Raw genomic sequence first — 61,924 nt, forward strand, 5'->3', positions numbered from 1 at the left:
AATGGATTTTTAAAATTTACTGAAGCCAAATCGAAATGGTTAATTGGTGCCGATGCCATATCGCTTGTGCGTTTAAAACGAAGCTTACTAAAATGTTCAATTGTCTTTTGATGATGTTAAAATGAAAAATCATTGAATTTTATGAAAGACATCAGTTCTCTGCGTAATACGACGAAAAACCATAGATATATACGTGTTATATATATCTATGACTTACCGACTTACGAAGTCACGATCGTGTATAGCCGCCAATTGTGACTTTTGTAATGCGCAATTTCGAATTAAAAATTTTTTGTAGTCAATTTTAAAAGCAGCGCCTAAAAATACTTGTCTTTTATGTATATTAGAGCTCCTGTGTGTGTGATTAAGATCATTTTCTATTTTTTCTGACAATGTCAAATAGGCAAAATGTTCTCAAGTCTTAATTATCTATTACTACATATGCCCAGCGTGTACCAAGTATGTACATTTTTGCTTCACAGAGAAGATTAACAAAGACAACAACACAATATTCAAACAGCTGACAGAGAAACACAATAACAGATCATGTTATTCAATGCGCATGATCGTATTGACGGAAATCAGCTGTTTCAATACTGTTTGTTTTATTAATTCTTTGTAAAATTTCTAAAAAATGGTTAGATATTGTTTTATTTGCAAGGAATATTTTAAAGTAGACGTGTATCACAGGTTAGTAAAGTTTAATTATTAAACGGCAATTATTATGTTGTATGCACGTGCCAGGATATAATATTGTATATTAAGACATGCGCTTTAATAATCATGGTCTCTCATTTATTAGCCTCCTCAAACATCTTGGAGAAGTGGTTCTCACTCTGTTGCCAGCATAGAGATATGACGATAGAGAACGCTAACATGTAAGTGGATGCAATATGAGAAGCGAGAGAGAAGACTGCCAGTAAGTTCCCCTTTGTCCTCGTACAATACATATACTTAGGGGCCGTTCATAAAATACGTCACGCTAAAATTAGGATTTTGAGACCCCCTCCTCCCGGTTGTCACACTGGGTCACACTTTCTGTGACCCCCTATAAATATTACGTCACAAAAACTAAAAATAGCAAATTTTGATAAATGGTATACAAATTTTTATATTAAAAAATATTAATTTTTTTTCCAATAAAATTTAAATAAACTAACAAAACTCTTTTATAATAAAAATAGTGTTTTATATTTATCAGAAGTCCAAGGATTCTGTAAATGCTCCGATATGTCTATTATTGGTATTGTAACATCTTCTTCTATATCTTCGAAGCTACCATCCACTTCATCGTCATCTAACCATTCTGCATCCTCCGTACCAGCGTTTTCATCTCCTAATATACATAACAGCTCGCGAGCTCGCCGAGATACGATCCGAGTTTTCTGTATGCTTCGAGCTACTTCATCTTTTTTTTCTGCTTTGGATGTATATTTTTCAAATGTTGCAGTAAGGTTTTATGGGACGTGTGATATAGGCCACATTCTTTATATGTTCTACTTGCCAATTTATCATGAACTGATGGACAAAACCAATCATAAGGAACTTACTGAAAATCTACAGCTTTAGGCTGAAGTTCCACTGCAAGACGAGCAAATAAATTAATGTATGTTCCATCATCCGAATTGACTTTCGATACCACTAATGCGTGTTCAGTTTGTTGTAGTTTAAAAATTTTTAAATTTAGCTATCTGTATATTTACTTATTCGAAATGAATGCTGTTTATCATGACAAAAAATGAAGAAAAAGAAAATAGCCGATAGATATTCTCCAATAAAATTTTTGATAAGCCGCGAACGTCACATTGTCTTAGACCCCCTGCCCCCTTGTCACATTTTGTCACACTCAGCAGAAACCCCTCCCCCCCCTTGAACGTATTTTATGAACGGTCCCTTATACTTACTAATACATATAATATTATGTATATATAATTATGACAAGGACACAAGGGAAGTCCCTGACAGTCTTCTCTCTCATTCATCATATCGCATTCGCAAGTAGTTAGAGAAGCAATCTTTGCAGTATGTACATTTTATATAAATTTATTTTATTTTAAAATGCTATCGTACACTGTACAAATTCTGCTAAGCACGACAAAATTCGATCTGTTATAATTAGTAGCATACAATCGTGAAACTAGATACGAATATTTAAATAGTCCCTAGGGACATTAATTTAAATAGAGAAAAATTTTATAGGCTGTCACTCTGTTTGCTAAAGCGCATGAAAGAATTTAACGACGGTTCGGGACGGTATTATATAAATATTTTTTGTTTCGTCGTGTGGGGTTTATCTTGATTTTTTACATTATATCTACAAAAAAAAAAAAAAAAAAAAAAACAGATTAAAAAGATTTGTTTTAACGCGTAATTTATTAAGTTGAACGTAATAACTTTGTGATAAACGTTAAATTTATTTCGAAATGGAAAATAATGATTTAATGGATGGGGATGATTTTAAACGGCGAAATAATTCATTCAAGGAGATTTTAAAACAACATATTATGGCAAAATTTGAAGAGTCAATAAAATTGAAGAAACAGTTTAGAAAAAAAAATAATGATGAAATTAACGTCGAAAAATTCAAATCCAATATGAGTGTGTGTTCATCGATTCAAGATAATTACGTGCTGAAAAGGAAAGAAAATATTCATTTTCAAATGAATGAAGCGAATATAATTTCTTCGGAAAATTCATTATCAGATTTACGTCGCATGAATGTTCACTATATGGAGGGCGACATCGAAAGTGGATACTTTGAAACGTGTGATATTTTATTTACACGAAATAATTCTGAAAATTTGGAACGGGATTTACAATCAAAAAAATCGAATGTGATCTTTGTAAATCATGTTAAATCACCGCCAAGTGTCTTTTTCGCAGTTGCAGGCACATCCGCAAATAATGTATCGTCTTCTGATATCGTTAAATCACCATTAATGTTAAATTTTTCTAAAAGCATCATCAAAACAGAATCAACGCCAAACATGAAAGCAAAATCATCGGATGATATTCCAACTTCGATGTATCCCGCAAAATTGCAAGTTCAAGAGAATTTTGACCATCTGGGAAGTCAACATGCTGCTGGAACTCGATCTACGTTGGTATCATCTATATCGTTGTCGACACTTTCTTGTGCTGATACGTTCTCAAAAATTTATAGATCAAATGGTCAAAGTGCGATTTCGAAAGAATTCTAAAATTCAATGAATTTCCACATTTATGTAGGTATTTCAAGTTTAATTTTTTTAAGATTTATATTTTCTGTATTCGCCTGCCTCCCTAAAAAAATGAAAAATTATATATCACCCTTCTTCGATGAAAATTTAAAAAACAAACTAATAAATTATTGAAAGAAAATAAAAATTTCTTTTCAAAAACAAGTTTGCATTTAATATTTTAAACAATTTCAATGTTTTAAGAACAATTGATAGTGATTTTTTCAAAATTTGATATAAATGTGGTAAAGTATTTATAATTTCTTCAAAATTTGATATAAATGTGGGAACGTATCTATAATTTTCTCAAAATTTGATATAACTGTGGGAAAGTCTATAATTTCTTCAAAAATTGATATAAAAGTGGAAAAGAATCTACAATTTCTTTAAAATTAATTATTTATTTTTTGGAAACATTTTATTGTACAAATTTTTTCAAATTAAAACGTAATTTTTAAACAGACATTAACATTTCATTAAGTGGGCAGGGGCGGATTTGAATATGAGTGCACCCTAGGTCCCAGGCATTCCAAGCCGCCTTTTTGGTATAGAAATATACATATATACAGGGGTATTCACGTTATTCGACATGAAAAATTGAAACTAAACTGTTTACTGTTTCATTTTAAGAAAATTGTATTCTGGAGTAGATCGAAGGTCATTGCGGCTGTACATTTTAAAATTTTATTTATTTAAAGTCGCTTTTTAACGGCGAGGTCATTAACGACTACTATTTACAAAACATTAATTTGCTAAATTTTATCTAATAACTTCACACTTTTAAGAAAGGAGATGGCTCGAAGACATTGTTCTTGATTTTTTAATATTACTTTGATGTTGTTTGACACACCCACGACTCTTCGCTGTTGTTGAAGGCTCTCATTTTAAATTGTTATTTTTATTTTCAGGTTTTACAATCGAAATAAATGAGTTTCACTTAAACTTCATGGTTTTCGAAATGTTCTGTATTTTCTAAAAATTACACTGTAGGTAATAGCAATTTTAACGTATAAATTCTCGCAAAGCTTATCTATATCCGCTTTTCAAGCCATATTTAACTTGGAATCTACTAATCGATTGAATTTTTTTGTCGCATAATAGCGTAATTGTGAATAATTATACAGTGCAACCTTAATATAACGAATCTCAATATAACGAATTCCTCGATTTAACAAATTTTTCGCAATCCCCTTGAATTGTCCATAAGAGTCAATATAAAATATACCTCTACATTACGAATATTTTTTGCGAACAGCCTCTTTATAACGAATTTTAGACAAGATAAAAAATTTAAATACCTCTAAATAACGAAATTCGTCAATTCAAAACCTTTATATAACGTATAAAGTCCCACCAATATATGACAGTTAGTATGCTCCATAGTAGTAATTCATGTCGCGAGAGGTTCCGACACTTTTTTCCTCTTTATAACGAATTTTAGACCAACTTAACCTCAATATTACAAACCTCAGTTTAACGAATTACTTGATATAACGAATATTTACTGGTTCCCTTCAGATTCGTTATATCGAGGTTGCACTGTATTACGTATACAGGTTGTGCCAGAATGACTAAATGTTATTCGCAATGATAGTTTATCTGAAAGAAGAGCGGATCGACATGATTTCTATTCTTGAAGAAAGGCTGCAAAGCTATTACCGTTTAAAACTTTTTATAATAATTTAGTCATAACTTTGAGCAACCTATTCACTATTGCGACATAAAATTCAATCGATTAGTAGACTCCCAAGTTAAATTTGGTTTGAAAAACGGATATAAGCTTTGAGAAAATACAGAATATTTCGAAAACCGTGAAGTTTAAGCGAGGTAAGCCCTAACGAAACTCACTTTAAAAAAGACAACGAAAATAATTTTCAAATCATCTACAAAAATAATTTTAAAATTAATAAGCCTCCAGGTATCCCAGAAACAAAATTTTCTTAAAATTAAGCATTTTAGTCTTAATCTTTCATGTTGAAGAATCTTTCATTATTTAGCAGTATGAAATCAATATTATTGTTGGTAAGTTTTCTCCGACCTCTGTAAAAAACGCTATTCTGGAATATCGTACGAGCTTTTGTGCGCGAATTATTAACCGTCAAAGTGGAATTGACACTTTTTATTTTAAACTGTATTCCGTTATTTTATACCTAGAAAAAAAAACGGAATTCATTTAGTGAGAAATTTAAGAAGCTACAATTCTAATAAGAATTTTGAACTTGTATTTAGAAATTGCTTTTACAAATTATTCTAAACCACCTAGATAGATCATTTTTGAGTTTTAAATACTGAAATCAGATAGGCAAAGTATCGAATTACTAATGTTTGGTCCAAATTCACTTTCGGTGTTGTACTAGTACTGTTTTTGAAATTTTATTGAATGGAGATTAAACAGAGAAAAAAAGATTAAAAAAAGCTTTATACCAACTGTTTTTGTACCATCTAGGCATATACATGTCTGTAGTATGACTGAATACATCCGTTTAGTAATGCATCTAAGCGAGATGTATTAAATACATATATTGTAAGGCTACAGATACGATACACAAGACTCTTGTTGTATGCATGCAGAGAGTGGGAGTTTTGTTGCATACAAATATTATTAATTATCTAAAAAACTTCCACTCTCCAAGCGTCTCCCAACTAATGTTAAATACATGTATATAATACATCTCGCTTAGATGCATTACTAAACGGATGTATTCAGTCATACAGACATGTATATGCCTAGATGGTACAAAAACAGTTGGTATAATAATAAAGCATAAGGTTTGTATAAAAATAAAGGTCATAGGTCACAGAAGACTCTTTTAGCCTTCGAATAATACATGTCATACTTCTGTGCGATCATTATTCCAGAAATTACAATAATTTCAAAACAGTAAGTCAAAAGTGTCAATTTTGCTTCGACGGTTAATTCTACAGAAAAGAACATGTTTGTCCGGTGATATTGGTTTTCATGTTAAATAATTTTTACATCCACTTTTTAAGATCATAAAAATAAATGGAAAATTTTTTCAAAACTTTTCAACTCTCGGAGGAATACGGTAGGGTATTATGAGGAATCATAACTTTTGAGCTTGATTTTCAAAAATTTGAGAGTAAATGCTTTCAATTGAACTGTATATTGACAAGATCGAATTATTTTTCGTGGAGATACAGATATCTGAAATTACAACAATCTACGAAATTCTGTACTGGTGATTGCAGAAGCACCCCTTGTAATAAAAATCTATCAATAAAGATGATTTTTTTTAGTTTCTTTATTTCTAGGAACTTGTTAAATCGCGTTGGTTGTTTGGAGTAGTTCTCCGGTTCACACTATCGTTGTTATCACCAGAATACGTCTCTTTTGAAGTTCAAGCACAAGTCTGCCTATAGTGTCTGCTTGTAAGTTTTCTTTTTCGTATCCTCTTTGTGTAACAGAAATTGTGTAACAGTTAAATTTCATGTTTGTAACCTCGCGTCTGTAGTCACTTCTAGTCGTAACAAAAATCGACTGCAAAATACATACGCGTGCATCATCTTTTATATGCATATAAATGGACGAAGAAACGAAGCATAAAAAATAATTAATATGCATTTTATAATTGCATTTTAAATTTACCGTTAATATTAAATTCACAATTCAGTTAATAGTGATGAAAATGATTTCAAACTTGTTACACGGAGATTTTTGAGGTCGCTGAATACGAATATTGTGACAAAATTGTTCTCAGAGGTACCTGGAGCTCAGGGTAAACGGTTTCTCGTCGTCTAGTGGAGTTTTGGAAACATTTGTTATATAATCGGTCCAAACTCGTTACACGAGGGTGTTTGGGGTCGCTGAACAGGAATATCGTGACGGAATTGGTCTCAGAGGTACCTGGTGCAACGGTATCCCCGTCGCCTCCTGAATTTTTCGAGAAAATCGTCATATAATAGGTCCAAACTCGTTACTAGGGGGTTTTTGGAAGCGCTTGCACTATGTACCTCAGCGAGTTCATTTTCATCACTTTTAAACGAATTGCGAATTTAACAGTAACGGTAAATTTAAAATGCAATTATAAAATACTTATTAATTATGCTAATTGCATATTTTTAATTTCTTATAAATCAGACTAGGTCACAAAATTTCCTGACTTTTTTTGAATTTTATTTCTTCGTCTCAAAATTATAACTTGAACTTTTATATATAGTTTACGACAATAATATCTCCGTTTTCTGTAATAGTGTCCCATTTTTGAACGCAAGGGCTAAAATTTTCAGAACCCAACCAACATCTCTATGATCTCTATAGCCGACAAACTTAACCTAACCAACTCGTGATTAAATCAATACAGAGTTTTAGAAATACGTATTTCGACTACCTTTAGTATTCAACATCAGTAAGAATTAGCTAGTCGTGGTTACTCTGATCTAGGAAATTGGGGCAAAATTCGAAATTTATTTCGAAATGTCCTAGAGTTCTCATTTATTATCTTCGATAATATTTACAATACAGAGTTATCAAAAAATAAAATAGGAAACGTTCAAGATAGCAAAAATGAAATAAATTTTTAAAAAATCCAGTAGAATTACATATGATAATAAATTTAAAAAAAATTTTGCTGGATTCGAACTAGGTAATTACTAAAATATATAGCCACGCTTTTACGCAGTCAGCTATCTGATGTTCAAAGAAATTACCATAATATACCATTGCTTTGTATGATACAAATACTGTCGCGAGACGAGTGCGATGCGCTCACGTGTATATTTCGCAGTTTTGATTTCGCTACTACTAGAAGTAAATCTGTAGACATGAATCTACTTTGATTTATGGATAATCCGCCTCTGGATTACTGTATACATACTGTATACACTAATAAACTATTTTTGACGGATGAACTTGGGTATAAAATCCTAATACAAAAATGCAGACCTGGCTGGATGGTAGCGGTATCTTTAGAACCTCTATATTATCAAACATATAAAATTTCTCGTTGCTTTGAGGCTGAAATATTGAAAATGAAGAAAATAAACAAGCCAGGCCATTTGCGAGAGATTTTAACAGTGCAAGACGCTTGTAAAAGTACTTTGCAAATAAATACAAAAAATTTGTTTGAATCAAGTTGAAATTTTTATAGGGTATTATTAAGTATTAAAAATAAATATTCTAAAAATGACAAATGACCTGGCTTGTTTATTTCCTTCATTTTTCTATATAAAGTTTACTTTAAAAAAAAATTCAAAACGGGCATGACAGTGTACATGTGTTCACCGGGTGTTTGTGCAAGAAATTTATTTGTTGTTCATTATGAAAGAATAATGGTGTCTGAAAAAGACTTCCTCGTAATTGACGAATACTATAATAATATATATTCAAGAATATATATATATATACACACGCACTGACCAGTATATTTCGGAACGATTCACCAGTATGGCGTGGGTTTATGACGTCATCCACACTGGCCAGTATACTGGTGAATGTTACGGAACACACCCAAAATAAAACACGAGGTGGCGTTCTACTTTACTAGCCTATATTGAATGTAAATAAATTTGAATTTAGCAAGCTTTGAAAATTAGTTATTTAAACAACGAAATTTCATTATAAAATTATTTGTCAAGTTCAACCGTAAATATATTTTTTTTGTTCATGTTTTTATTTTCAACAAAATTATTTTTTAAATTATTTACATAATGGAAGATTTTTCTAACGGAAAGTCCAAAAAATTAAAACGTCATATACATATATATAAACTGGAACCTAGTCCAAGTGAAATACGTCGTGATTTTCTAGTAAATCAATTATTAACAACAGCCGAACAATTCCTCGAACGGGAAAAATTAATTCATGCAATTAAACAAATTGATAGTCAACATAATACAATGCTAAGATTAGAAATTGCTCAAGAACGTGCTCGCCATCAAGTTTCTGAGATTTATAAGAAGATCAGATCAATTGATGAGAATCGCATTTTAAAAAATGAATCCAATGCAGGCTTAAGTGATGGTAGTATAATTCAATATCAATATGTATTGAACGTTGCAGCAAATCAGGTATTTTTGTTTTTTTTGATATGTTGTTTGAAATGTAGAGGCATTAATAAATCGAAGTTTTCAACTTCGGCAGACGACCAGACCATGCCGAAAATTAAAAAAACATTGAAAATTTTGTCCATTTTTTCTAGTTACACAATTTAATGTAGTAAACCGTTAGAGATAGAACAAAAGTTTAAATGACGAAAATGTTTCTCATAAAAAAATAAACAACTTTTATTTGGAACATTTTTTCGTAACATCAATGGTTTTCGAAAATTTCAAAATTTTTGTACAAGTTTTTTCTTTAATTTTTTTTGTTATTCCAGAATGCCATAAGACCATTATTTGAAGCTACCTCGAAATTTTCAACTTCCAATCTTTTACAGTTTTAGAGAAAACGGACATAAAAATTTTGTCCTACTTTGCGACTTCGCGAGTAAAGAGGGATGTTTACGAAAAAATGTTTCAAACAAAAGTTTTTTATTTGTTTATAAAGAACATTTTTTATATTTAAACTTTTATTCTATCTCTAACGGTTTATAAGATGAAATTTAGCGTAAAATTGTGTAACTAGAAAAAATTGACAAAATTTGAAAAGCTGTATCTCCGAAAGTATCGGTTCTATAAAAACCGGCTTGATTTCAAATTGTTGCAAATTTAATTTTCTTTAGAAATAAATTCCACCATCGAAAACCAGCCCTTCCAAGTCAAAATATCCAAAAACTGAGATTAGGTCTAAGTTTTCGAAGTTTTTCTTCTTTTTCGGCATGATCAGGTCGTTTACTGAGGTCGAAAACTTGGATTTAACATTTCCTTTACATTGCAAACAACATATCATAAAAATAAACATACCTGATTTGATGTAACGTTCACCATCTTTTCATGTTTCATTTGATTTTATCATAAAAAAATTTGCGTTTTAACTTGTTGAGGGGAAAGTTAGAAACCCAGTATTTCTGAGCTAGAAAATTTATAAAATGAAAATAAGATCCTATTTAAACTCCGATATCAATGGGCCTATTTGAATTAGATAAGTCTTGTAAAATCTTAGTTAAAAATTCAGCGTATAATTAACCATTAAACCAGATATCTGAGTGTTAAACATTTATAGTTTCATTTTATAGATGTTATTCATCAGATACGTTGAGTTTCTAAATTCCTACATTATGATGCCACGGCATCAGGCACGTGCGCAGTAACCATTCAAAGGGGAAGGTTCAAATTTTTTTTGGGTTATAAAGTTAATAAAAATATTTTATTATGTCAAAATGGAATTATTCAGTTGCTATTTTTGAAGAAGTCAATTATGCGAGATTCTGAAAACAACTTTTCCAAATCTCGGTGGGAATCGATCTCTATAGATAGCGCAATGTATACTGAGCGAAGCTAAACCGTTTAGCCGATCTTCAAACATGGTCGATCTAAGGTATGTTTTGAGATGACGCAAAGTTTAAAAGAGCGTTCATTCCAGACATTTGAAAACGCATCTTCATTGCAAATATCGAGTACTTTAGATATCATGGCAAAATTGAAGAGTACGCTTCAAAAAGTTGAGCGCAAGAGTTTTCATCAAAATTTTTCATTTTTTAAGATAAAGACAAGCAAAATTTCACAAAATATTGCGGTGATTCAAAAATCGATGCTGTAAATGTGTCAGAAACAAATCGATGCAGGGTATATAGATATTCTGATCCGGAAATAATAACTGAATCAGTTTGTACATTCGAGAGTTGAGCCTGTTTTGTCATAAGCCTTGGCTTACTCACTGTTTCGTCTCAGCGGACATGCGTTTCGTAAAGGGCTACATTTATAGCACTATAGTGTTAGTGCAAATTTTCATTTAGAGATTCTCAATGGGGAGAGGAGGGATTCTAAAATTTCCCACACCTCGTGCGCAACAACCTGTATCCTACTAATTTTTAATCCTTTTGTAGTATTTTGATATAACCTTCCAAACATTCTTAAGGTATTTCTAACAACTTGCAACAAAAAATGTTTTTTCGCGTAAAGTTCCAAATATGCCGTTTTCAATCTCAAAAAACTGTAAAAATTTGAGGCAATAATTTTGAAAAAAAAAAAAAAAAAAAAAAGAAAATAAACAAAATTTAAGGATACTTAGAACCTACATAGGATATAATTTACCGTTTAATTAAAAAAACAAAAAAAAAAAAACAAACAAACATTATTTTTTGACGAATATTTAGTCCAAATAGAATCCAAAACTGAATTGTTCAAGCGGAAACATTTCCCAGCAGGGGGGTCTACTGGCATCCCGGGAAATAACTTCCACAGAAAAATAATAATATTTTTTCAAATATTAAGTCTGAATGAAAACTTAAGGCGTTTAGATTGCTGGCCAAATTTGTTTTTATTGATAAATTTAGTGGCCTCAAATTTTCTTAAATTTAAGCAGTTTAGTCTTAATCTTTCATGTTGAATAATGTGAATAATCCTGTATATGTCGAAGGGTTTAGATAACGATTTTTAAAGTAAAAGTCAATAATTTAACCCAAATCTTTTACGGACCTAAACCTAAAATCGCCATTGATTCACAAGGAGCTCATTAAATTTATTTCAAATGAATTATGGGTTACAACAGCATGAGGATAATTTTGGAAAATCGATCATACTAACAGAAAGACAGTCGGTGAGACAAAATGTGGTTCAAACTTAAAACTATTGAATCACAGCCAATTTTGAAAACTTCGAGAATTTACTTATTGAACGTTTTATATTGAAGTCACTCCAGAGTGATAAGCCTATAACCAAATTTTCAATGAGTTATTGAAATTTACGAGACAAAGATTACTTTTTAACGAATATTTTGCCAAATCCAAAAGTGAATTCTACAAGCGTCAACATATTCCGACAAGAAGGGCACTTGCACCCCCCCCCCTTCTGGGAAAGAAAATACACAGAAAAACAAAAATATATTTTTTTAAATTAAGTCACCGTTTGAATAAAAACTTAAGGCGTTTGGATTGCTGACCAAATTTGTTTATCACCATATTGATAAATTTAGTGTCCTCCTATACTCTGTTTCTACGAACGTTGAGCATGCGCATATGGCGCTTAGCCTTGCGTTCCCACCTTTTTTGGCCGATTTCACGTCTTGACACATTGTAACATGCTAAATGCACGGTTGAATATTACATGTTCAACCTGGAACAGTTTAACCAATTTTTATTGCCTCGTACACCGTTGGGTAAAACGGGGTGGTTCGAGCAATGTAAGCTGGGTATTCGACAATGGATTCATTTAAAGCCGCAGTACTTGCTTTATTTGTCTTCAATATCTCCCTTGTGGAAATAAATTCAGAAAAAGAATATGTGAAGTAAAACTATCTCTGAAAAAGTCTGAAAATATCAAATAAATTATTAATCAATCATTTAATGTCAGAAAATGGTAATAGATTGAGATTCTTTCGGAAGAAATATTTTGAGTTCCCCTTGAAGACTTTTTCAGAAGAGATTTTATGAAAATTTAGTTAGCAAAATAAAGTAAGAATAAGACTTTTTCTGAGATTTTCAGAATTAATCATTATATTTAAAACATTCAAATTTTCGAAAAATTAAATACTGTAGGTGTGTACTAAACTTTGCGCGATTACTTAATAGCAAAAGTGTTGACAATATCATCAAAATTCATATCGCGGAGAATGTTGCTTTCCAAACTGAGAAGCATGAGATTCGACTAGCGTTCTTGATTCATTGACATTCGTAATCTGTTCTTTATAATCTTCAGTTTTGAAAATGATCTTTCCCCATTGCAATTAGTAACCATCATCGATAAATAAATACGAAATGCCACTTCTGCATTACAAAAAGTAGATTGCAGATTATTTTGCAAAATTATCCGATAGAGAAAAGTTTCATCTGATTCACCATTTTTCTTTTCGTACTGTTTTGCAAATGTGGTGAAGTGAATCAATTCATCAACTAAATTCAAGTCTATGTTATCAGGGTAATGATGTACAAGATTTTTGGCGTTTAATTAACTCCAACTACACTAGACAACCTTTTTTTAACAACTACACTAGAAACCCTTTCTTAGTTTCTATCGAATTTGGGATCAACTAAAAATCATACCAATAATTTTTTTAGTTTATCCGAATTGGTGGGGGCCTTGCTGGACCGGTACTTAATTTGGCGCTGCGCTAAGATATTGTACTACAATAAAAGCTTACATTTATTTTTATTTATACACGGAATTGTATCCAGAAATAGTTTGAAAAGCTTTCACTCGAATTTTGAGAAATTTTCCTAAAAACAAGTGAAAACAAACAATTGACTGAGTTATATGTTGAAATACCATGTATAGACAGTGTTGATTACTCTGTCATATTACACATACATACATGTAACGTATATATAGCCATAACATACATACTATACAATTTGCGCTCTCACGGGTAAACAGTGATATTTACAAAAAATTTTTCAAACAAAAGTTGTTTATTTTTTTATATGAAACATTTTCTCTAACGGTTTACAAGATCGGTCTCACGGATCCAAGACCCAATTGACCCGAGTTATGGTGATGACAGACGGACTGACGACAGACAGACAGACACACGGAAATGGACTAATGAAGTGATTTTATGAACACCTATATCAACATTTTTTATGTAGCATCAATATCTTTAAGCAAACTTGGGACTAAATTTAATATACTATGTATATTTCATATACATGGTATAATAAATGAATTAAAATTATATTTTCTAAGATAATTATTCAAAACTTTGAAAATCAGTATTCTATGAACTTTGGTTACGAATATCTTTTAAATGCTTACAGTAGTCTATTAAATAAAAGAGATCATTTTTGTAAATCAGTTAATTTTCGAGAAAAATATGTGTTGAGATTGGCTGTATGTTCAATTAATATTAAGATTTTAATTTTTTGGGATTGAAGTAAATGTAGAAAACTTTGATGAAGAGGACTTTTCTATTAATATTAAGAGCTCATATTTGGAGATAATTTTCTAGAGGTGAATAGCAATCAATTTTTCGGTATCGGAAGTAAAAAAAATATTTGATTCACCTTAGTTTAATCCTGGTGGCGCCCATGCAACTATTATTCAGAGAATTAAATTTTTTCTCGTTTTAAAATATTGCGTGCTCCCTTACGTCGTTAGAAATACCTTAAGGTATGATTCAGTTCATAGGAAATGAAATTTGAGTTCTGTGAAGTTAATGTATAATTTGAAACGGATTTAAAACTTTGGAAACCTTTATTAACCTTATTTAACCTTTTATTTGCCATTATCACGTCTGTACGTACAATGGTTAATTATAAATGAGTATATATATTGGGTGTTTAAATAATTAAATATTTGGTTGTTATATTTAGTTTCAGATAAATCTGGAAGCGATTTCGCAACATTCAACACAAAATCTACACTTTCTTCAAAATTTACGGGATGTTCAAAATGTTTGCAAAAAAATAAATATAAAATGAAAAATGAGAAATATATATTTTTGGACGATCGATCGACGAGCTTAACAACGTCAGTATCTCCACCTCGATTGAAACGTAGCAAAAAATTGGATATTTCATGTACCAAAACTAATTACGCAAGTAATCAATTCACGGATTCATTTGTTGAAAGTAGTGTTGGCAAATTAAAATTGAATAATAATTATATGTGGGATAATTTAATTCCAAATATCAAGTACTTTTTCAACCGTTGCATGAAAGTGATTCGATGTCTTATTGGTTTCAACAAATTATGACGACTAGGTTTATTACAACGCCCGAAAAGATTTCTAAATGATTTGATCATTTTTTGTCAGGTCCTAATTTTATATAAAATTATTAGTTTTGTTTTCTTTTTTACAAAATTCCAAGCTTACTTCGTTACAGTTTTTGTATAATTTATTGTATTGCCTCAATGTATTATTTTGTTAATATATATCTAAAGATTTTGATTGATTTAATTTTTTTTTAATCCGAAAACACCGCAGAACGTATAAGATCAATTACTTTCGGACACATTTTGACACATCCGGCTATTAATCAAACATTCTCTTCGTTAAATTAGAACAAGCTGGGAATTTTTAGATTAAAAAAAATTAACCCGTTCGATTTTTCAAATTTCGATATTTAGAAAAAAACAGTAGTTTCTAAAAAAAAATACTTGGGGAAAATCGGAGTATAAGAAGTTATTTAAAACAAGTAGAAAAAAACAATTGAGTTAATTGTTGAAATATCCGATATAGAAAGTGTTGAATGTCAGTGTTTGCAGTATTTTTAATATATTAGAATAGTTGATTTAAAACAATTATGGCGGCCTTCCGGCTGAATCTTATTTGGTTTTCGAAAATTTTGTTTATTTTTTCATAAGGAACATTATTTTTAAACTTTTCTTCTATCTCTAACGGTTTACAAGATAGGTCCTACGGACCCAAGATCCAATTGACGTATGTCGCTAAGTTTAGTTCCAGGTTTGCAACGCTTAAAAATATTGATGCTGCCAACAAAATTTTGGTATAGGTGTTCATAAAATTACTTAATTAGTCCATTTTCGGTTGTCCGTCTGTATACTCGATAACTCAAAAACCAAAAGAGATATTGAGTTGAAATTTTTATAGCGTGCTTTCCGTCTGTGAAAAGCGAAAAAAGATATCAAGCTGAAATTGCGTACGAAGGGGAATTTACAGTGTTCTCATGACGTAAAAAGTGAGGTCGAGTTCGTAAATGAGCAGAATAAAAAACGTTCCTTATTAAAAAATAAAGAACTTTTGTTTGAAACATTTTTTCGTAACTGTCACTGTTTACCCACGAGGGCGCAAATTAAGTAAGGCACGTATTGTATTTGTGTGTAAGAGGAATGGTTACCTGTCTTTACTTATATGACGTAAAAAAATAAACGATTGCGTAATGAACACTGTCTATATATTGTATTTCAACAATTAACTCAATCAATTGTTTGTTTTTCACTTGTTTTATGTTACGCTTTGAAAATTTCAGCTTGAAATCTCTTTTCGATTTTGATCTATCGTGTTGGCAGACAACCGGAAATGGACTAATTAGTTGATTTTATGAACACCTATTCAAAAAATTTGTGCATAGCATCAATATTTTTAGGCGTTTCAAACTTGGGTCATAACTTTAGTACTAGACCTTGATATATATTACATATATAGAGGGTATAAAAATCCGGAAGGGAGTAAAAAACCGATTTGTCTAAAAAAAAAAGACAGAAAAATCATTTTACTAAAAAGAAATCAAAAAGTAGGAGGTTGTAGAGCTAAACGTCTCTCGTTTTGCGTCGGGTTTAAAAATAAAAAACTTACTGTTTCAACAACACACAATAGATGTAATACTTTGAATATAATTACGATTATATCATTAAGCATTTGATGTAGTCTTGGGCAATTTAGTTCACTTACTTGTTGAATTAGTTCGTTTTTTCCTTTATACAAAAACTAGCTTGATACCCGCCCGCTATCCTGAATTTAAAAATAAAGACTAGTAAGGACCATCGTGTTATAGTCTTCACCTAACTTACTCTCAGTTATCATTCCTCCATAATAATTGAAATAGGGGTAGGGATTGTTTTATAGAGGTGAAATAAATGTACATTTTTCAATTTTTTAGTGTAAAATAATCATAGTTCATTCAGTGTATCAGACAAGATGGCCATGAATTTGTATTTCACTTACCATTTTTACATAAATTTTTAATTTATGGTTCAAGATGTGACTCATAGTTGGTGCAGTAAAATTTAAGAGTTATTCAGTTATTATATATTATCAGTTATTTCTGATTAAATTTAATTTGTTTTTTTAAATATATCTTTATAAATTATACCTCATGTATTATTCTGATGTATCGTTATATTATTGTCTAGTTTTATTCAAATCCATTCAGTAGTTTTTGCGTGAAAGCGCAACAAACAACGTTACTTTCACATTTATAATATAAATAGAGATGTTTAGGTTACACATTTATGAAAAAATTAGAAAATAGAAAATTATCATTAAATTTCTCAGGATGCAGGGGCGCCAGGACAATTTTGGATAAAAGGCTTGATTTTTTTGAAAATGTAAAGTTGGATTAAATATAATTAAATTCTGAACATTTTATTGGGGGTTGTCGGATTATTTAAATAAATAAATGACTCCAAAAATAGGCATAATTGACATGGGTCTTATGGGAAAACGGTAGATGGATGATATGTTTTCATAGATTCCTCCAAAAATAGTCGGTGGAAATTAAATGAAAAAAAAAACTATTTAAAGTTAAAACCTTAATAAGATATTGAAAACAAAAAAAAAACCCGTTGTGCCTGACTAAATAAAAATTTTTCGATGTTTGGACTAATTTTCAAAATATCGAAAATTTAGTTTAATTACTTAACTTTCGATATTTCGAAAACCAAAGCAGACATCGAAAAATTGTATTCTTATTTTTCGTCTACATTCATGAAGTTACAACAAAATTCATTATGAAAGTTGAAAACAAGGTACAAATAATTTCAACTACAATATCTAAACTTGCCCATTGGCGCTCGTACTACCTTAAATAAAAAAACTGTATTATTTGAAAGTCACTAATGTAGTAAATTATAACAAAATTAAGTCTGTTAGGTTATATTATTCTACGGTCTGTACAAAGAACTGACTAACTAAAAACGAAATCATCGATGAAATAGTTCGTTCGCAAATTACACAAGCCTGATTCGATGAGTTGGCGTGAAGTCAAAATCGTGAAGTGATTTACGTTAGAAAATTGATGATTCAATTTTTTAACCATTTTATTTTCGTTAAACAGTTTAATTAATCGGGATTAGAAAATTATAAATTATATTTGCAAATATATTTTATTTAATTAGACAAAATTATTTGATACATTTTTGAATTTGAATAAAACTAATAATTTTCCCTTCTTCTTGAACTATAAATTTAGAAATTTATTTGTACTGGAGAATATTGTTGGTGCAAGTTTTGGTTTGAATATGATGGATATCCAGAATATGATACGTATGATGGCGAAACGTATGGTGACTGTAAAATAAAAAAATAAAGAAAGGCTTAGAATATTCTTATCATAAAAAGCAGTAGCTTAGAGTAATTGAGTATGGTAACCCAAAAATGTATTGCATTATTCTTTAACGATATTATTCGCTTTTTGTGGTTGGTAGCCATAGATATATAACATATAGATAGAGGATCTATATGTCGTGAAACAGTGTGAGTGGCTGGGAACTAATAAAAACCATTCAATGCATATGCTATATGTTCTAGTCAGTGATTTGATGGCGCTAGTATATTTCTATAATATATCACAAATGTAACTTCAAATTCTGACCAATTTCAATACATGGGATCCTCTATCTAAAAATTTATGGCGTAAAACAGCGCCTCAGTGTGAGTGACTGGAAACTAAAGAAAACCATTCAACGCATATGTTATCTGTTCTAGTCAGTCATTTGGTGGCGCTAGTATATATCTCAAACATATCACAAATTCACTGCTATAAAGTAAAATTCGTCCATTGCTATATTCCTTATATATGGGAAAATTGCATAGTATTCCTCAGAGTAGATGTCAGGTTGGTGAGTTTAACACTATGGAGGATGTACTCAAATTTCTGGATACAAGCGACCTTGAGGCCTCACAGGATTAATATCAGTTATGCGTTTTTAGTCGTGATTCTAAAATTACTTCAAAAGAGTGGTCTCTGAGAATAGGTGATATTGTAGTCAAATCTAAACCGGTTTGTTTAGTTACTTGAGAACAATTTGGAGGGGAGCTGATCCGACAGTTTTGCTTAGACTGTATAAGGCTGTCGTAAGGTCTAGAATGGAGGACGGAGGCTTTCTTTTTCATCCTCATTCAACGTAAACACTAAAAAAGCTAACAGTCATCCAGAATAAGGCCTTGAGGTTAGCTATGGGATACAGACAATCTACTCCTGTTAACATTATGTTGGCAGAGTCTAAGGAACCTCCTATTTACCTCAGATTTCAATATCTTTGCATGAATTTCTTGACTGGAATATTATCTTTCGATGAACATCCTATAATAACTATGCTTGATAAGCTAGTTGCAAATGGGATAATCCTAAATTTGTTTCTCATGGTCCAAGGTCGTTGATTCTATCAGCATGTGAAGATATTATCCCTATTCAACACTACATATTGTCTTCAGATAAGCCCTGGTGTTACACATGGGTATGATTCATTGTGGTTTGTTCCTGATGTCGATTTGGACATAGGAATCAGTTTGCAGGAAGATAGGGATCCAAATAGGAAATTTGAAGCACTATTCAGGCAAGATTTGAGAAGATCCAATTGTTGGTTCACTGATTGGTCTAACATTCCTGATCGGGAGTTTGTAGGTTTTGCAACGTTAGATGTATCGACTGGGTTAGTTGGAAAGCACCGTACAGTTAAATATGCCTCTATCTTTACAGCTGAAGCTATGGCTATATCTAGTACTCTGGAAAAATTCTTTCAGATTAATGCAAACGATTTCTGTATTTTTAGTGATTCTAGTTGTGTACTCACTTCTCTTAAAAATTACTTCCAATCAGAGAAACAAAAACCAATTAAACAAATCATTAAAGATCAGCTTTATAAACTTAGTTTGTTAAATAAAAAGGTTAAATTTTATTGGATTTACACACTTACAGGAATTAAATATAACGAAGCAGTTGATAAAGCAGCTAAAGAAAGTGCTGCTTTATAACACACAAATGTATCGATTCACAAATACTAATTCCAGCCTCTGATCTGAAAGCCATTTGGAAGGTTAAAATTAAAAATAAATTTAACCTCTGGTGCAAGAACATGGGTAAAGAAAAAGGAAAAAAATACTTCAGTAAGTACTGGTCAGAAGGCGTAGCTCCGTGGTTTAAAAATTTTAAATTTCGAAGAAAGTCAATAGTTTCTCTAAATAGATTAAGAAGTGAGCATACCTCTCTAGCGAGTAGTTTATTTAGATTCAACATTGTAAATTCAGATCAGTGTCCTTGTGGTGAGGAAATTGAGGACCTAAACCACGTTTTTTGGCAGTGTAAATTGTATGAAAAAGCTAGAGAATCTCTAATTAGTGATCTCATAAAAGTTAAATTCTTTCCACCTCACAATATCGAATCCTTTCTAAGTGAAATGAATCCTAGCGCTGTAATTCCTATCGCTAAGTTTATTAATTCAATTGATGTAAATATCTTATATTAAGTATATTATTATTATTTTGTTTTCTATAATGTATATATAAAAGTAAATGCCTTTCACGTGATTTTTCACGTAATTGAATAGTTCAAATTTAGTGCGTAAGAAAAATTATAACTCTGTTTTTTCCCGAGAGGCAGCGTAGGATATAAGAATTTTGTGTTCCATGTATTAACGGCAGAGTGAGCTATTAGCTCAAGCCACTTATATTTAAAAAAAAAAAAAACACAAATTCAACTTCAAATTCAGATCAACTCCAATCCATGGATAGTCTATCTATATGCTATATATATATATATCTATCTATGTTGGAAGCAAATACACATAAATATCAGATTCAAATTCATTTATGTAAGTACATCAACAACTGGTCTGTATGATTACAGTGATTGCAGATTCTGTGTGAAAGATATCTATAAAATCGCTGTTGCCAAATTTAAAACTTTCGAAATAAATAATTAAAAAAAAAACACTTTCGGCCAGTTTTTTTAATTAATAAAAGAAAAATTTGTTTTGTTTATATTTCGTTTTAGAGATAAATGAAAAGTTAAAATTTTGTTTTGGTGGCGAGTGGCAAAGGAGCCACTTGCCACCGGCGCAACAGAAATTGAGGCGCAAGAAATAAAGTAGAGACAAGAATCATGTAAAAGGCGCTAATTAAGTTACAATATTATAAGTATTATAATTTAAAGAAAAAAATGCTATACAGAACTCTCCGAAATCCGAAATAACTTTTTGTATAAAATTATAAACATATAAAAAAAGTAAAAGAGATAGAGTCTTGTATGTTATATATGTGTGTTGGTATATCTATCTATCTATAGAAGATGTTCGATTTACATCTAGGTATATAACTATGACGAGTATGACAGAGTACATGTGTTAAGCAATGCATCCAAGTAAGAGGTATTATAGGTGTCATATGAAATAATATATAAGCTATACGACAGATCTTCTGTTTTGTGAATGCAGAGAGTGGGGGTAAACACATGTATATAATACCTCTCACCAGATGCATTGCTTAACGCATGTATTCTGTCATACTCGTGATAGTTATATGCCTAGATGTAAATCGAACATCGTGTATAGGTACACATTAATATACTCGGTAACAAGTTTTTATTAAAAAAAAAAAATTATTTCGTAATTCTGGTTTTGCTATTTAAATTTCGATTCAGTAAAAATATTTATTGGCTCCAAAGTTACTGCGAAATAAAGGGCGCTTTTGTAAATTTATTGTAAATGTTTATACACTTCGCTTTCATTAAAAATGGGAATGAAATTACTCTTTAAACTTATTATGGTATATTTCAGAATAACTTTGGGCTTAATAAAAATGTTAAATGAAATTTCGGAAATTTATAATCATTCTGGCTCGTAGTTTAATTAACGGGCACTGGTTTAACTACAAGTTAGTTTTTTTATGGCTGAAGGCATCAAAGCTAAAAAGACCTTCACCTCTGCTTAATACACCAATACCTTTTATTTAAAATACGACAGATTGAATTGATTCATGACAGCGAGATAAAATTATCTTATAATTTTGCGAGATGACGTAACTACATAATTATTTTTGAAAAATTTTGTTTTGCCCGATTTCTGCGTTTCTGCAGAGATGTTAAATACTATCTGCATACGAATTTTCATCAAAATCCTTAGAGCAGATTCCGATACATATAAGGCGCAATCTAAATATTTTCCACCGGCTCTATGTACCCTCATTACGGCCCTGATTTTATCACATTCTCTCATTTCCTTCATAATGATACCAATAGGTTTCAAAATAATCTTCTTGAAATTTGATTAAAGAAGATTACAAAGCTTCATTTAAAATATAAATGAAGTTTAAAATATAATAATAATAATGGGGTTTAACCTCCGTTTTTTCAGATATCTATCTGTAACAGAGGCCACCCCCATCATAATTTTTAATCTTTATTTTATTTTAAACTACATTCATATATACAGTTAACTTTATGATGTGGGTGGATTTGATTACTTCGTTGTTGTCCAAGTGACGACAGTGTGATCCATTTACGCCTCATTAATTATAATTTTAATTGATTAGACTGCCGCTGCCTGGATTCTAATCCACAACCTCCCAGTCAGTAAACAAAAGAGTAAAGTCGATTGCGCTTTAATACGTACGGCCACTGAGCCAAACGAAGTTTCAAATATAAATGCCTTAATAATTTTGAGGGAGGATCGAATCTTTTTAGAGTATATTTACCGATATAACTGCAGGATATCCCAAGCTGCTTACAGTATTCACGCTGTTAATGACATTTGGATATCCAATTTACGAGCTCTGAAAATGAAATAAAAAATTGAACTCAGTTTGCGGTTTCATTTTGTTTATGCACATGTATAAGTAGTAAGGGGGCAGCATATTTTTACTACTACTTCTGTGGTATTTGTGCCTTTCACAATATATCACTTAAGGCTAAAATGAAACTTGAAACTAGAGTTGTTCAAAATTATTTAAAAAAAGTTTTGTTTTTACCTGATAATAAGGTGAAACTAATGAATTTTGTAAACCGCTGTCTCGTAAGTAAGTTAATGGTTGAGCCTGCAATAAAAAACTTAAAAATACATAATTTATTATTTATAATATGTAATACGTTGTAATTATTTTCTGTAATGTTTGAAAATTACTTTAAGGGCTGCTTGAATATAAAGTGTTTTAATTTGCCCTTTTTTTATGAGGTTTTTACACGCAGGGCCCCATCTAGCTATTTAGCCGCTCCGGTCAAAAATAATGTTTGTTGTCTTTAACACTTATACCATATACAAGTGGCTTTTTTAAGATGACATATGCTTGAAACTCGATAAATAAATTTAATCGAGGAAAATGCTTCAAACGAAAAATATTAGTTTCAAAGGGACGCATATTATACCGGCATCGAATTCGATCTAAGTTTTCAAGTTCAATTAAAACCTCACTCTAATTCATAACTGACTAATATTAGATGAACGCTTTAAATAAGAAAGTTGTTCCTTAAAAATATGCAAACATTTTTTTGTTAACTGAATATTTTAGACAGTAATTGATAGCAAAAATCTAGCTTTTTGTTCGTTTGTTCATTCAATTTGAACAAAAATGGTCTTTATAGAAAAACAAATCCCTTTTATTGGACTTATTGGAAATTTTTTTTTTGAAGAGTGCTTAGATTTCGCAGAAACAATTATACGAAATAACAATTTTGATAACAAAACACAATTTTGGCTAAAAGTTTTCAATATTTTTGCTTAAACTGTACGGTTTATGGAAAAAGCATTTTTCGCTTGAAGCATTTTTATCGATAAAAGTTATTTTTCTGTTTACAGGATATATGAATAATTTGTACAATTTCACTTAAATACATAGATTCCGCAGGTGTTTTATTGTTTTTATAAATTATAATGAATTTTTCCACACAATCTTGGTTTTCGGAATATCCCTGATTTTATTGAGTCTCGATAAGAGATTCCTTTAGATACATCATATTTAAGAAATTTGCCGCTTACATTTTTGTCGCTCCGGGCGGTTGCTATATATAAGTCTGTGTGAAAGAGATCTATTGCCAACTTTGAAATTTTAAATAATATTTGAATATTTTATTTAGCAATAGGCAAAAAATTTGAATCTACGCTTTAAAGAATTTATTAAAGCGATATTTAAATTTTATAAAATTATTAAAAATTTTAACTATTTTTGTTTAAACGTAGGTAGGTAAATCTTATAATTAAAAATGTTTCCAAAGTTTGCAAAAAAAAGATCAAAACTTTCTACTTACCAAAGCGAAAACATTCAAGCTGGCTACCAAGAGAACAATGACTGATTTGAATGCCATTTTTGAATTAAGAATTTTATTATTGCTGATTTTATGATATGTTGCTCCCCTTGCTCTTTCTGTTAGAGCTTTTGCGGTCTGGCTGCCGGAAGTGGTTGCGTTTAGTACTGCGCAGCCTAAATGTACAGGTCATAATACTAAATTTTAAAAGAATTTTATTATGTCTGTAATTTTAATATTATGTTATTTAAGTATACAAAAACCTACAATTAATTTGCCAGACGGTAATTCGGTTGCTAAACCTTGGAAAAAAGCGAAAAAGTTATGAAAAAGAAATGACATTTGTTAAATATATATCTTATTTTATGTTTTTTTTCAAGTGTGGTAAATGGCTATGGTCGTTTAGGCGTTAGCATTTGGTAATTATTTTAGTGATTACTAGTTCTGAGTTCGAATCCAGCAGCAGTCACCAATTTTTGTTTTTTTTTTTTTTTTTAAATTTATTATCTTTTTACTATTGAATTTTTTTTAAATTTTTTTAATTTCTGTTATATTGAAAGTTTCTCATTTTATTTTTTGATAACTCTGTACGGCTTTAATTACGAGCTAAATTTTTAAGGCCATTCACTTGAAATCGTGATATAATATTAATATATATATATATATTTAATTAATAATAATAATAATAACAATAAAAATCGACCCATTGTTCTTTCTTTAAAAAATCACTGTGTCCCATTTTTGAACGCAAAGGATAAAAACTACTAAACTCAACCAACTCCTCTATTGAACAAATTCAACCTAATAATTAAAACTTCGTAACTAAAACGATACAGAGTTATCACAAAATAAAATATGAAACGTTCAATACAATAAAAATTAAATAAATTAAAAAATTTAAAGAATTTCATAAGATAATAAATTGAAAAAAAAAAAATGGTGACTACTGTTGGATTCGAACTCGGAACTAGTAATCACTAAAATAATTACCAAATGCTAACGCCTAAACGACCACAGCCATTTACCACACTTGAAAAAAAACATAAAATAAGATATATATTTAACAAATGTCATTTATTTTTCATAACTTTTTCGCTTTTTTCAAGGTTTAGCAACCGAATTACCGTCTGGCAAATTAATTTTAGGTTTTTGTATACTTAAATAACATAATATTAAAATTACAGACATAATAAAATTCTTTTAAAATTTAGTATTATGACCTGTACATTTAGGCTGCGCAGTACTAAACGCAACCACTTCCGGCAGCCAGATCGCCCAAGCTCTAACAGAAAGAGCAAGGGGAACACCATATCATAAATTCAGCAATAATAAAATTCTTTTTTTGCCGACGTTGCGAGCTCCTGTACCATTATGTTTCTATTACTTTAGTATAATTTTGAATAAAATTTTCTTCTTTTTATATCAAAAATGTACGTGATATTTCTACAAAAAGAAGTATTTTTAAAAAAAAATAAGTTTAAGTCAAAATTCATTGTCAGGTGTATCTATCATATATTATCAAACATCAGAAAAAGTTAGAGATGTAACAGCTTACATAGTTAATTGCATGAATATTCTGGATATACTAAAATTTATTGAGATACTCAAAATAAAGAATTTTAATTTGCCATTACCATAAATTACAGATTTCTGTAAAAGCAGTCATTTGACATTACCATAAATTACAGATTTCTTTAAAAATAGTCATTATAAAATATTTCACGGCCATTTTTTCTGATATACTCAATGGATAATTACGACTATTATAAATTTAAAAAAATAGAAAACCATACATATATTTTACCTGTGTAAAATAATCCTTACCATTATTTAGAGTGTTATAGTAAAGGGGATAAGCGAGAGCAATTTTTATCAATTTTTACTATTAAATCCAGCGAAGCGCGTGGGTATCACTCTAGTATATAATAATTTGTGACTCAATTAGTGTTTTAAAGGTAATAGAAAACGTTGACGATAAAAGGAAATCAGCAATCATTCTACAAATTAGAAATGAACTATACTCAAAATATGAAAATCACATTAAAATAAATCTACTTTGAACACCTGGCCATGCGGGTATTACAGGCAACGAGTTAGCAGATAATGCCGCTAAGAACACCCACTTAATTGACGATAAATATGAATCAGTGCCATCTAACGATGTATACTCATATATCATACATACGAAGTCTAGATCAAATATGGAACAATGAAACAAACAATAAATTAGGAGAAATAAGAGCTACAACTGAACATTGGACAACCTCTTAACAAAATGAAAGAAAAAATGAAATTACATTGACTAGACTACGAAACGGCCATACAAAACCAAGTCATTCGCATTTAATAAATCATACACGACCACCAATATGTGAAACATTCCAAAAATCTAAACCGTAATAACAGTTAAACACCTTCTAATCTATTGTAGAAAATATAACCAAGAACGACAAGCAGCTCAACCTCCAAACACTCTACAAAAAATACTAACTGATGATACAATTACAATAAAAAACTATTCTATTTCTTAAACCAATCCAAGCTGTAAAATAAGTTATAATGACTTATTTAACAGATTGAATAGCTACGAATAAATACATAATTTTAAATCCATCCTGTGTATATAACCTTGCAGTTGACACAGTATAATAAAAACTAGCCGTACCGTTCAGCGTGCTCTGGAGGTCAGCCTATAGGCCGTCCCAAAAAGACATTTAATGACTCATCAATGAAAACGAAGAGACAAAGAGTAGTAGATCTGTGGGAAACTCGATCTGAAAGAAAACTAATTACAACTGGAGAATTAGCCACCAGAAAGGAAGGGCATCGGGCAAAAAATAAAACTTGTTCTGAACAAAGTAGGCAGTTAACTCCGTACGAAGTGTTAATATATAAAGGCACACATACACTAATTCTCACTCACCTCCGTTAACTTGGCCACCCAACTTCATTTTTCGAAACATTTGTTTATGAAAATTGATTCACAATCTTTAGGGGAGTTAAAGTGTGCAAATAAATCGTTTGAGAGTTAATAGTTTCTCTAGAAAAACGATTTTAATTTTTCATGTAAAGTTGGCCCCCATTTATTTATTTCCTGTAAAAATGATTTTATTCATCAAATACGATATTAGCGATTTTTTAACCTCCCATCTATCCCCAGGTAAGGATACACAAAATTTCTCGGACCCCATCCTCTTATGTAAGATTTTATCTCATTTTTCAGAAGAATAAAATGTTGTTAGAAAAGGATCAGTTACACTAAAACTTACAATTTGACGTAAATCAAAGATTTTTAATTTTTAATAAATAATTTAGGCTATACTCTTTTATTGCTATCAGAATCAGATATAAATTAACATTATATTATTATTTACCGAACCTTTAGATGTTCTGGTTTATTTCTAATCGTTTGAGAGTTAATATATTTACAAGAAAAACAGTATTGTAATGTTGTTTGTGTAATGCTGGCGATTTTCAAACACAATTAATTAATGTTTGTGTTAACTTCATTTCATAGTACTGCCCTTTTTACACATCGTTCAAGAGAGTTCGAGAGAGAAGAACTTCACTTTAAAATTTAAATAGTTTTTCTGTGAAAATTGTCTAAACTATCAAATGATTTTCTTTAATTCTGAAGCTCTGTCGATAGATTTTCAAACTATTAGAAAAAAGATGAAACGTTCAAGTACATTTTTAGAGTGAATAAAAAAATAGGAGATCAATTCTCAAACCATTATTTCATATTCTCAGTCTCTCTTAAACGATTCTCAGAAAGGACAGTTTTGGGAAATATAGTAATAGCCCAGTGCACTTACGGATTGGCTGACAATCAATTTTTTTCTCCGTTCATTCGATAAAGGGTTGTTTGCAGACCTTAAATCTGATTTTGCTTTTTTCGGGAAATTAACCCTTTCGCCGCTATCTTGGAAAACGATTTTTTTTAGGTTTATGCCCATATTTTGCGTTCTATGCATTCAAATTTGATGGTTTTGATGTTTACGCAAACCGTACAGCTTAGGTAAAAACGGACTGAAAAGTTTTACTCAAAATTGATGTTTCGTATATTGTTATTTCTTATAATTGTTTCTGCAAAATCTAGGCACTCAACGAAAAAAATTCCAAACAATTTTAGATTATAATGCACATTATCTATGGTACCCTCCATAGATAATGTGCATTATAATCTAAAATTGGCTGATTATCTTCTAAAAGACATAAAACTGCAGCTTCCATTGTGGACCCATGTGTGCCAAAACAAAATTTGGTTATGGACGAATACCAGCTAGCAGTGTCTCAGTGGAAAGCGATTTTAACGTTATTAAAAATTTATTGTTAAAACAGACACAACGTCAATGCGTGCAGACTCATTTATTATGAAACATGTTAATTTTATGAGTGAAAGGCCAAAGTTGGCATCATGTACAAATAAGTCAAAACAAGACGAAACCCAAAAAAATTACAAGCAGAATACAAGCGAGGAGAAAACCTTATAAGAAACCCAATGTTCTGCTCGCAATAAATGCGCACGAACCTTCTGGTGCACACACGTGTTTCATATGTAACAAGTATGTGCACGCTCTAGAGCAATGCTCAAAACCAGTGGATGAAGAAGGATTTGGGCAAAAAACAATATGTGCAAGCTGCCAAATTTTAAATAATGAAGACTGGCGGGGGATGAGAAAGGGAATAAAACAATCAAAAGGAAGGTATTTGCAAAAGAGGAGGATTGTAAATGAATGTACATTAGAAAATAATATTCAAAAAATGCCCATAATTCGCAATGGCAATACATTATCTTTAAGATCAATATGAATAAAAAAAAAAAAAAACATGGTAACTAACACATGCGCATTTGATAGTGTTTTGCAGCGTTCGACTCCGAAGTTAAAAAAAATTTAATAGAAATATATTAATTAATTAGATTAATTAATTAATTAATTTAAAATTTTTTGAATTGGTTCAAGAAATGGCTTCTCGTGGGGTTAAAAAACAATCTTGATTGCGAGCGTAAATCCTTCGAGAAATATGTGGAAATCTAAACTCAACAAACAATTTATTTATAATTAAATGTGAAGTCACAGTGGCACATATACGTAGAAAATTGTTTGAAAAGTATCCTTCATTAAAATAGGTGTCAAAATGCGGCGAATGCAATGAAGAAATGCGGAAACATTTACAAATAGTTCCAGATACTTTATCGGAAGATTATCTTTTAGAAGGCAATTTTTCTGAAATAGAAAAAAGTATTACCATCGAAGGATTGCGAAGATGCTGTCAACTAGAATGTCAAGGCCTTGAAACCACTACAATTTCGAAAATAGGTGCGTATCATTCAATTTTTATCAAAATATCAAGATAATTTTTACACGTATTGCAAGATAACATACGTCATGAAGCATCCACACTTTTATATACGCTATTACATTATTTTAATAAAAAAACAATCAGTTTTATATTAATGCAAGCGTATTTTATCGGACCCTAGTTTTTAATTATCATAAAATATTTTGGTTGTTCTATCACGGAATTAAACTTGCAGTAGACTTTAAATTTATAAACAAATAGCCAATAATATACATTTATTATTTTGTTATTTACAGGAATTTAAAAATATTAATTTATTATTTACAGGAACGTTCATCATAATAGAAACGTATAATACCAGTGAAGAAGAAATTAGTGCTTCCTTAAAAAATATTCCCAAGACATTTAAATTGTCATTTATGGCGGAATATACATTCTCCGGAATAGTAGATTTTAAAATTAGCAAACCTCCCGACAAAATTGAAGTGTGAAGTGTATAAGAAAATTAGAAGTTGGCAGTATAAAATTATATTTATGTGTTAAATAAAGAATTGTTTAGCTGTGTAATTAACTATAAAAGTTTAAAGCAATCGAGTTAAAACTGAAAAGTGTATATAAATTGTGAAAAATATAGGTTAATTTCTATCAGTAATTTTGTTTTTTTTTTTTTGGGAACAACAAATCTGGAGAGATACCCAGAATCATGAATAAATTTCAACGTTAACATTTATTCCTCAGTGACGCAGTGGATATAGTGAGGGATTGCGATTCATAAGGTCTAATGTTCTAACCTAATAGTCGGATGATATTTTTTTTATTAAAAATATTTGATGTTTGTTGTTAATAATTTAAATTACTTGGAAAATTATTTAAATATTTTTCAGTTAAAATAATTGTATACTAGACAGCAATAAGATAGACATTGTTATACAGTGACATCGCGTTATTTAAAAAAGAAATAAATAAATAATTAACTTTAAAAATGGGAAAAAAGTTGGACGAAATCCTAACGAAGCTTAACAAATTAGATACAATGGAAGAAAATATACAGTCCATTAGAAATGAAATTCAATTGGTGCAAAATGTTTGTGGAAACGTGAAACAAGAAAATGACCCATTGAAATTGAAGGTAATAGAACAGCAGAAAACAATCGTCAACTTAAGAAAAGATATGAACAAACGAAACATTTTAATTCACGGAATACGATTGAAAAAAGCGAAGAAGAGCTAGAAGAAATAATAATTTGTTAGGATATATATGTATATCCTTTCATTATTTCAGATTTTTTTCCCATATTCTTCAAGCAAAGTTTTATTGGTCTACTAGTACTTCCCTTTTTTCCAATTCTAAAAGATTCCTCTATATCATCAGGTTTGATGTTCCTTTAGTTTTTTCCTGCGCTAAGAAATAATAATTTGTTTAGCGCAGGAAAAAACTTTGCTTGAAGAATATGGGAAAAAAATCTGAAATAAATATATATATATATATATTTATTTCAGATTTTTTTCCCATATTCTTCAAGCAAAGTTTTATTGGTCTACTAGTACTTCCCTTTTTTCCAATTCTAAAAGATTTACCTTACGAAATTCGGGTGGAATAAAGTCAAAAAAGGAATTTGAAGAAAAAAATAGAAGAGGATGAACGCTGCAAGAAAAGAATGTTAGTAGAACAATCGTCTGAAGAATATGAGGAGATTCTTAACTTCAAACAAGGAAGAATACAGCAGGACTCTAAGAAATTAAGAGAAACTTCGTTAAAAAAGTGCGTAGCGAACGCAATAACGGAATACGTTTAAACTTGTTTTTTGGAATATTGAAAGATAGCAACGAAATCGAAAATGGGAAAATGAAAATGTGATTGGATATTTACTAAATTATGATATATGTTGTTTGTTTGAAACGTGGTTACGAGGGAGATACCCCGGAGGGCTATCTGTTTACTGTAAAAATGAACTTAAAATAAAATTATGTTGATAGAGAACAAAAATCAAAGAGGCAATATGGGTACTTTTGAATAATGATGGAAAAAAAATTGTTAATTGGAACAGTGTATCAACACCCTGAAAATTCATTGTACTCAGATAGGAATTTTTTACGAAATTAGAAAACGAAATGGGGGAGATAAGGGAAAATACAGGGAACCGGAAATTCTCTTAGATGGAGACTTTAATGTCAGAGTAGATAATGAGAAATTATATTAGTGAATGAAAGAGTGAGTAAGGATAATACGATTAATAATTACGGACGCATGCTGGTAAATTTGTGTGAAAGTGTACAATTATATATTTTGAATGGGGGAACGAAAGGGGATTCAGAAGGAGAATGGACATATATTAGTAAGAATGGTTGCAGTGTCATAGATTGTGTTCTAACTTCATCCTCGCTATACGAATTTGATGAGAACTTAAGTGAGCAAGAAGAGTTGCAATAGGCAATTCTCAGCATATGCCATTAGATGTTCAAGTAATGTATATGGAATGCAGCGCGAAATCACAAAGTTATCAAAATGAAAGATTGATTAAATATAGATGGTCGGTAGGATGCTGGGAGGAGTTGTTGAAAAAATGCTAAACAATGGAATCCAAATTTTATGAAATAGGGGTAGGGTGGTTTTTGAGTAAAGGCGATGTAAAAAACGCAGTGGGTATCTTGAATAAATGGATGATATACATGACAACAAGTATGGAATGCACACAAAATTCGAAGCCGAGCAAAAATAAGAATAGTTGGTTTAACGAAGACTGCAGCCAATTTAAATAGGAAGCAAAAAGAAAATTGCGTATGTTTAGGCAATCAATGAAGAAACATTAAGAGCGTATATTGAATTAATATAAGGAGGTTTTGGTTAGGAAAAACACGTAGAAAAAATAGTGGAAAGTATTAATTGTGCACTAGAAAATAGAGACCACACAGCATTGTGGAAGTTGATATGGAATAATCGTTATAGTACGACAAATGGAATAATTTGACAGAATGAATGGGGCGAATATTATAAAAATTTTTATAATATACATGCGAAAACGAAGAGATCGACATGGAAGAGCAAAATATAGTATATGCTGAAAAATTAGATAAAGAGGTGGATTTAGCAAAGGTGTTTGAGGCCATAAAATCATTGAAAAAAGGTAAAGTGGCAAGTATTGGTGGATTTTTGAATGAATTTTTAGTTTGTCTGGATGAATGTATCATGTTTATGACTGTAGTAACGGAACTGTATCAAACGCTGCATTCAAATAGGCAATTCTCAGATGCATGAGCAACATGTATTATTTGTAATATGTATAAAGGAAAGGGAAGAATGGATGATGTGAATAATTATAGAGCCATTACATTATTACCGAACACAAGCAAAGTTTACACAAAAATGTTGTCTGACCGAATACAAGAATGGGCGTCTGAGAATCATATAATCAGTGAGTTTCAAAGTGGATTTAGGAAAAGGTATGAAACAGTAGATAACATCCTTGTTTTAAAATATTTAATCGAGAAAAATTTAAAAAGAAAATGTAACAAGATGTACTGCTGTTTTATAGATGGATTTTACAGTGGACACAGCTCTTCTATGGCATAAATTAAAAAAATTAAAAATGTCCAATAACATTTTAGATATATTGAAATCTATACATGCGCAATCCCAGTGTTGTGTGAAATTAAATGACAGATACGTAACAAAATTTTTTATCACCCGGCGCGGACTTAGACAAGGATGCCAATTATCCTTTATTTCTATTATTTTTTAACGATATACCGCAGACGATATAGTTCTGTTATCGGACTCGATTGGAGGAATGAGAAGAGCTCTAAATGGAGTGGTAGTATATTGCGAGAAGTGGAAGTTAAGAGTAAACGTAGAAAAAACCAAAATGTTAGTCGTAAGAAAGAGCTCAATAATTAATAACAAATGTAAGTAGGAGATGTATGGAGAGGAAATTGAGTGTGTAAGACATTTTTAATATTTGGGAGTGTATATTTCACATCATGGGCAATGGAAAGTGCACCAAGAGAATATTTTAAGTTAAGCCAAAAGTGCAGCAGTAAGAATGTGTGTTAACAATCATCCTAATTTGCCAGTGTCTGCCTCTGATTGGTAAAGGCACTGCTTTTTCCGGTGCTGTCATATGGTGCGCAGATATTGGGAATGGGACAAATAGATCCAAGATTAAATAGTCTTGTCTGCGCTGCATATAAACATATAGCAGTGTCTACCGCTAATGAATCAACACTTGTTGAATTGGGTGAGTTGCCATTCGAAGCTTTTCTAAGACGGTAGTGTTTAAATTATTACTATCGCATTCAGAACGGCACGAAGACGATACAAAAAACTGCTTTAAGCTGGGTATGAAAGACAGAGTGGTTGAAATAATGAACGAATAAGGAATGAATGAAGACATGGTTATAGAAAAAAGATGTTCGAACGAATAGCACTATTACCGTCGTTAGAGACGTTCAATAAGATAGGACACTATGAGAACGGGGCATCTTACCTGTCACTTGCAAACAGAGACACTAGAAGAATATTAGCTAACTTTAGAATAGGAAGGTATGTGTGAGAAAATAAAAATAAAATAAACGGTGAGAGAGAGTGTGTTTTATGTATGGAGGGTGTGAATCGGAAAATCATTTTATTTTTTAATGCCAGGGTATACATGCGGTAGTAAGAGGTAATGTAAGGGAAGGATTGGTTTCGCTGGACCGGATTTTAAAATGTTAGGGATGGAAGGCAGATAACGATAGTTTCGGAATATATAGAGAAAGTGGTGAGTGAGAGAAAAAGGGCTCTAAGGGTTGAAGAAATTAATTTTTTTTTTTTTGCTTTAAATTTTTGTTAGTGATTATGGATTTTTTATTTTATTTTATTTTATTTTCTATTTTATGATTTTTATTTTGTTTAACTCATGAATTGTTAGTTTTTGTTTTATTATAATTTTATAATACTTTGTTTAAGAATATGTATATTGTCGTGTGCCCAAAAGGTCTTTACTGCCACCACAAAATCTTAATGTTTTATAAGGATAAGATTTTGAAAATTCTTGAGGATGAAAACCAAGTCCAATAAATTAAACACTGATGTAATTTTGATATTATGTGTAATTAATATTATATTCGATGCGTTTAAACATATTTTATGAATTATCAGTTGCATTGTTTGATTGAATTAAGTTGCAATTGAATCTCCAAGTTGTAATAATTACTGTATAAGTTCTTGTTTCAGTTTGTATAATTACTGCATGATTCTGATCAATTTCCGATGTCTTTAAATACAAAACTTTTAGGTCAAAATATTAAATATTGTGGCGTAAAACTAAAAATATTTAATATTAATTTTGCTGACGAGTAAATATAATCAGAGCCACGCTGCTATTACAAATTAGACCTCGTTTCAATTATTATGCTATTTAATATAAGGTACTTAATATTAACAATATAAATTTTGCTGACTAGCTTAATGAACTAAGCCAATATTTCAAATTAGGTTATCATAAAAATGTTATTACTTAATAATAATATGAATGATTTAGTGTGTTAGAACCACGTTTTTAAGGATACCGCCGTCCAAGGCCTAACAATTTAATATTTAATCAGCTTCGGCATATCAACAAAGGCCTTATTATTATTATTACTCGGAACTTTTAGGAAATTGGACACTATATTTGCATCACGTATAGAAATATCATGTGGATCAAATATAACGATTGTCAAGATAATCCCAAAATTCTAAAAGATACTGACATAGTTTATCCACATGCCATTCTATGCGTTGCACCCAAACCATAGTCATTTTTTTGAAAGTTCCGTGTAATGTTTTTCTACATCGTTAATGTATGCAATATTTGGTATAAACTTTATGTTTTTGAATGTAAGATAAACAGCAGACAAACTAAAGCAATTTATGAAGTTTACGTGCGTAGTCTACGCTGCAACAAACAATTGCAAAACTATATCTAAGGCGCATGTGTAAGTGTGTAATACGGTTAAAAAGTCATTTTTTGTAAAGTAGGTATTCGAATTTAATCAATTTTCATCTTGCTCTAGCTCATCACACTTTATTACGGACAGTGTAATTGTTTATGCAATAAAGAGTTAAGACAATGCCGCCATTATCAGTCGAACAACAAAAACAAAATTTTTATTTGTATCTGATTACTTAATTATTTATTTATAAGTTCATAGCTATTACATTTTGTGGGTAAGTATGTAAAATTTATGTTTTATTGAATAAATTTACATTTTCGAATCAGTTTCTTTTTTTAATCAGCAATATCTATTACCAAAAATAAAGAAAAAATTAGATGTATTTTTCATAGAAATGAATATGAATTAGGCCCTATGCACACGATTGAGTTTTAGAGAGAACGTACGGTTTAAAAATATGCAGAGTACACCTACGTGACCCGGACACTCGTAAGCAATAAAATTTATGTAACTTTTTAGAAAATTTGTTGTGCGTTATTTAATTCTCGGTAAACAATTAAAAATGTGTCGGGTGCTGATAGTACGAGATCCCGCTGCAGGATTGGTGTGCTCATCGACTTTTTGTTTAAAACCAAATTTTTATGTTTATTTATAGTTAAGAGAATATATATTTACTAGGGTGCCTATCAAAATTTGGCCGCCATTATTTTTAATTAAATTATTTTTAATTGATTTTTGGTAAAAAATTTCGTTTATTTATTTTTTAAATAAAATAACGTCTACATCACGGTAATTAATATGAAGATTCTAAAAAATCACGGTTGCCGTTGCGCACCTGGCCGCACCTCTTTGCAGCCAGGTGTAAACAGGTATGATTTCGATAAATTTATACGTTTATAACCTATTTTTATTAATTATATGTCAAATTGAAGCTAATTTTTTTCTATTAATTATCATATAAAGTTGCTTAATTAAATCTGGCCGCAAATAAGGGTTACTGGCTGTTAAAGATAATAAATATTTAAGGTATAGTGAAAGAGAGGTAGCGCGTAACATCATTTGTCAGACGAGGACAGCGAATGCCGGCTGTGCGACGCTTTTAAGCCATTGCGCATGCGTCGAACGTTAGTGTTCTCAACCACCGGGGAGTAATAGAGACGACTTATAATAAATACTCCAAAAAATATGTAATTTTTTTCAAAATGACAAATTTAAAAATTGCAACAAAAAATTAATATTGATTTGATATATCGACGGTCTAGTTAGCAATTTGTCTAACTACTTATTTTTTAGAGGGTGATTTTTTTAACATTTTGATGAAGCAATAATCCAATTACAAATTATTCGAATGATTCAAACTTAAATATTATATCTCTATTAGATATAAATGATTTTAAATGGTTTTTTAAAATGATAATAAATTTTGAAGTAATTGTTTTTTTCGTACAAATAAAAGATTCTCTAAAAAGGAGTTAGATAATTTGCTAATTAGAACGTCGATATTTAATATTAATTTAAAAAATAAAAAAATAAAACCAAGGTGACTTAAGTAAAAGAAAATTTTATTGCGAAAGTATTATTCAAAAATTTTATTAGATTTTGTTAGAGATGAGGTGATTACTTTAGCTGATCTGTATGAAAAGCTAACATATCCTAGCACAGGTAGATGTTGGTGATAAAATGAGAAAAAACAATGTTGAACAATACAAATGGTTTTATTCGTTAACAAATAAATGTATTCAAAGTGTATTGTTCGAATAATCAATGTTCAAACACAAATTGCTTAATTACTGAAACACGTAATTTAATGAAACAAAATGATAATAATTTGTCCAACTGTAATTAATACACATATATATTTAATATGCTCAACTGTTTTTCAATACACAAAAACGCGTGGAATTCACTTCAAAATTAATGTCCACAGCACACGTTTATAAACGAAATATTCACTGATGAAAAGTAACGATACACAAATATATCCGATTGTTCACAGCAAAACATAAAAATATTGCCAAACACTAATACACAGATTAACTACCAATTTTGATGAGCGATGATTCGATGGATAACTTAACTGATGATATTGATAACTGAAGATTTATAATTGCACGTGGCGATCACTTCGATTGAATGTTCACTAATGGAGTCGCTTTTCAAAGCTTTGTGCTCTACGCACATTTGTTCTTGTAGAACGAGGAGGATCACTTTCATTGGCTCTGCCATTTTAAAATAAATTGAAGATCAACGCATTGATTGTTCTACTAATCAAAAGTAAAAACGAAGCGGAAAAATGATATCTGACCTTAGTCAGATTCGAACCCGGGACCTCCGGTATGGAAGTCCGATGTGGTGACCCGCTGCCACCACAGTTGTTGATAAAACGATTGTAGTTATCATACGGCTCAGATCTGTTTCAAACATACTCCCCCGCATTGCACCAAACGTTTGGGGCAATAATAAGTTTATGTGGTGTCTGAAATGGGAAGTACACACAGCTTAACAATCGGCCGTTTCAGCACTGTAGTTGCCGTTTTGAGTGTCACTACTCGAGAAAGATTATCAGCTCCAGGATGAAGTTGGATGACTTTAGCTAATGGCCATTTAGATGCCGGATATCTTTCATCAACGATTAAAACAATTGATCCGATTTTGATTTGATTTGCAGGATATTGCCACTTATAAATAGCCTGCAACTGTTGAAGATATTCCCTGGACCATTTCGTCCAGAAGTTTTCGAGAATTTGGCGAGTTAATTGCCAACGAGATAAATGTGTAATTTTCAAATGTGTTAATGCTGGCTCGGGAATAGTCGTTAAGGGTCCGGCTCGGGAATAGTCGTTTGAAAATGCAATCCTTTCGCTAATCCGAACCCAAATTAATAGAGACGCCTGAAGATTATGAGTAGTTAACAAGGCTGGTGGATCATCATCCTTGATTCTACGGCTACGATTGATGAACTTCATGCACCAAGATGTGATACGCAAGAGTCGATTTAAGTTAGAATATCGATGCAATAATTCCGGCTCTAACTCAATTTGTGAGCAATGATTCACTTTTGCAGATCGGACTTCCGAAGCTGGGACAAGTGATGGTGAGCAAATGCCATGGGGCCATTGGTCAGATGGTAGAAAGAGCCATTCGGGACCTTTCCACCATAATTGATGTTTATCAAGAGCTTGGGGTGAGAGTCCGCGGGACGCACAGTCAGCTGGATTTTGTTTTCCAGCGATAAATCTCCAACGAGCTGATGATAGGTTTTCTTGGATGAAGGTGACACGATTTCGAACAAAATCCTTCCATTTACTTGGATGAGATGTGATCCACGTGAGTGCCACTGATGAATCGGTCCAAAGCCATAGTGGTGCTGAATCTAGGTCCATAGTTCTGCGTACATATCCTGCGAGTCGAGTAAGCAGAGCATTTTCTTCAACGGTGCCACTTTTGTTTTTGCACACACAATGTTGACGCTAATTGAGGAGCAAGTTTCCACTCTGAGATAAACAACTGCACTTAATGCAGATTGTGAGGCGTCAGAAAACCCATGAAGCTCGAGTTTCGAGGATTGAAGAGGTCCCAAGTACCGTGGGATTGAAATTAATGACAAATCTGTAAGCTGTCGTTCGAGTTCTCTCCATTGTTTGCATAAATGATCTGGAAGGATCTCATCCCAATTTAATTTGACCAACCAAAGATGCTGCATTAAAACTTTAGCTTGAATTATGAACGGTGAGATTAATCCTAGTGGGTCAAAAAGCTGGGCTATGCGAGAGAGCACACTTCTTTTCGTTACGCGCTGCAGTGGTTCACTGTTGACAATGATTGAAAATCTGTCACTTGATGGATTCCAGGAGAGACCTAATGTTCGGATACTTGACGATTGATCGATAAGAATTGTAGCTTCCTTGGCATGATATTCTGGTGGAATGCTTTCTAACAAATTGGGATGATTGCTGACCCATTTTTTGAGAATAAACCCGCCGCGTCTACATAATTGATCAACCTGAGTGATGATTTGACTACATTCAGAGACAGTATCAGCTCCACCAAATATATCATCTACATATCGCCCTTTGAGCATCGTTGACTCAGCCAACGGAAATTGATTTCCATCATCGAGTATTAATTGTTTGAGCGTTCGCAATGTCAAGAATGGCGCACATCCTAAACCATAGGTTACGGTTTTTAATTGATAAGTTTGGATGACACCATCCTGCATCCACAGGATCCTTTGAAGATACCAATCATGATGATCGACCACTATCTGACGATACATTTTTTCGATATCAGACACGAAGACATATTTGAATCGTCGAAACCACAAGAGAACATCTGGAAGATCGGTTTGAAGTTTTTCGCCAGTGTGGAGAATATCATTAAGTGATTTTCCCGAGCTAGTCCGCATTGATCCGTTGAACACGACACGAAGTTTAGTGGTAGTACTTGTCGAACGTAGCACGTCGTGATGAGGTAGATAAAAAACACACTTCGGTTCGACTGAGTTGGCTGATACAAGAGACATGTGGTTGAGTGATTCATATTCTCGGATGAATTCATCATGTAGGTGGCGAAACTCATTATGAGTTTAACCGACGTTGAAGTGAATGAAGCATCTTCGTTGCAGGACCTCGAGATTCTCCTAGTGCATCTGGTGATTCTTTCAATGGCAGTCGAACTACGTATCGACCAGAGTCTAATCTCGAATGAGTCGATAAGAAATGTTGCTCACAAACTTCTTCCTCTGGTGACAAGCTGGTAGCTTTACCATCCATGATTTCTTCTTGATTCCAGAAACGTTGAAGAAGCAAGTCCAGTTGCACATCAAGTGAGCAATGATAAACAGTGGCGGTCGACTCAGTGAGATTTCTGTTGATTGGTCCTGATAAAATCCGACCGAATATGGTAGATTGAGCGATAGGGCATTGTGGTGGCCCCTTGATGACATCGGAAAGAATAATGTTTCCGTAAATATCGGCACCAAGAATCAAATCAATCGAACTTGGTATCATGAATGATGGGTCTGCGAGTTGTAGGCCTAATATATGCGGCCAACTTTTATACTAACATTGGAGTCGAAGGCGGAGCCAATATGGATAGATACCGCCCCACGTGCAGTTGAAGATTGAGTTGCTCCTACTCCGATAAGAGAGATTGATGTAGATGATCGTCTAAGACGAAGATTTTGAACAAGACGTTCACTGATGAACGAAATTTCGGACCCTGGATCAATAAGAGCTTTCGCGATTACGAAATTACCATCTTCTCCTGAGATTCTGACTTGAGCTGTTGCGAGTAGCACCATTGATTGAGAAGGAACACATATCGACGACGCATGATTGACCGTTCGATCAGCGGAGGATGTAGACGGATTAGCTTCGTTGGAGTTTGATGACACGTTACCTGTGGAATTGCTGCTCGGGAATTCATGTGACGACTGTGTGACTGCGTCATGAATCATTGTATGGTGACGTCGTCTGCATTGTACACATGACTTTACTGAGCGACAGTCTTTTAGCATATGAGGATCAAAGCAATTAAAACACAACCGGTTGGATACTACAAACTGACGTCGTTGGTTTGGAGTTTTCAGACCAAAGGCTTTGCAACTCGTTAGATAATGATCTGAGCTACAAAGTGAGCAGCTATACTTCGATCCCTTTTCTTGATTTTCCACAGCAACATGGATTCTAGCATTTGGGGAACGACTAGTCGATTTATCTTGATATATGGATGCTGATTTTGTAAATTCGCGACCTTCGATTGATTCCAAAGCACGAGCACGACTTTCAATAAAGTGTTCAAGATCTGGAAATGATGAAGGAGACATTGAAGCACCTTCGTGTAGTTCCCATGCTTCATGTGTGTCCGAATCTAAACGATTGACTATTGTGTATACAATAATTTGATCCCATTTGTTGGTAGGTGATCCCAATGCTTTGAGTGCACCTAGTGCTTCATTAACTGTTGATAAAAGAATCATCTTTTATCAACAGTTAATGAAGCACTAGGTGCACTCAAAGCATTGGGAACCCTTTTGATGATTTACGCAGTAGTGGTTTCATTTTAAAAATAGTATCCAAATGTTTGTTTACTAAAACACGCTTGTTTTCGTACCTGGAAATTAATTTGTCCCATGCTGGAATGAAATTCTCACCAGTAATTTGAAAATTTGAAATGAGGTTGGCAGCTTCTCCAGTGACACTACTTTTGAGATAATACATTTTCATGACATTTGTAAGTTCAGAATCTGCACCCACTAATGATGTGAACATGTCACTAAAAGGCCTCCAAGATTGATAATCGCCTGATTAATATCTTGTAGACCAGATATTTAAATAAAAATTTATTTATTTAATTAAATTTACAATTTAAGTTACACTTGTACAAAATTAAAGTAACAACAATTAAAAATAAATATTTTAATGAAACGAATTATTTAACAATCCGAACGTATGTCAAACGATTGTAATAATAAGTATTATTGAAACAAAGATATCCGAACCCGAACATACGTCAAAAAGTTTGGATACTAAGTATTGTTTGTACATTAGATAGTTTACTTTATATATGCTTTTAAAGTACTACTTTGTAATTAAAGGATGTGTTTTTAAAAGATCCTTTTTGTAATATGATCCTTTGTACAACACTTGTGGCCGTCCAGATGTTATAACATTAATATTATTAAAGGTCAACTTTCTCGTAAAGGACAGTTTTCTGAGAAATATTTAAGTATAGCAATATTTAAAATAAACTTTCTAAAATAACTAATTTATGAAAGCTAATAAATAATTATTTAACAAATGCGTAAAATGCACATGTTACTTAATAAAATGGTTTAAAATATCTAAAAATAAATATAAGTAATAGAGGATATATAATTCCTCCCTTCTAAGAATAAACTACCGTTGTTTACTAGGTAGTTCGATCAACATAAAGTTTCGGTATCGGGATTCCAACCATTTCGAATTGATTTCGATTAATTGCAGGCATTGGTACAGCTTGTGTGTTTTGATTCCTTTGACCATACTTGTAGAGAATATAAACTATGCTTGCTATTATTATTATTATAACAATAATTATTGACCATGTTACGGGATGTTTATATAGTTTATTTGCTATAAGTTCCAAATCTTCTGTATTTTGTAAGTCGTAGTTTGCTAGTTTTTTCATTCTAATATCAGGTTGTTTATAGGAGATGTTTATTTTATTGAATAATATTTGTTCCACTTCGATATTAGTGTATGTAGTTTCCAATGTTCCATATTGTATACCATTAATTTCCATATAACATTGATTCAGAGTAATATGAAGTTTACCAACAAAATTGGTAATGTTTTTTTCCACATGACGAACTAATATTTAAACCGGTGTTTGTAAAAATTATAAAATGATTAGTAATTAGTTCTAATATAATATTCATTTCGTCTGTCTGCTCGTAAATGCAGTGTCCAATACGATTTTCCAGTATTTCCATTTCACATGTATTACGTTTTCTGTCATGAAGTTGCGTTGGGTAACAAATGTAGTCTTGTTCTATTCTTTTGTAATCATCATTTCTTATAAATGAATATTCGTTGGGATTATGTAAGATTAAATTAGTTTCGGGATTTATTTTACTATGATTTGTAGGGATAGGATATATAATCGTTAAAGAAAAGTTAGCTGAATTGAATTTGGGAATTTGCACTATGAATATAATATTTGAATCATTAAAATACGCTTTCAATCCTAATAACTCGTATATATGTTCTACGTTTATTAAATTAATATGTTGATCTAACTCATTTTTTATTAATTTCAATTCGTTATAACTCAAAATATGTTTAGAAATAACGTTTTCTCTGGCTAATTGAATAGCAGTGATTATATTGTCTATGTGTTGATCTAAATATCTAACTTGAAATTGAATAGAAAAGAAATATTGTGATTGTAAGATTTGTTGTTGCATTACGTTATAGTCATTAAAAGAATTGATTATGTGCTTTAACTTTGCTTGTTCTGTATTTATAAAATTTGTAATATTGCTAAATCGTTTGATCATTTCTTTATTTAAGGAATGTTGATTTGTTTGCCCCTGTTTTAAAATCAATTCATTGTCTTCTAAGTTCCTAATCTGTTCGTTTATGCGTATAGCATCATCGTTATCCATATTCCCCGAGATACCTTTTATTAAAGATCCTAATCCATTTATAAGCCCTCGTTTGTTTCTATGAAATGGCATTAAACTATTAACTTTATCAATTACTTTATCTATTTCTACTAGAAGCATTGTTGTATCTGTCATAGGGTTAGTGATGAGATTAGCTTTTTCGTGTAATAAGGTTTGTTTAATTTGGTTAGCTGATTCAATTAATGGATTAATATTAACTACGTGAATTAAATTATTATAATGATTGATTAATTTTATAGTCCCTAAATTCAACGCGAATAGTCCTTGAGTACTGCTTATGTCATTGTAAGTAATTTTCTGCCCAGCAACACATAATCTGAAACAGATTATTTTTTTCTTACTTTAATTTTTCCTTTATGGTATTTTTGTACTTTCTGAGCATTTCTAACTTTAAGAGTTTTACCCTTATTTTCTAGTACTTTATCTTTTGTATATTTGGGTGCTATTTTGTTTCGTCTATTTTGTTTTACGAAAACATTTTCACCTACTGTTACATTTGGAGGGTCAATTCGGTCTTTGTTTCGGACTTCCAATTTTTGCTTTAATTTATTGTTTTGTTTTGTGATTAAATCTTTTATAATATGTATTTCCTCGGCATGCTTATTAGCATAAGTAGAATATATATTATCGGTGGAAGGTTTTAAAATTTGATTATCTCTGATTCCCTTTATAACTTCAAAGGGTGTAAGCTTGGTACTTGAATGTATGGCATTATTATAAGTTAATAAAGCCATATCTAATTGCTCTACTATTGTTAGATTTTTATGAGTAGTTTTTAATATTGTTATTAATTCTACTAAAGTTGAATGAAATCGTTCAACTGGTGAGTTGCCGGTTGAATTTCTAGCACAAGTAGTGTGGTTACCAATATTATAAAGATTAAGAAAATCTTTAAAATCATTACCTTCGAATTCCATACCGGGATCATGAATTATAAGATCAGGAATACCGTGCCTTGATAAATAATGTCTCAGTGCATCTAAAGCATATTTTGAATTTCTAGCTTTCATTACCGTAGCTTCTCCATATTTACTAAATTTATCTATTATAGTTAAAATATTTGTATTATCTACATGAAATATATCAATGTGTAAAATTTCAAATGGTTTGTTTGCCTGTTGTGTTTGTGTCAATTTGATTTTTAGTGGATGCCTTTCATATTTGTTTATTTTACAGATATCACAATGATTTATATATTTTTGAATCTTTGACTTCATATTGTCAAAATAATATAACCTTTTCAGATGATTTAGTGTTTCATCAATCCCACGATGGATTGACAATTCGTGATAGTCTTTTATCAGTTTAGTTTGTTCATCTATGTTTTGAACATCTTGTAAGAATTTAATACACCGAATGATTTTTAATTTTGAATCAAAATGTTTTACATATGCTCTTTGAATTACATTGAAGATATTGTCTTCTGTGCAGATAGCGTTTTGCTTATTGTCAACAATTTCCGTTTTTAAAATTTTAATAGCTATGGATTCGTCTATTTTTGGTATTGTTAATATAACATGTTGTCTTGTTTTAAATAATTTAATTAGTTTTCTTTCATTTTTTGTTCCTAATTTAATTGTTATTTGGTGTGAAAATTCATTTAATGCACGTTCGGATATTCTAATACCGGGATTAAGATTTTCTTCGGCTGAATGTTGGGTACTATTGCTACTTAAATTGTTTATTTGAACCCTAGATAATGCGTCTACATTTGTATTTATTTTACCAGGTTTATGGTCTATATTGAAATTATAGTCGAGTAATTTTATTTTCCATCTCACTAATTTCGAGTTGGCCTCTTTTAAGGAAAATACCCATTTTAAAGGCTTGTGGTCCGTTAAAATATTAAACTTTTGCCCATACAAATAGGGCCTAAACTGTTTACATCCCCAAACGATAGCAAGTAATTCCTTTTCAATTGTGGAATAATTTTGTTCACTTTTGCTTAATGTTCTAGAAGCATAGCAAATTGGCTTGTCTGAACCAACAGTACCTTGTGATAGAATAGCTCCTATCGCAAAGTTAGACGCGTCTGTAGTTAAAATAAAAGGTTTTGTAAAATCGGGATATTGGAGAATTGGATCTCCTTTTAACAAAGTTTTACAAATTTCAAATGATTCTACATAGGCTTTATTTTTATAATCTACTATTTTATTTTTACGAAGTTGTGAAGTCATCGGTTTTGTTATTTTAGCAAAATCTTTAATGAATTTACGGTAATATCCGATTAGTCCTAAAAATGATTTTATTTCGGTGACAGTTTTTGGAAGTGGATATTTTTCAATCGCAGCTATTTTTTTTGGGTTAGGTTTAATTCCCTCAGTTGTCACTACATGTCCCAGAAATTCAATTTCTTTACGTAGAAATTCGCATTTGTCTAATTGTATTTTAAAATTGTGCATTCGTAATTTATCAAAAACTTTATGAAGAGTTTCAATATGTTCTTGTAAAGAAGAAGAGAATACAATTATGTCATCCATATAAACTAATACGTTTTTTCCAATGTGTTCACGAAGCATGTTATCCATAACTCTTTGGAACGTTGCAGGAGCGTTCTTAAGGCCGAAACACATACGAGTATACTCATAGTGTCCGTTATCTACAGAAAATGCTGTCTTGGCCATATCTTTGGGATCCATTTCTATTTGATAGTATCCCGAAACTAAATCCAGACAAGTAAAATATTGACATTTACCTAATTTATCAAGAATGTCAGATATATTTGGCAATGGGTATCGATCGTCAATTGTCTTTTCGTTCAGCTTTCTATAGTCGGTTACTAAACGAAATTTCTTTATACCGGAAGAATCTGCCTTTTTACTCACGATAAAAACAGGAGAATTCCAAGGGGAATTCGATGGCCGTATGATGTTTTTTTCCAACAATTCGTTGATTTGCTTTGTTACTTCTTCTTTTTGAGAGTGTGGTAACCTAAATCCTTTAGTATATATAGGAATTTCGTCTTTGGTATGTATGGAATGTTTTACATCGGACGTGAACGTCATGCTTTCTGTTGTTGAGTAAAAAATGTTTCTATACTTAGAACATAACTGTATTAAAGCATTTTTTTCTTCGTTATTAAGATGATTAACACGTAAATTCTGAATAGCAAATTCGTTATCTGATACGTTATCAAATTGTTCGTTTATGTTGGTTAAAGTTTGGTAGCGATTTAGAATTTCTGCTGTAAGTGGTTGACTAATTATAACTCTCTGTTGTGAATCAGAATTATTAACTAATAGAACAGGTGCTTTATTGTTTGTCACGGTGTACAAGCCGTCTATTAATTCTACGAATTCGTTAAGTTTAACGCATGGTAAAAACACGTCACCTTCTTTTACGTTAACTGGAGCCTCTATATATTTTTGTTGATAAGGTTCCAACTGGTATATTTGATACTGATGTAATGTTTTTTTATACAATTTGTTTTGAACTCTACCAAAAGTTATTGTATCATTTTTATAATTAATGTTAGCACTTAATTTTTTTAAGGTATTACTGCCTATAATTCCATCAAAATAGTGATGAAATTTAAAAATTAAAAATTCTAATGGTTCTGGGTTATCCAGTTGCGGGATATAATTAACAATAATTTTCTCAGTAATTTCATGATTTTTAAGAGCTGTTGCAATAGTTACTTTAGTTTTAAATTTTTGGGAATTATAAGTATGTTTAGGGTCTATAAAATTTGCATCTGCTCCTGTATCAATTAGAAAGCGTAAATTTTCTATTTTGATAAACGGTAACGAGCTATGGTGCATATTATTTAATTCTATGTATCCGGAAGATTCAAGGCTTTTTGGGTAAAATTTTGATCATCCGATATTTCTAATTTTTCTGAATGTTGTTCTTCAGCAATTTTGTTATTTTGGTCATATGAAATAGAGTTAGAGGGATCTACATCATATGAATAATATTCGTCACTTGCAAAACTATCAAAAGAATCGTTTTGAAAATATTTGTTGTTATCAAAAGGGTCGTTTTGAGAATATTCGATGTTATCAAAAGCGTTAATATTATTCATTCGATGAAATGACTGTCTGGTATTTCCACTTGAAATATCCATAGGTTCAGGTCTAGGTACTTGAGGTTTATATATTGGTGAACTATTAAATCGACTTTGTTGGGGTTGAATTTGATTTTGATTCCAAGTTGGTCGAATATACTGTATGGGGCGATAATGATTCGAGTTACGAAAGGGGTTGTTTTGAATTGGTTGTGCTGGTCGTAGTTGCATACGATTTGTTGGAAAATTAGGTACTTTATAATTATTCACATAATTCTGTATTGGAACACGATTGCTATGAGGATAATTATTGTGTCCTTGTCTAGGTTGGGAATTTAAGTTTGATCGAGAGATTCTACTTCTATCTAGATTAGATTGTTGCATCGAAATTTCGTTGACACAAACATCATATGCTTCTTTTATTGTTTTTGGTCGATTTGATCTCACAATATATCCTAAATTTTGATTTAATCCTCCTATAAAAGATTTTAAAACAATATTCAAATATACTTCATTTTGACCTGTTATGAATTCTTTAGATTTTGTTCGATCTACTGAATTTAACAAAACGGTTTGTAAATCAACTACTTCAGTATAATAATCTTTTAATTGTTTATTTCCTTGAAAAATTGTGTTTAATTTATGAAGAATAGATTCTATAGTTCGTTTGTCTGAGAAATGTGTTAATAATATTTCTTTAATCGTTTCCCAGTCCGAAGGGGTTCCAGATGCTATGAGAGCATCTCGTGCTGACCCTCTTATTTTTTGTTTTAGCATGTTAATTAATATAGAATTGTTAGCATTTTCTCCTTGGAGAACCGTATCACCCATTTCTATGAATGTATTTAACATTCCTGGACAACCTTCGTAGGTGTCCATACTTCTAATTATATCAATCACTGTTATACTAATAGCCATATTAGCGTTATTATTTTCTAATTTTGAGTTATTTGAATTATTTGATAAAGTATTATTTAAAAAATTTTCGTTAGTATTAATTTTATTCGAGTTTTCCAAATTATTATCAAGCGATATTTTATTGAATAAATTTTCTATTTGTTGTAGTTTAGAATTGTTTTCTCTAATTGTTGTTAAATCTTCGTCCGTATCTGAGTCGGAGCTACAATTTTTGAATAATCTGAAGTTCAGTTTATTCTTTACTTTAAATTTAGTAGGATGTTTAGGCATTAAGGTGTAGGTATTCGAATATTCAACAAAGAAAAATGTACTTACATTTGAAATATGAACACCAACCACATTGTTACGTTTAAATTCCAGATAATTCCAAAAAAGAATACCATAAATCTTCGATATGCCGTCGAAATGGATTTAACCAGTTCCAATGTTGCTTCCAATCCAGTAAATTTTATTTTGTACTCTGGTTGATATTAAAAATTTATTTGGAGTGTAGATGCGTCCCAAAGACTTAAGAGCCACTCGTAGAATTTACACAAATTTACGATGGACGCGATAATTTTCGAAAATATTTTTCTCAAATTATCCTATCGGCTGCGCCATTAATATCTTGTAGACCAGATATTTAAATAAAAATTTATTTATTTAATTAAATTTACAATTTAAGTTACACTTGTACAAAATTAAAGTAACAACAATTAAAAATAAATATTTTAATGAAACGAATTATTTAACAATCCGAACGTATGTCAAACGATTGTAATAATAAGTATTATTGAAACAAAGATATCCGAACCCGAACATACGTCAAAAAGTTTGGATACTAAGTATTGTTTGTACATTAGATAGTTTACTTTATATATGCTTTTAAAGTACTACTTTGTAATTAAAGGATGTGTTTTTAAAAGATCCTTTTTGTAATATGATCCTTTGTACAACACTTGTGGCCGTCCAGATGTTATAACATTAATATTATTAAAGGTCAACTTTCTCGTAAAGGACAGTTTTCTGAGAAATATTTAAGTATAGCAATATTTAAAATAAACTTTCTAAAATAACTAATTTATGAAAGCTAATAAATAATTATTTAACAAATGCGTAAAATGCACATGTTACTTAATAAAATGGTTTAAAATATCTAAAAATAAATATAAGTAATAGAGGATATATAATTCCTGCGAATTTAGGAAGTTGAATTTTTGGAAGTATCGTACGAGGCGCTGATGATGAGCCAACACCAGAAGTGTCAGCTAAAGTAGCTCCGTCCAATGGATTAGCTACAATAATTTGAGATAGAAGCTCAAGTAGGGTCGCTTTGCTTTCCATATATGCTTCCTGAGTGAGAGCATAGACAGAATTTTTCATATACGGCAAATATTTGATAGTGTCCGTTCTAGTCTCACAAATACGTTCATGATCTTTGTCAAACTTTGTCCAATTCGACTCCAACACTTTAAGTCTCGTTTGAACTCTTGATTTTGTTAAATTTGAAACGTCGATATTCTTGATAGGGTCTAGCGCATTTTTTATGAGATTAAAACGCGTTTCTTGTAGCGCGATACGCGATTCCAAAGAAGTCATGATGATGATTCAAAATTTGATTACTTGATAGTTCAAAGACGAGGAAGTATGAAAATAATAATCAAAATATCGACACGAAAAGCTTCACTACTTCACAAGATAATGTTCACAAAACAATGTTCACAAAACAATGTTCACAAATAATGTTGTTTATTGATATGTATAAACTAAAATGTTCACAACCACTTTAAACACGTGTTCCGTTAAATAAATAGATTTTTACAAAATTACTGTGCCTGGATATCCGGCTCGAAGGACCAAAATGTTAGAGATACTTTAGCTGATCTGTATGAAAAGCTAACATATCCTAGCACAGGTAGATGTTGGTGATAAAATGAGAAAAAACAATGTTGAACAATACAAATGGTTTTATTCGTTAACAAACAAATGTATTCAAAGTGTATTGTTCGAATAATCAATGTTCAAACACAAAATGCTTAATTACTGAAACACGTTATTTAATGAAACAAAATGATAATAATTAGTCCAACTATAATTAATACACATATATTATTTAATATGCTCAACTGTTTTTCAATACACAAAAACGCGTGGAATTCACTTCAAAATTAATGTCCACAGCACACGTTTATAAACGAAATATTCACTGATGAAAAGTAACGATACACAAATATATCCGATTGTTCACAGCAAAACATAAAAATATTGCCAAACACTAATACACAGATTAACTACCAATTTTGATGAGCGATGATTCGATGGATAACTTAACTGATGATATTGATAACTGAAGATTTATAATTGCACGTGGCGATCACTTCGATTGAATGTTCACTAATGGAGTCGCTTTTCAAAGCTTTGTGCTCTACGCACATTTGTTCTTGTAGAACGAGGAGGATCACTTTCATTGGCTCTGCCATTTTAAAATAAATTGAAGATCAACGCATTGATTGTTCTACTAATCAAAAGTAAAAACGAAGCGGAAAAATGATATCTGACCTTAGTCAGATTCGAACCCGGGACCTCCGGTATGGAAGTCCGATGTGGTGACCCGCTGCCACCACAGTTGATAAAACGATTGTAGTTATCATACGGCTCAGATCTGTTTCAAACAGATTTTATTCAAGTATTTAATTGTCTGTTACATATTAATTAAACATTTAAGCAAATTAAAAAATTAATAAATTTATCTTATAATTCTTATATTTCCGTAACTCTTATTTAAAAATCTCAATCATCGGAGCTCTCAGTTGTACTGTCATCGGAGCTATCACTTTCATCGCTACAAATATCAGAATCGTCGTTATCGGAAGCTTTGTTCGTGGATTCACATAGCACACTATTAACTTGCGTTGGAGTTGAGTCTCCCAGGAACCATGTTGGTTTTAAAAAACCATCTGGTACCAGCCAGCCATTATTTTCTGGGCTGAATTTGATGCAGTCTGGTTCAGTGGCATTTAACCACATCGAATTAACAAAGATTGTCCGCAACAATTTTTGTTTCAAAGATTTTCAGCACGGTGGAATGTGCGTCGAGTCCAAACCTTTAATTCTCTTCATAAATTTTTCATTATTTTGTTTTGAAGCGTACATTTTGTTAAATAATAAAAATCTTGCGGTATTTACACTTTGACACTTTGGTATTCCATACATAAGGCACGTAAACTCTTGGACTGCATCAATTTTGTTTTCATTGAAGATGTCAGTAGGATTCGTTAAAGACGCAAAAACCTGTTGAATTTCTGGATTTTTAATTAATAAATTCAAGGGCCGAAGTTTCCCTTTGTTGAAAAATGCAGCCGTGTAGTAGCAACCCGTGTAGGCGTGAAAAGCAGGAAGAGCAAGACATAAAGTCGCGCCTAATTTTTTTGATAAGTCCGTACAGTTTATGTAAACTTCATCTTTATTTTTATTTTTGCTTGATGAACTGTTTGCCAACCAAATATGCAAATTAGGAAATTTATGCATATTACCTAATAAAATTATTAAAACGTCCGTGTCTGATGCTTTTACCAAAATTTTTGAATTTTCAGGTACTTTACTTATGTGGAAAACAATTCTCGTATCCGCTTCTTCATGTTTACATGCTAATTCAGTTTCTTCAGTTTTCACTACTAAATTTCCAACAGAACAATATGAAAAACATTGCTCTCCAACAGTAACATAAATTTTTTTGTTTCCTAATATTGGAGCAAAAGAATCATCGACCCAATGGCTAGCTAAGAATTTTACGAAGACTTCTTTGAAACGGAAATTCTTCAAGCTTTTTAAAAAATCATTGGGTCTTTTTTGCAAAGGGCCATTAATTGTATATGGAATATCAATTCCTTCGCGATTTTGTCGTTCACTATCTTTAATAGATGGTGTTAAATATCTATCAAATATGATGTGTACTTCCGGAGCATTTTTCGAACAAAGTTTGATCAATATCGATTCTGCTATTTTTCCAAATGTTTGTGGCAAAGTAGAGCCAATTAGATGCAAATAATAAAAACCCGGCAATCGCTGTCCTCGTCTGACAAATGATGTTACGCGCTAACTCTCTTTCACTCTACCTTAAATATTTATTATCTTTAACAGCCAGTAACCCTTATTTGCGGCCAGATTTAATTAAGCAACTTTATATGATAATTAATAGAAAAAAATTAGCTTCAATTTGACATATAATTAATAAAAATAGGTTATGAACGTATAAATTTATCGAAATCATACCTGTTTACACCTGGCTGCAAAGAGGTGCGGCCAGGTGCGCAACGGCAACCGTGATTTTTTAGAATCTTCATATTAATTACCGTGATGTAGACGTTATTTTATTTAAAAAATAAATAAACGAAATTTTTTACCAAAAATCAATTAAAAATAATTTAATTAAAAATAATGGCGGCCAAATTTTGATAGGCACCCTAGTAAATATATATTCTCTTAACTATAAATAAACATAAAAATTTGGTTTTAAACAAAAAGTCGATGAGCACACCAATCCTGCAGCGGGATCTTAGACTATGAAACATATGTACTTCGAGAGAATTTTTCTATTGCAAATCGATATATTTTTAAATAAAAATAATATCAATCGACGCGCGTCTTCAAATATAGAATAGTGCGAAATGTAAATATTGATTATAACAATATTAACGAAGAAATCAATGAAGAACAATAATTTCATATCCTTGACAATGTGGTCATCAAAACGAGATTGTGCGCGCGTAGTGAGATGGCGTAGCCATCATCTCAGTAACATAGAGCCATCTGCTGGATCGACGTTAACAAGCGTTTGCAACAACAAAGAAAGTATTCACGTTGATTTAATGTCAAATAAAATTCTAAAATAATACATTATTGTTCACGGATACCTACAATGGTGTCTGCGCATCAACGTTCTTGATTATCGAATTATTCAGTTTTCGAAATTATTGATTACTTATATTACCTCGAAGATATATGAATTGACAAAAGAAATCGAGCTCAAAAAAGGGTAAAACACCAAGCACCCGGATGTTTTGTAGCCCCCACCTTTAATCGTTGATTCCTGCTAAACGGCTTGAGCAACAAAATCGGGAATAGAGCAACTAATTAGCTCATAAATAGCACAAAATTATCATATATTCACTTTTTGAATTTGTGTCGTCTTTACGATTTGGGGGGCAAGCGTGACGTTAACCTAGCCCCCACTTTTAATCGTTGATTTATGCTAAACGGCTTGAGCAGTAAAATTGGGATATAGCAACTAATAAGCACATAAATAGCACAAAATTATCCTATATTCATTTTTTTAATTTGTGTCGTCTGTACGCTTTGGGGGGCTAGCGTGACGTTAACCTAGCCCCCCACTTTTAATTGTTGATTTCTGCTAAACGGCTTGAGCAGTAAAATTGGGAATAGAGCAACTAATTAGCACATAAATAGTACTAAGTTTTTTGGGTAGAACGAATTTGATTTGTGGTAGTAGGGGAAGGGCATACAAAGGTTTCACTGTAAACGGTAGACTTTTTCGTAAGTGTTTTACCGGATTCTTAAAGCACATAAATAGCAACTAATTTGGATATATTCACTTTTTGAAATTGTGCCATCATTACGGTTCGGGGAGAATAGCGAGACGTCAACCTAGCCCTCCCACCTATAATCGTTGATTCCTGCTAAACTGCTGGAGCAACAAAATCGGGAATAGAGCAACTAATTAGCACATAAAGAGCACTAAATTTTTTGGGTTGAACAGATTTGTTTTGTGGTAGTAGGGGAAGCACATACACAGGTTTCACTGTTAACGGTAGACATTTTCGTAAATGTTTTACCGGATTCTTAAAACACATAAATAGCACGAATTCCCATATATTTTCTTTTTGGTTTTATGCTAGAATCACGATTTGGGGGGTCAACCTGGCTTCCCCACCTTTAATCGTTGTTTCCTGCTAAACGGCTTGAGCAACAAAATCGGGAATAGAGCAACTAATTAGTACATAAATAACACTAAATTTTTTGGGTTGAGTTTGGTTTGTGATGGTAGGGGGGGGGTTTAGAGTGGCATGGGTCTTGAACTGAATAGTTTCATGCTTATGGCGGTAGTTGATATACAAAATTCTATAACTGATGATGAAATAATCATAAAATTATTGGAAAAGAGCTGGACCTTCTGAACTTTTCTTAGCTTTCAATAAATTAAAGAAAAAATAAATAAATAAATAAATAAACAAAAAACACAGTCTGATAATTTTGAGTGTACCTATCAAGTCTTTTGTGAATCTCAAAATTTAATAACTTTTCATGAATGATTGACAACTTTTGTAAAAAAAATCGTCAATAATGCTTGTTTGGAACGGATTTTGCTGACGCTGTCATTAAAATTCGTTTTCTTTTTTCGCGCATTGGGTCGACCTCTCTAATAATAATAATAAATCTTTTTGACTGACTGCTTTTGCAGTAATTAACAGAATAATAACAAAAAAAAAAAAAAACATAATACTCAATGGTCAAATGACCGTCTAAGAAGGGCCGACCCCTCTATAAGTTCCTCAATAGGTCGCTTGCTGCCAGTCCGCCCCTGGTCATAGCTTTAGAATACTTAATTAACCTCATCATTGCCAGCCACTTAGTTAATTTTACATTAATTGCTAACTTTTGTCTCAAATATGGGACATTCATTTTTCATTTTAAATGGCGAAAAATCAGACGATGATATTTTATGTGGCATGTACGGGAAATTTTGAAAAACTATTAGGTTAACTTTATTTTTAAACTTTCAAATTATGGGGTAGTTATAATATTCAACTCAAAATTTAAGAAAAAAAAATTTTTTATTACATAGATTATGTGATTAAATAAATTGAAAACACTTATTTTTTGTTTAACCACTTTATTTTAATTATTATATAAGACATGTTTTGGATTTTACATTTTCAACAATTTTGTCAAAATATTTTAAAAGTTATTAAAATGAAAACAGTACTGTATAAAAATTGTTAAAAAATTAAAAAAATCTTTTTAGTAAAAAAGTTAAAATAATTTTATTACACCCGTAGCTTCAAGTGTTAAATTATCATAGCAGGGGAAATAATTTTATTATATATGGGACAAAAATTCAGGAATTGAATTCTGTATATATATTTTGTATAAAATTGTAAATATATATATATATATATATTTTAATTAATTATACAAACGTCAGCATTATTTTGTTAACTCATTAACAACGAATATTAGATCATACTTTGTTATATTATCAATTAAGAATAGTTGATACATTAATTAATTAAATGAAATAAAATTATATACCCCTAGTAGCCCGTGCGCATGGGGGGGGTTTGGGAATTAAAACCCCTCCCATTGAGAATCTTTTCACATAAATTTGACTTAACAATATAGTCTTGTAAATGCACTCATTTATAAAACTGAAGCTGATTCTGCGAAAAAAATTTTGACGATGAATACGACGAAACGGAAACCAAGGTGCGCGTCATAACAGATTCAATACTCGAGTGTACAGACTGTTATTACAATATTTTAATTTACATGATTGCAACATTTTAATTTTGCTCGTCTCTTTCTCAGCAAAATCTTGATGAAGACTCTGGGGCTCAATTTTTTGAATTAGACTATTCAATTTTGCACGATGATTAAAGTGACATTTGGGTCGACAAAGTTAAACTTTAGAGAAAATGCATTGCTGGATGGGACGAGAAAAATTCACTCGAATCTCTCGATATTTGCAATAAAGATGGGTTCAAAAATGTCTACCAAATGATTTTCGTTCGCCAATTTTACCTGTAGCGACAGCGTTGACTGCAAGCTCTCTTTCAGTTTTGCGTCGTCTCAAAACATACCTTAGTTCGACAATGTCTGAAGTTCGGCTCAATGGTTTAGCCTCGCTCAATAAACTTCGCGGTGTAGAGGTCGATGCACACATTGTTTGGGAAAAGTGTTTTTCTGTACGTCGCAGAATTAATTTATTGAAAAATAGGGACAGATTATCACATTTTGACCTAATAAAATGGTATTAAAAAAGAGTTTATTGTTTTTATTGACAAAAGTTTGAACCCCTCCTTTGCATAATTCCTGCACACGGGCCTGGTATACCTAATTAATTGGAAAAATATGTAATTTACAAATTGTTTGAAAGAGATGTTATCATTATCAAACGAATTGAAAAGATATCGACGGAATTCAAACATAAATAATCCATTTAAAATTATTTGATAATTTTAAATTTTAATACAATTTTTTTCTATATAAAAACATGTTTTGGGAATTTAAAAGCTATTTAGTTTAAACTCTTAAAACTGAAACGCGCTCCATCCCAAATATCATCTAGGGTCTTCTTAAGGATGTACGACCGCCAGGGCAATTTTGGATAAAACGTTTGATTTTTTTATATGAAGTCTAAATTAATTCTGAAGGGGGGGGGGTGAGTTACCCGACTATTTAAATAAATAAATGACTTCAAAGGTGAGAATATTTAACATTGGTCTTATGGGAAAACGTTTTCATAGATTTCTCCAAACCTGTTTGAAACATTCTGACCTGCGATAATTATGACATTCTTATCAACAACTGTGGTGGCATCGTGTTACTGCATAGGACTTTCATACCGGAAGTCCCGTGCTCAAATCTGACTCAAGTAACAGTCAGATAACATTTTACAACTTTATTTTTAATTTTAATTAGTAAAGCAATGCTTGCGTTGATTTCTAATTTATTTCAAAATAGCAAAGCCAATGAAATTGAACCTCTTCATTCTACAAGAACAAATGTGCGTAGCGCGCAGAGCATTGCAAATCGACACCATTAGTAAACAATCAATCGAAGTGATCGCCACGTGCAATTATCAATCATTAGTTATCATTATCATCTGTTAAGTTATCCATCGAATTATCGCTCAGCAAAGTCGTTAGTTTATCTGTGTTTAGCAATATTTTTAACCGATGGCAATTAAAAAAAAACTATTTCAATTAAATTTAAAACCATAATAAATAATTGAAAAACAAAAATTTGATGGAAATTTTAATTTTTCTTTTTATTTTAGTATTATAATTTATGTAAAAAAAAAAAAAAATACAAATAACCAACTATTCTAATTATACCAGGAAAATAACAAAATTTGGTTTTTTCGTAATAAAAGACGAGAATATAAATATTTCTAAAATAAAAATTGCCGTTCATTATGACATAAGCCGTGCAGACTCCGTCACTTTTCTCCGAAAGTAATTCGATTAATATGAAACTTAATTTGAGAATTAAATTGATTCTAATTTTATGGCGACCTATCTGATATTTCTAACAAAGTGAGAGGGATTTAAATATTTTGGCAACTCTCAGACATAATCGTATGTAAAATTTCAAGCTCTAAACCAATTTTATATCCAGCTTCATATCATAATTTCCTACAAAATTCATGAAAAATATTGTTACAAAATTTACAAGGGTTATTTGTAGAACTTTTTTTTTCTCTTTAGATGCGTTCAAATATTCAGAGAGCTCGTGATCAGTAGATTCAGGGCCCGATCTAGCTACTTTGCCGCTCCGGGCAAAAATATTATTTGTCGCCCTTTACGTCACATAAACGGGGTGTTTTAAATGGACATATGCTTGAAACTCGATAAATAAATTTCCTCGACGAAAATTCTTCAAACAAAAAATATTAGTTTCAAACACATCTTATACCGGCATCGAATTCTATCTTATACCGGCATCGAAGTTTTGAGGTTAAATTAAAACCGCACTCTGATTCATAACTGACAAACATCAGACGAACGCTTTAAATTAGAAAGTTGATCTTTATAAATACGCAAATATTTTGTGTTTGGAACATTTTTTTTCTAGACCGAGTAGTTTAAACTGTAATTGATAGCAAAAATCTAGCGTTTTGTGCAATTTGTTCATTCAATTTGAAGTAAAATGGTCTTTATAGAAAAACGCACCACTTTTATTGGATTTATTTGAAATTTTTTTCGAAGAGTGCCTAGATTTGGCAGAAACAATTATACAAAACAACAACTTGGATACAAAAAACAACTTAGGGTAAATTTTCAATCTTCTTTGCGGAAAAATGATATGAACAAAAAAGTTAGTTTTTTAATCAATAACAACTTTCTAATTTAAAGTGCTCATTTATCGATTTCCAGTCATGGAGTACAGTGACCTTGAAAACCGATGTCACTTTTAATGTCTGCGTAAGATGTGCGCTTACACACAATTTTTTGCTTTAAGCTTTCGTATCGATAACTCTTATATTTTGAGTTTCATATATCAACCTAAAAAAAGATGTATGTATGTACATATGTATTATATGTACAGTTTCTCTTACTTAGATTCCAATACGTAGATTTCAATGGTGTTTTTTGAGTGTATAATTAATTTTTCCAAACAATCGCAGTTTTCGGAATAGTCCTGGTCTGGCTCAGCTCGCCTTTCCCTAGACCGGGCCGTGAAAGGAGTGCACAGAGTTTTTAGACAGGGTAGGAAGCAATTTAATACTATAATCAAAAATACTGCATTTTGGTTTTGGTTCATCGTCATGGTAAGTACATAATGATGTAAGTATTTGTAGCCACAAATATCCATAGATTGGCTGATCTTTAAAGATTAGAATTAAATAATAGCAGTTTACAGATCGTGGAGTTAGTATACCGATTTTTTCCAAAGGTGTAAAACTTAAGGGAAGCTTCTAAGTGTTTTTCAGATAGATCGTGTATTTTTGTGGTCGTAGAAAAATTGTGAACATTGTTGTAACCGGTATCGTTCTTGATGGTTTTATAATAGTGAACAAGGGAAACAAAACAACCGATTGCTGTGTTTGCAACCTGGCAGCCAATAATACGAATCAGATTGTTTCCTGTTGAATTTATGATTTACTTTATCTTTAGTTTGTATTAATTGCAAATTCAACACAATAGTAAATTCAACACAAAACAATCGGATTCGTATTATTGGCTGACAGGTTCCCCTTGTCTACTATTTGCCAACAATCAAACCATCTGGAACGATACCGGTTCCACACGAGATTCGTTGACGATAAATATTAATGGAAGAAGATCCCAAGAAACTAGAAACGAAAAGTAGAGAGGTAGGTCTAGAAATGAACCCTAGTAAAACAAATTTAATGACTAGCTCCACAATGGTAGACATAAAAAAAGGTGATATTAGTTTTGAATATGGTTCAGGAGCATACTTATCTAGGACAAATAATTGCTCCCACTGATATGATGTGCAAGGAAGTTGACAAACGAATAGAAAGCGGTTGGAGAAAGTTCTGGTCACTTAAGGAAATAATGAAGAGCAAAACACTAAGCTGCAGAATTAAAAGAAAAACATTTGACACTTGTATTCTTCCTTGCATTACGTATGGGTGTGAGTCTTTTTACTCACTGAAAAGCATCGCCTGAAGCTAGTAAGATGCCAACGAGCTATGGAGAGAAGTATGTCTGGAGTAAAGCTCAAAGACAGAATCAGACAATTTGAAATAAGGAACAAAGCAAAAGTAACCGATATACTCTACCGCATTGATCACCGAAAATGGGGTTGGACCGGCCATTTGCTACGGTGTAATAAAAATTAGTGGAGCAAACAGGCTACTTTATGGTAGCCAAGAAATAGCAAAATAAGGCACGGTCGCCTAATAAGAAGATGGGACGATGAAATACGCCCCTCTTTGGGACCTTATTGGACAAGGGTTGCAGGAGACAGAACACAGTGGAGACAGTTAGAGGAGGTCTATGCCAAAAGGCACACCGAATTGAGAGATACTATATAAACTATTAAGAAATGACCTACAATTCGGAAAGGAAAGGCTATTATTATTATTATTATTATTGCAAATCCGTTGTACAACGACCTTTCACGATCACTTGTTTTTTGTCATCGAAAAATAGTTTTGAAAACGCATAATTTTTTTTTTTATACACACACCATCTGAACAAGTTTGTCAGTGAATATTATCCATTTTTCTCTATTATCAACGTTAAAATCTGATAATATAACAAACTAATAATAATTAAACATCTGATAATATAACAAACAAACCAAAGCAATCAATATTCACTAATCATTATAAATTATGGAGATCAACTCACAACTGATCAATCAAACACTTGTAGTGTAGGTATAGTTAAATGTATAAAAAACGAAGCTATTTCGGTAAATGTCGTAGTTGTCGTATTATAAAAAACACTGTCTTAAGTCTGCCTTTCTGTGCGTTCTTATGTGTGTATTTTATTGTATTTTTACGAACGCACACACGTTGACTATGAGTGCACAAATATAAACATGTAAGCAAGAAAAGTTCGTGTCTTTGCCTGGAGGCACTCAGCAACGCAATGCGAAGTTACGTAAAAGTCAATGTATGCGGTATAGAATTATATATGACACGTTAAGATGTTGTGTTTATTGATAGTACTCGTGGACAAATAATATTAGATATCAGAACAAGTATTTGTCTTAATTATATCTATCTGTCTATATGTAATGCACGCCACTGCTCACTATGGTGGAATTATTAGTCCTGAATTTATAACTGAACTTAGAATAATTTATACCGACTTAAATCATCACAAATAGAAACAATTTTTAAGGTTAAAAATTAGTTCAAACTTCAAATAAACTGTCCTGCTCTGTAAGTCTAAGATTGTAATGTTAATTTGTTTGGTTTCACCTTTTGACTTACAGGATTTAAATTTATGATTAAATAAAATTTGCAGTAAGAATAAATATTATTTCAGCATAAATAATTTTATTGCAAATCGTTATATAAGGCAGCGATATGGTTATGCCTACCCCTCTTGCGGTTAAAAATGTGTCGATTTAGGATAAAAAAATCAGGCCATTCGTCTGTATAAGAAATTTATGTTGTAAAACAATTGATTATCTAATGAAGAAAGATGGAATATTTATTTGCCCATATTCTCTAGACGAAGTGTGGCTTTGATCCTTAACAAGATTTTTTTTTTAAATTTGAAATGTATAGACATAAGGATTTTTGTGATTATAGTTCAAGAGCCGGTCGTAAATTTAGGTGATTATAACCGACCCGCTTGAAAATATATATAAATGATAGACGAAAAACCAAAGAATCAATTTATCTTCACTGGCCTTGCGAAAAACCGTCCGAAAATACGGGAAAAAATGCTTGAAGTATGGTTAAAAGAAACATTTTTTCGGTTATATGCGACCCGGACTTGTCTATGTGCGATGGATAGACATTTGATTGTACTTTAAGGATTTACTAACTCGCCCAGCCGAAATCAGGCCGAGAAAAGACGCAGGCCTTTAAAAGATTTGCGTTCATCTTAGATCGCGCTCTATGATGCAGTAGTCGGTAATTGGCGCGGCTTTCGAATCGTGCGACGCTATGTTAACTGTGAATATTTTCATTTCTTGCTAAATACAAAACGAATAATTATAA

General features: G+C 31.4%; 1 protein-coding gene and 1 long non-coding RNA gene across 2 annotated transcripts; one reads left to right on the forward strand and one right to left on the reverse strand.

The window, feature by feature from the left end:
- Window positions 1–8,885: 8,885 nt before the first annotated feature.
- LOC123302940 lies at window positions 8,886–14,982 on the forward strand. The gene is made up of 2 exons (XM_044886034.1): window positions 8,886–9,198; window positions 14,582–14,982. Exons 1-2 carry the CDS (start codon window positions 8,886–8,888, stop codon window positions 14,962–14,964), a joined length of 696 nt encoding a protein of 231 aa, XP_044741969.1. The 3' UTR covers window positions 14,965–14,982.
- A 3,228-nt stretch (window positions 14,983–18,210) lies between these two features.
- On the reverse strand, window positions 18,211–24,257 carry LOC123302423. The gene is made up of 4 exons (XR_006535504.1): window positions 24,188–24,257; window positions 22,915–22,980; window positions 22,642–22,719; window positions 18,211–18,240 (listed from the first exon to the last, which is right to left on the reverse strand). It is a non-coding gene; the product is annotated as an uncharacterized LOC123302423 (long non-coding RNA).
- Window positions 24,258–61,924: the final 37,667 nt, after the last annotated feature.

Source organism: Chrysoperla carnea, chromosome X (assembly GCF_905475395.1).
Source record: "Chrysoperla carnea chromosome X, inChrCarn1.1, whole genome shotgun sequence".
Taxonomy (NCBI): Eukaryota; Metazoa; Arthropoda; class Insecta; order Neuroptera; family Chrysopidae; genus Chrysoperla; species Chrysoperla carnea.

Excerpts from the sequence above, each read along its gene's own strand:
- LOC123302940 (XM_044886034.1), top strand. The coding sequence starts at position 8,886 with ATGGAAGATTTTTCTAACGGAAAGTCCAAAAAATTAAAACGTCATATA. Across the intron at positions 9,199-14,581 it reads CAATGCAGGCTTAAGTGATG|TTTCAGATAAATCTGGAAGC; the intron begins GTAGTATAATTC and ends TGTTATATTTAG.